The 57,255-nt window shown below is 50.1% G+C and overlaps 1 protein-coding gene and 1 pseudogene across 1 annotated transcript; both read left to right on the top strand.

Moving 5' to 3' along the window:
* Positions 1-7,482: 7,482 nt before the first annotated feature.
* LOC144284118 (uncharacterized) lies at positions 7,483-12,383 on the top strand. Its single transcript, XM_077848468.1, has 5 exons — positions 7,483-7,555; positions 9,615-9,948; positions 10,504-10,560; positions 11,460-11,653; positions 11,893-12,383. Exons 1-5 carry the CDS (start codon positions 7,483-7,485, stop codon positions 12,213-12,215), a joined length of 981 nt encoding a protein of 326 aa, XP_077704594.1. The 3' UTR covers positions 12,216-12,383.
* Positions 12,384-23,484: 11,101 nt separating this feature from the next.
* LOC144284117 (ubiquitin carboxyl-terminal hydrolase 17-like protein 6) lies at positions 23,485-26,044 on the top strand (annotated as a pseudogene).
* The last annotated feature ends 31,211 nt before the right edge of the window (positions 26,045-57,255 follow it).

Here is a 57,255-nt window from a genome sequence, read left to right as displayed (position 1 = left end):
GAATGTGGAGCTGGAGAGTCAGCGGGGCCAGCGGCACCAGGCTGGGCTGTTGAACCAGGCTGAGAGGGAGAAGGCAGGGAGACGAAGGTGAGGAATGGGGCTTGTGACCCAAACGCCAGGGCTGATACGACAGACCCCGAGTCCGTGTGCATGCACAGTGTGCAGGGCGACTGCGGGCAGAGCCAGGCAGGGCGAGGCAGCCAGAGGAGCTCCCAGGCTAAGAGGGGCCACATTTGGGTGATGGAGCTGTCCCTGCTGATTTGGTGTGGGGTTTGTGGCTGGAGCAGTGTCCCTGCACCAGTGAATGTATGGAGCTTGGCACATGCCAAGGCAGACCCTTTCAGACTCTGTATGTAAGAAACTGCCTGGACGACCTGTTCAGCTCCCTGTAGTTAGGACGAGGGGCAGAGGTGGGCGTAGATTGGCTGAGGACGGAAAGGACCAGGTTGGCCCAAGCCCCAAGCAGGTGTCCGGCTGGAAGCCAGGGAAGGGAGTTCCTACTCCTTTCCCTGCTTTGATTTCTCGTGCAGGCAAGAAGCGGAGCAGAGGAAGGCCCTGCTCCACAGGTTCCCCAGGAGACCCCAGGAGGGGCAGAAGCGCACCTGGAAGGAAGACACGGAATCTTGTGACTATGTGAGGGTGAGTGTGCGCTGCTTCCCGGACTGTGCCCTTGGGGACTCCCTGGGCTCCATGGGCCTCCTGGTGGAAGCGGGGCTCCACTTCCTCTCTGACCAGTGGCAGTTGAGTAGGGTGGATTTGCACCCAGTTTTCCCTTGGTGCCCATGATGTAGCCTCCCACCTTCTATGTGTGTAAACACTGGCTGTTTGACGTGTGAAGGTCATTGGCGGGCACTCCTGGAGCACATACCAACCTCAGAGAAGAACAGGCCGCTGTCCTTTGTGACACATCATCCCACACTGCCCATCCCCACTCAGGAGCTCCCACCATGACTCTCCAGCAGCAGGACTCCTATCTCCTCATGAGCAGAGAGGATGGAAGCGCTGGTCCAATGGAGGAAGCATCGCTGTGAGGCAGGACTTTGCGTGTCCCCCCCATGTCTCAAGGGCATCAACAGCATCCTGTCAGGCCTTGTTTGGACGAGCCCTGCAGCCAGATTCCCTACTCCTAGGTCAACAGATCCCAACTCTTTCTTTCCCTGTTCCGGGGGAGGGGGTGGTTACTAGGGTCCTGGCCATTTGTTGGTTTCTTTCTTTCTTTCCTGAATGTTCATTTTGCCTTGGTGCCGGGGCCAAACTCATGGAGTCCTGTGTGTTCTCTTTTACCACAGTGTCCACACATGCCGATGCCCGTCTACACCACCAGGAGGCCTTCTATCCCTGAGCCTGCCCTGCTGATGGAACCACGTACTCAGCCCCCTGACATAAGACTCCCGTCCCATTCCACCTCTCATCTCAGAAGCCCTAAAGTTAGCCTCAGCCCACCTGGTGGACCTCGGGGTGCCCAGCAAGTGCCGATCACTGACACCCCTCTGCCGGCTCGCCAACCCTGTGTCAGGGCTGACAGCCTGGTTGTGTAGCAGAGAGCCAAGAGGCCCTGCAGAGTCTCCCTTGAGGGTCCCCAGGCTGGCTCCAAGGGCCATGGGCTGGGACACACCCAGGCACCACCCAAGTATCCTGAGGAGAACACCCATCCCGCTGTCAGCAACGCATTGCAGACAATTCCCAAATGCCCCTCCAGACGCCAGGCAAGAAATGTGCCCAGATGCCCCTAGACAGGTCCCAGAACTCCCGAAAAAAACCGGGATGGAGGCCCTCCCAGCACACCTGCAGGATCATTGAGGAAGCCCCTCTAGGGATATTGGGGAGTCTGTGTCCTCCAGGAAGCAGACGTGCCCATGGATGCACAGCCCGGCCCCCGCAGACCAGGAAGACACCTGCCCTCCATCCAAGCAAGGGCCCCCAGCCCACACCTGCCACACCTCACCTGGGAACGCTGCAGCCGTGCACCGAGCCCCCACGGCCGCCCTCTGCGCGGACCCCCACTCAGCCCCTGAGAATGGTCTTCACCAGATTGAACAGAAGCTGCTGGAGCTCCCGGTTCCTCGCAGCTCCCTCATTCCTTCCTCCCGAGAAGCCAGGCCCTGCTCAGGGCCCTCCTGCCCCCCACCTGTCGGATGGAGCCTGTGTCTGTGGCCCCTGGAGTGTCCTCCACGGTGACCTACAGGTGTCCTCATCCTCAGAAGACAGTGAGAGCAAATGAGCCAGCTCCTGGCCTCGGACATTATCCTCCACCCCAAGCACCCTGAGGGGGTGACTGCGGACCTGAAGACGTGGCCCCTCCTGGACTGATATGGGGAATCAGCACTTGCTCAGCTCCTTTGCATGGGAATCCTGGGTCCACAGCCTGCTGCCTCTCATGCTCCTTGATAGGTTCAGGGGATACGTAGACATTGAGGGTCTCCTGCACACCCAGTGTTCTGCGTGAAGTACTAGCCAGGCAATGTGGATCCCTGAGCATCCAGTATGGGTGCCATGTGCTCCACATGGGGCCGCGGTCGCACATGGTCTGTAATGGGATGAGTTGACAGTTTCATTCTTTATATATCCTGAAACCCACTTCAATGTTGGGTAATGATGCTTCCTTTCAGAGGCCTGAGCATGGAGATTTATCTCTCTCCAGATGATTTCCTAAGAAGGCAAAGTTTGACTAGTGGGCATGTAATGGTCCAAATAGCACAGGACCCAGGACTGGGTAGTTCCCTCTGACTGTCTGTCTTTCTCTCTCTGTCCCTCATTCTCAGGCATATCTCTGAAGTGAGCCAATGGAAACAATACAACACCATGTGATACCAAACCAAATGAAACTCAGCAAAACCAAACCAACCCAAACGAAACCAAACCAAAGCACATCCATAGTTGTGTCGTGAGGATTTGTTTTTTAGGAAAAACAACTGACTGCTCTTTCCTCACTCCAGAGCTCCTGTTCAAGGGTGTTCCCTCTCTCTGTGCATATGGAGGGTAGAGGAGCTCCTCGATGTGCACACTAGGCTTTTAAAAGTCAGAGGGCAGTAGAGAAGCCACGGTGTGGGATCCTTCTCCCACCCTCAAGCCCTAAGTAACTCCCATTCATGCAATCATTATGTGACCCGGGTCAGATTCTGGTCCCTGGAGCCTCAGGCCCCTGTCTCATTCCATGAAAGCTGCCCTATTGCTGCCTCATGGCTTCAGAGGAAAATGCAGCTTCCTGGGCACTCAAGGGATGCATGCCACAACAGAAATATTCCCTACTTTCTGGAAGCCTATGAGGATCCCAGGGGTCCAAGGGTAGGAAGGCCTATCCTCACAGGGGATGTCGGGATTGGAGCTAGTGAAGTAGCCTAAGGATCCTTGGACCTGCAGGTGTATAGGGCACAGGGGTGAGGATGCAGGCAGGCTTGAGCAAAGGGCCTTCAGGCTGGGCTCTCCAGCAGAACTGGCACTTCATGTGCTTGAAGGGGATTTGGTCCATGTGCCCAGGGAGACCAGGGAGAAAGGCTAGCGGAAGAAGGTCTGAGCAGGCCTGTGCTCTCCCCTCTAGTCACCTCACGTGTCTTTTCTTCCCTGCCATCAAAACACCAAACCAAAGCAAACCAGACCAAATCTATCTTCCCAATGGAAAATCCACTCTCATCCAGATATGGAGGAAGACAGAGTTATCTGGACAAGCTGGCATAGGTTATGGATATACCATGAGCCTGAGACACTAAATCTCAAATTGTCAAGAAGCAAAACTTATATATGGAGAACAATAAAATTCATTCCAGTGACAAGAACCAAACATAAAGAATGTATCTATAAAATATGAGTGTAAAAAATTGAAGTTACCAAATGTCTTAAAATCAAAGAGTTGAGAAAACACGAAACCAGTGGAAAAGGGGAAAAAGACAAAAAAGCATCACGGAATTTTAAACTGCAGATATAGGAATCATTAGATGAACAGTCACATTCTCTATACTGTGTTGTCCCCACCTGGAATCTGGAATACGCAGCCCTTTGATGTCCATACACATGGTGTTCATGGCATCTTGTGAGCTGATCTCCTGGGGGAGGGGCCTGCTGCACTGATGCTCAGGGTCTGTTCCTGGTCCGGTTTACACGTCCCCTTGTCTCGGGGCTGGGCTCACTGTGAGCTCTTTCTGGTTTTCCTGCGTGGCTTTGTTCCCTGAAAGCCCCCTGTGCCTCTTTAGGAGACCAACACGAAATGGCTGGAATCTGATCTCCAGCCTGAGAGCAGAAAGATCAGGGTCCCGCTCTTCAGTAAGCACTCAGGGCCAAGCAGGAGTCACTGGGGTGTGCCAGATGCTGCAGACGCCTGTGGTGGGCGCCCAGACCAGTCTGCCAGAAGAGAGAGGGTTGCCCTGTTACTGTTCCTTCCAGGGTCTCTGCACTGAGAGCTGTCCCCCGGTGGTGCACCTACACTCTCTGCCTATCCCAGGGGAAGGGGTAGGGTCCCCACTTCCCTGTCCTTTGCAGGATTCCCATGTGGAGAGTGGTCAGCCGATTAGGCAAAGTGGTTCCAGTTTTAGGGCCAACTGAGCTGTGAGGCACCTTGCACTCTTGTTGGCCATGACCAGTGTCCACACCCCAAGGCTTGGGAACTCCACCCCCGTGGGCACCCCCATTCTTTCTGGGACTCTGAGAATTCTGAGACACTGTGTCCAGAGTAGTGTCTGCCCATTTCACCACCTGAGCTCATTTCAGGCAAGGTTGTGTCTCACCGGATCAGATTGCTAAGGCAGATTGAAATGTGGGCTCTGTGGCCCATCCCTTTCCCGATTCTGGGGTGCGTAAACTGCCCGCCCTGCCATTCACCTTCTGATATATCACTTTGGATTCACGTCTCGCATCTCCCACCTTGCAGAGGGTGGTCGCTTTTCTACTGAAGAGTTCCAGCAATTCTTTTATTAAACGTCAGGTGGGATTCCTACCTTTTCACAACGATCGGATAGCATCTACCTACCGTCAAGGATCCAGCTGAGCGGAGGTCCCCAGTTTTCGACAATCTTGCCCCTTCACTATCTTATTTCTTTGCAATTGTAATTTTGCCAGTGTTTTACACAGTTGAGCTCACTGAATTTTTAAATATATTTATTCTTGCGATAACAATAATCAATTATCTCAGGTTCCTCGGGGAGTTGGTACATACACAAAGCCTAATATATTCAGTAAGTAATTATGAAAATACAAGTATTGTGATGAATCAATTTTGAGTTTATGATGTGCAGAGGAACAGGGTTAGAGGATGACAATACCTTATTTCAAATCCAACAGTAGATACGGATGCATTTATCGGAAGCCGGAACGCCCACCGTCCTCCTAATTTCTGTTAAATGCACCGAATCCTATTTGGGAATTTTCAAATCGGATATAGAATACGCTTCTTGCTCAACTGTTGTTTAACTGATGTAGCAGGATCTGATGACTCTACCTTTGCTTATTTAATAGAGGATGCTCAGGCATAGCTGGTGGTTTTCCTATCCTGAGGAATCCACACACATGTAGAGAAAGTATCCTCTTCTCTTTTATAACGTAAAATAAATATGTGTCACTTGCTTCAAAAAGTTAAAATACATTGACACCAGACCTAATGAGGTATGAATACATGTGGAAAACCATTTGACTTTCTAATACAGCATTTATAATCATTCCTTTATGTATGGATGTGTGTATTCTTTGAGTATCTGTGTGTGTTGGGTGTTTGTTTCAGGAAAGAGGGTCTACCTGGAGGAAGAGCAGACCTTGCCCATCCCACACCCCTGTCCTCCAAAGCCCCAACTACCCTGAAAATTCTAGTTATGAGTGACCTGTCACTCTTCCTGAAATTTTCTCTCTCCGACAACAATCATGTCTAAGTCGAGTTGTGACTCTGAGCCTGGGCTGTGGATCTCCTCCTAAATAGTTCCCTCTGTGCCCTGAAATCCTGTGTCAGTCATTCTGGCCGGAGCCGCTTTGGAAAACCAACCATCCTCTAAAGCCCTGGATCCAGGAATTCTAGATGAATGAAGACTGACAAGTATTTTTGGAATTAAAGGGTTTAAATTCACAAAGTGGAGTTAGATTTTGAATGACTACATCCAATGAAGTGTCTTTTATTGTTGATTTGATCTGAACTGACAGGAATCTTAAGTGAAATGGCAATAGGGCAGGACACATGAATGATGAAGGAAAAAGCCACAGAAAAATCCACATATGCAAGTCAATGTGTATATATTTCTGTATCCAAACCTCTGCTGGATTAACATCTGCATTCAGACACACACACACACACACACACGCTCACACACCCACACTATGAAAACCCACAGAATCATCCATTCAGCTCCCTGCACGCTGTGGCCAGCACCTCCCGGATGACCTTCTCCCACCTGTGCTATCCACACCTGAGCAAGTCCACCCACCTATTCCCATTGCATAGGGGAGGTCACAGGAAGGAGCCTTGCACCGTGAGCTCAGACCAGCAGAGGGCGACGCTGGCCAGCCCAAGTTGTTCCTAGGCTTCCAGGAGGACCCCACTTTGTGCAGCTGCTCAGGCTGGCAGGTGTGCAGCTCCACACTTTGGGCTGCAGCGTGTGCATTTGCTAGAGCTGCAGAGGCACGATGAGTATTGACAGAAGGTCTGGGGACGTGGTTCCCACCTTGCAACTCTAATGTTGCCACAGCTGGACACTGCCTGCTGAGGAAAGGAGAAAAATCTTTCCTGTGCTGTGCTTCCAATGCTCCGCAGTCCTTGGTCATCCCCTGTGCAGCCCCTGCACCTGGGGAAACCATGGCTTTCATTGGAAGCCTGGAGGCCCTACTGGGAGGTCAATATTGGTTTGGAAAAGAGTAGATCAGGTTGTGACCCTGTAAGTGCCAGGAAGTTTCTGATAATATTGCCCTGCGAGTAATGGGTCCTCCTGCTTCACCCCTGGCCAGGACCTTCCAAGCAGGGAAGGAGGGCTGAGGAATAGCTCTCAAGAGCAATGTTACTCCCTATCTATTTCTCCATCGACTGTGTGTCCATCTATCGCTGACGAGCCTCCCTGTCATCCATCTCTCCTCCATCATCTCTCCATCATACACCTAGAAATTTCTCATTCCTCACAATGCACATATTCACTTTCACATAATAGGAGATGAGATGACTTTCCTGCCGCTCTGCACCTGATTTCACAGAAACTACTAAGGCAGGACTGTCTTGGCCCAGTACATGGTAGTTTTTAAATGTAACTGTCTCGTGTTTTCAAATGACTTAGCCTGTGAATAAATCCATTGAAAATGACATTGGCACAGGCATGTTGACTCCTCTCTTTCCTAGAAAGTCCTGCCTGCAAGGCTGCTGCTTCCTGGTGAATAGCTCCATGTCCAAGAGAAGAGAAAAAGGAAACACAGGAGCCCCCGTTTGGACAAACACCACAATGTCCTCCATTAACCTGGTCATGAACATGTCTGCACGTGGCCTGGCCCAGAGCCTGATCCTTTGTCCTCCTGAGCGCTTGCCCCATGGCCCATAGCCTTCCCCATCGCTGTGACACAGTCAGCACACGAGCTGCACTGGAGCTTCAGTTCTGTGAAAGCAAGCGTTCCAGAAGACATAGGACAACCACCCCCTTCTGGACTCTTCTAAATAGCACATGAGATAGTGAACATGCGTGTCAGCATAGATATCATTAAATTTGGAATAATTTGTGTGGAGTCAGTCTTCTTGGATGTGTAACTCATGAATAGAAAGTTGAGGAATAGATCGGTTTTCTGAAATAGCTGCAGTTTTGAACACCTGACCCAGGGTCACAGGGCACAGAGGGTCCCATTCGGGAGCAAATCCACAACCCGAGACTCAGAATCACAACAGGAGACCAGACGACACCTTCTGCAGGGTTTGCCTTGGATTCAGGAGCCTAGGATCCTGGGAAGCTGTTGCCCATCCCTGCCCAAGGGGACTGTCACCTTCTGGGCCTCCAGAATGAGGGTACCGGTGCCCACCTGTGTGCACAGAGGACCTCGTGGACCTGGACGCATGTACACACCAAGGAAGAACGTGTGGGTGGAGGTATGTCCTGCAGGTGACACCCGCCTCCAAGGTCATAGATATGAGGCCACAGTGGCCTGGGGACATCTGGGGGAAGCACCCGCTAGGATACTCCCTGTCCCACAGTCAAGACGCAGACCATCCCCATGGGCACAACGGCTTGTTGGTGTCAAACCGGGGAAGACTGGACAGTCATGTCTGAACCCAGGCGTGTGTCCAGGCTGGGGTCCTGGGTGCACACAGTCCTTCCCTGGGGCCTGTGGACAGGGCTGCGGTCGTGTCCCTGTGTGCACAGGCCATCGCCTGCAGGGAGGGGGGAAGCATTGGCAGCACGAGCACTGCCCCTGCAGCTTCCTCCAGGAGTGGGTCAGGGAGGGGGTCCCAGGGAGTGAGGTCACTTCCGTGTCACAGAGCCCAACAGAACTTGGAACCCCCGTAACCAGGCACCCGCATCCAGTGCAGCCCCAGCTCAGGCTCACTTGGCTGGAGACATCTGCTACTGGAGGATGTTCTCTTGCTGCCGGCCCACCTCTCGGGGCTCTGGCTCCCAGGAACCCCGGGGGAGCCGCTTGTTCCAATCCTGTAGGCATTGGCTCCAGGATAGATACCAAGGAGTCAGGGCGGTGATCCGGAGGCGCCGTCAGGTAACACAGCGCAGGCCAGGCCAGGCCCCCTGTGCCACCATCCTGGGAGCCTCATCCCCTCCTCCTCAGGTTCAGGGTACCAGGAATGTGTGGGCAGGTCCCATGCAGGCTGGGGGACGCTGCAGGGCGGCACATTCCCCGGGGATCCCTTCAGGGTCACCCTGATGTCACAGTGGGCAGGGGGGAAACAGGGTTCCTGAGGTCCTCTACCCCCCCCCCGGAGTCACCCCGAGGCCCTGCAGCCACATCCCTTTCCTCTCTCCAGGGGCGGTGGGTGCCGCCTGCTCTGTGGTGTGTCTGGGTGGAGGCAGCTGGGGGTGCGGCCCAGGCGAGGGGGCCAGACCAGGCGCTGAGGCCTCCTGCCTGACTGCCGGGCACTGTCTCCACAGAGCTCCACCCGGGACATGGGGCGCGAGCGGGAGGAAGGGGTCGTCTGCCCCACCGCCTCCAGGAGCAGGGAGGTGCCCTGCGCAGCTAACAGAGGCCAGCGCGGGCTCAGGGTGAGTGCAGGGGCTGGGACCCCCGACACCCGGGCCCTGATGTGGCAGGAAGGGCACCGGGTCCCAGAAGCCAGCCTGCTACCCCCTGGGCCCCCCGACACTCCTGCTCCCACATGAGTCTGGATCCCCTCCTCCCCACACCTGCCCCCATGGCCCTGCCCCTGCCAGGGCCAGATGCAGAGTCCCTGCGCACAGATGTGTGGGAACATCAGAATAGAGCCCTCAGGGGAGGCCTGGTCGCCCGGTGGTTAGCGCCTGCCTTCCGCCAGGCCTGATCTCCGAGGCCCGGGATCGAGCCCCGCCTGGGCTCCCTGCACGGGCTGCTTCTCCCTCCGTCTGTGTGGCTGCCTCTCTCGGTCTCTCTCTCTGTGTCTCTTGAGGTCCTCGTATTGATCCAAATATTTTGAACATTTATCCTCTGAGATTGTTTCTCTATTGCATAGTTGGTCCTGTTTGTGTAAGAGACAGGCAGGGAGCTTGAGCGGGAGAGGGAGCCCCAGCTCCTCAAGCCCACGGGGCCCCAGCGCAGGGCCTGCCGGGGCGGGATCCCAGGTCTCCTGGCGGCTCCCTGCAGGCTGCACGTCCCCTCTGTCCCACCTCAGGGTGCTGGGGCCGCGGCCGGGAAGGGGCATCAGATTGTCCCGAAGAAGCTCAGCCGGACGGAGCTGCTGGGGCACGAAGACCGACAACTGCTGCTCGCCTTGCAGCGCAGGGACGTCATCTCCATTTGCAGCTTCTTAGACGAGTATCGTGGATTCGCCACCACGGAGGAGGTGCTGGACCTGCTGTTCACCGAGTGAGCACCTGCCCCTCCGCAGCCCAGGGCTGTGCCACCTGCTGCTGGGGAGGCTGGGGATGATGTGAGCTTCCCGGCCTCGGGCTGCTCCCCCGCCTGGAGAAGGGTCCCCCAGGGCCTAGCGGGGTCCTGGAGGGCAGCCCCGGGTCAGCCAGAGGGTCTGTGCCAGTGCTCAGCAGCTGTCTTCCTCCCCCATCATGAGGCCTGGGCCTCCTCCACCCCGTCACCAGGGTCCTGAGCGGCCTGTTTCCCATTTGAAAGGGAGGTTTGAGAGTCTATCGGGGGTCTGTGTCCTCGGGCAACCAGACCGGGGGACCTCGGGGCACCCCGGGCCCACTCGGTTATGGGCCATGGGCCTCGCCGAGCCCTTTCATGCTCAAGCCTTCAGGAGGCCCCAGCAGGTGCGGGCACTTCTCCGTGAGCTGCCCGTGGCCCCACGCACAGAGCTGACGGCCCCCGGGGCTCCGGCCTAGTCAGGGGTCAGAGGGTGACAGCCCCCATTATGAGAGGTCACGTCCACAGGACGATTCATGGGATGCCCCCGCCCTCCTCTAGATATGGGTACATCGTAGCTGCATGTGGTGACGACGACACGGTCCAGCGTTGGAAACTGTGAGTGACTCCGGCTCCTGCAGGAGGGCCTTCCCTCTCCAGGAGGGCAGCGAAGGGGCTGTGGGGCGGGGGGGCGGCTGCACCCTCACCTCACACATCTGCAATTCCTGTGACAGAGTAAAGGTCTAAGGCCCCTTCTGGAAAAGAGGGCAGGAGAGCCAGGATGGGGTGCGGTCTTGGTGGGAGACACTGGGACCCCTAAGGAGAACTTCTCCATGCCCCCCAACCCTCTCTCTGCCCCACACCTGGGGCCCAGAGCAGAGGGGGTGGGGAGCATCGCACTCCCCAATCTGGTGGCACCTGGACCTGGGGGCACAGCAGGTGCTCAGGAGGGCTGGTGAGGCCTCCAGACCAGGCGGCCCCCACCCTGTGGGAGATGAGAGATTAGAGTCAGTGGAAGGACACCCCCGGGGGCCCCTCTGGAGGGAGGCAGGCCAGAGCCACAGGAGGGAAGGTGGCGGTCCTGGGCGGCTCCTGGCAAGGCCTGGCAGGACACAGAGCCCGAGCCCTCCTGCCTTGGAGCTTCCCAGAGCGACAGTGTGTGCAGTGAGGGCAATGACAGGCCAGACGCCCCCAGTCCCCGGACGCCTGCCGGTGGACTCAAGGGGCAGGTGGGCAGGGACCAGGCTGAGGAGGGAGTCCCGCTTCCCCAGGAGAGACGGTGATGGTCACCCCGCTGGGCGTGGGCTCCCCAGAACAGAGGCTGCATATCAGCCCCTCCTCAGGGAGCAGGCCTGTGGCAGGCAGGTCCGCCAGGTGGCAGGGGCACAAGGAGCAGGACTGGCCTCTGACACCCCGCATGGGAGGCCGGGTCCCCGGGTCCTGCACGGCTTCCCCGGGACACCTGCATGTGACAGAGCCCTGTCTTCTGACACCTGTGCCCGCCTGTCCCTCCACAGGGCCATCTCCTGCATGCTGGAAATATGGCTGGATTATTATGGGGACGACTTTTGTCAGCTCCCCGAATTTCCCTCCCTTATGAAAATTCTGCAATTCGTAAGACAGCACATGCCAGGTTCAGACGTGGAACTCCGTGCCCGGCGTAACCTCCAGCAATTCAGACGCCTCCATACAGTGGAGCCAGAGGCTGGGGGTGAGGAGGCCTGGGGGTGACTGAGCTGGGGACAGGGTGGGCCCCGCCGATCCAGCCTCCATGCAGCTGGGCTGGGAGCAGGGGGTGGGCTCACACTTCACCCCACGGGCTGCAGCCTGGGGACACCTCCCAGGGCTCATGCCCTCACGCACGTGGAGCAGTGGGAAGAGTGGTCTTGACTTGGGAGGCATGTGGAACGTCCGTCCTAATGGGGATACTTTGCCTTCCTGGAGCTACAGCTTCAGCCCAAGGAAAACACCCTGAAGCAGCTCAGGAGCAAGTCCCAGCTCTGACCGTGGGGACTGCTGCCCCGTCGGGGCCTGCGGGGATCCAGGCCGTCCCGGCTGCTGGGGCTGAGGGCTCGGCCCGCGCTGAAGCGCCCGCTGGGGAGGTGAAGCCCCTGCAGATAGTGGTCACTGCTCTAGTTCACTGCTCAGCCCTGGAGGAGCCCCCTGCACCTGCGGCCACCCCAGAGGAGGAGCAGGCCCCGGCACCTGCAATCGGGGTCCCCAGAGTGCCAGAGCCGCCACCTGCATCTGGAACAACTGGCTTCGACCCCTGAGCTCGCCCCAGCTCCCAACGCAGGGCTCGTGGTGGCTGCAGCCCAACGGAGGCTTGCCCTCCCCTGGCATTTCACTGTTTCTATATTTTCCATTTTTCTTTAACCTTTAACCTGTATAATGGCTTATGAGTTTTATTGTAATAAAGGATAAGTTAACTTCACACAAAATTGACTCTGATGGTTTTAAATGCTACATTGTACTTAGGTCAATCACAGTGTGGCAGGCTCGGAGCCCAGGGCACCGGGGGACACAGCCCAGGATCCGGTGCTCCCCTGGGAAAGGCAGAGGACGGGAGGACACAGGACATCAGGTCACTCCTGCCGCCGGGCCGCGGCAAAATTTTGAGGGTACTCAGGCCCCTGCTAATTTGTTTTCCAGTATTTTTGGATTGCAAGAGCAGTTGCAGGGCACCCAAATGACATTAGAAATTTTATGCGGGCTCTAGTGAGGCAAGGAGGGTTGTGTGACTCTCCCAGGTCTACAGGGAATGGTGCTGATCTCTGGACGGAACGTGTACATTTTTCTAGGATCTGCCAACCTGGGGACATTATCCACTTGGCTTCCCTGCCCTCATGGAGGGTATATGCCTCAGGAGAGGAATGTGGAACATGCTGAGAAGGTTTCCGCATGAAAGGAAACCAAGCAGTGGAGTGGGAGAACTGTAGCCTCGTTGTGTAAAAGTCTTCTGGGGAACAATCAGAAATGGTCTCCAAATATCAGACCCTCCTCTTGAATAGAAAATGTAGTCAGTGTTTTATAACAACCACCCATGAACAATCCATAATAAGAGACATAATAGTAAAAGTAATAATCAAGAGCAATGTAATGATTGGAGGACGATCACAGTGACTTTAACGCTATTAAAGCAATTAATACTGCCAAGTCTCCTACAACAAACCTAAGAAGTTGGGAGATTCCGGTACATATTTCTCAAATTCCTTGTCAAATCACAAGATATCAGGACCTTCTTCCTGGGGTATCTCAGGCTCTGAGCCCCATGTTCTGATCAAGAAAATTATTTCATAAGGCCAAAACAGGTAGCCTGTGGCATAGAAAGTCAAACCAACTAGGTCCAGGTAATGGGGGATCTTGGGAACTTGTGTGCACATCCCAGTGGGGGAGCTTTAAAGAATGGAGGTGAAAGGGGGGCTGTCTGGGGCTGGCCAGCCACATGATACCCATCAGATTTCAAGTATTTGGCCAGCCCAGGGTGCATGCAGAGAAGGCAGGAGCCAGACTCACAGCCAGGGTCCATGAACCATGCTATGACTCCCACTAAACCCCAGCATTTTCTTAGCCTTAGCATCCCATTGCCCTTCTTCCACCTCTTCCATCCAACCACTGGAGGTCCAGGTAACCATATTTGCATATAGAGGCTCTGGGCTGTTGGAGTGTGAGCCTCTGTCAACCAGACCAGCAGGGGTGACAAAGGCAAGCATCTGAGTTTCATATTGCCTTTGGGTGAACCCAGGAAGTGCTGAAGTTGCTGGAGTAGGTGGGCAGTCACCACCCGGTGCCTTCAAAAGGCAAGTTCCCCTTTTTTGGAACAACGAGAGGACTTTAAACATATCCAGGGACTCAGGCTGGCTGAGATTGTCCAATGGTGGTTCCCTGACGCTGAGCTGAAGTACAAAATTCTAAGGATATTTGGGCAGGTGTCAGCTGAAACCTCTCCAGGAAGACAAGAGCTGCTCCTTGGTTCCCAAGTAGACTCGAAAACATTTGACGACTCTGGCCATCCAAGAACAAAATCCCTATGTCTTCCCGCTCATCACAGGAGGTATCTGGACCTACAGGAGCTCTCATAAAGTTTTATTAGAGATTCAGTTAGGTCATGGGAAGCCTGGTTGGATTTCAAGTTTTGACACTATCAGTTCTCAGGGTCTGAGCTGAAGCAGATAATTCTGAGGATGCTTCAGTTCAGGATAACTTTCTCCATCATCTTCACAGAGGCGAGTGATCCCTGGGCCCCCAAGTGTTCTTTAAAAACTTTGTGGAGGTTCTGGTGGACCAAGGATGCCCGGAAATGGCCGCAGCTTGCTATGTGGAGAGGGTTTCTAGGAGGCGTTCAGAGGGAAAACCAGGCATAGCTCAGTTAACTCCCTGAAATGAGGATGGAGTAGAGATGGAGCAGATAAAAGGAGAAGGGAGAGCTACTTGGGGAGGGAACCTGAGCTCCATGAATAGGGACCACCAACGCCAACTGTCAGAGTAGACAAGCACATCTCCCCACCCCTCACCCCTGCCCCCAGCCTTATCCCCTGGGTGTTCAGGCACAGCCGTGGTCAGTGCTTGCTTTGGAAGTGGTGCTGTTTAGAGAGCGCTACAGAGTTCCTGTCCTGCTCGACGTGACATTCTCCCCAGGGCTCATTCTTTTCTCTTTTTTAATATATCTGATTTTGTTTCCCCCTTTTCTGTGTTTCAATCCTAAGCTCTCTGCCTTTTGTTCGACGCTCTTAAAAAGTTCAGTCTGATCAGGTATGTCCATCAATCTCATCATCTTGTAGAACTCTGTCTCAGAGATTTCTGAGGTGTCACAACCAATATTGTTGCCAGCTGTGCATGTTGCTCCCTGTCGCATGGAGATGTCTCTTGGCTCTCATCCTGGGATTCCCACCAGAGTGTTCTCTTGAGTTTTCCACTAGTTTCCTATTGTCACTGTAATGAATTACCATACACTTAGTAACTAAAAACAACAGAAAATATTTCTTTCTTTCTTTTTTTTTTTTTTACAGGTTTGGAGGCCTAAAACCTACAATGAGTCATTTTAATAGTCGTATGGTGGTATCTCACTGGAGAAACCCCTATGGATTCTCTATGTTTCTTACATACTTCATTGTCTCATTTGATGAAAATACTTTGCTGCAGTTTTCACAATTGGCCTTGGTTCTTTAAAAGCAAATAACTTTGCTTAGTAAAATTATATATGGAGAAAATATAGAAGTGAAGTATACATAATTGTTTCATTGAAGATCTAGTAGGTTCCTTGAGACTAGAGAGTGTGCCCCATTTGTCCATAAGTCTGCAATGTGTGTTAATAAAAAACTCCAGGACCACCGTCATCATTACTCTTCCCCCATTTTGAGTTACTACCATTGGTAATTAAGCACTGTTGTCACCTCTGTGTCTACTTCATACATTTCAGCAAACCCTAGGTTTCTGTTCATCAAAACAAATGAATAAATATCCTACCTCAAGTGTAATAATATCGCCTATTCCTCCTTGAATATACTTGGCCAGGACTTTTAGATACTGGCTGTTCTCTTTTATACTTCCAGTTCTTTCCTTGGTCAAAAGCAGGGAGTCTGATGCAGGCTATGGTAAGGCATGGTTGGACAGGATGGTTAAGACCTCTAGTTCCTGTTTCTACCCTAAATGTAGAAGGGCACATTCGGTTTGGGAGTCAGCTGGAATCTCAGGAGGAATCCATTTGAGAAGACCAGAGTTGAAAGGTAACAGGGGGAGCCAAGGGTGGAATAAAGCCATAAAAAATGACTTAAGCCCCAAAGATCAGTTGTATGGAGCTAATTTTCTTAGACTCAGTTTTCCTATAAGTATGTCCTTATCATTTCCCATTGCCTGGGCCCCTGAGCTGTATCATGGCTCTGTCATGCTATTATCTGAAAGTCACTAACTCTTGGAGAATATAAGCAGAGGAGGTTTGGAGACAAAAAACACTGTTAGGAAAATGCCCCATTTTCTGTTACCCATCTCCTGTTCTGTTTCACTGATGAAGTACAGATGGTTCTAAACACCTGGAAAGCCCCTGACTGCAGTTCATCCAAGTCCATCTTACCAGACCTAGGATGTGATGCACACAATCAGGAGGGAGCATTCAGGTACCAGGGAACTATGGTCTCTCAAACACTGACTATCCCATAGGACGTAGTGGGATGTAGGTAGTGTAGGTCGTGGAGTCTTTGGCCTATGTGTAGGATTCTCTCAAGTGCTCAGTTTCTCAAACTGAATAAGTCTTTTATAAACTTGTTTTGTTACCTGAGGAGACTTGGTTCAAAAAAGAATAGATTTGCACGAAGATAGTAATGGTTCTCATGGGTGGTGGTGTCCATACAGACAGGTGGAAAATGACTTCATTTCAGTCCGCACTCACCAGGACTAGTAGAATGTCCCTGCATCATGAGGACATTTTAATACCTCCCTACAGGTATCTGAGGACAGGGGTGTCCTATGGTAGCAGAACGGCCTTCAAGGGAGGACAGAGAGTCCTTGTTATTTTGGATGCTCATGGAAGTGGGCAGTTTTGAATGGAAGTAATTGTCAAATGGGAACATAAGCTACGGACACTTTGGCAATAAAATGGAACAGCAATCTTTCAGGTCAGTTAAAGTGATTTTGACTAGATTGACAAGAAGTTGGTTTGAACGAGGACAGGGTATTTTGTCTGAGAACTTGTTTCAGACTCTGCTAACTAAAGTGAAACTCAGTCATTCTGTTCTGAGCTCCCACAGGCTTCCCATCAGGCTGTGGAAACTGCCATGTTCTATGTTACTTTGCTGGACATGTATTTTCCAATGAAAGTCTGAGGTTCTAGGGCACCTGGGTGGCTCAAACGGTTAAGCATCTGCGTTTGGCTCAGGTCATGATCCTGGAGTCCAGGGATCCAGCCCCGTTTTGCTCAGCAGGGAGTCTGCTTCTCCCTCTGCCCCTGCCTTCCCACTTGTGTATACCAGCTCTCTCTCAATTGAAAAACAAACAAACAAACAAACAAACAAATAAGTAAATCTATCTATAAAGTCTGAACTTCTCTTTCCCGAGCAAGGAGGTGAGCCATTTGTTATGTTCCTCTCAATATCTCCTTTTCAAAAAGTGCAGGACAGTGAAATACCACTGGGCTGAAAGACAGAACTTCTAGATTTGAGTTCTGAAGCTCCACTCTGGCTTCTAACTGGAAGTGTGGGACACAGAACCAGGGCACTTTCAAATCTCAGATGCTCCTCTGGTCGGTGATCTATAGTTGCCAAACATCACTATGCAGGAGATTTGATCGGACATGTGGTTTTAAAAATTCAGATTCTTAACTTAAGAATTCCGAATATGAAAGTGTGAGAGTCAGGAACAGACCTCTGATTTTCAAAAATATTCTAGGTGACTAGAATCAACTTTCTAAAAAAGATTTTTTTTTATTTATTCATGATAGACACCGAGAGAGATGCAGAGACACAGGCAGAGGGGGAAGCAGGCTTCCTCTGGGGAGCCCGATGTGGAACTCGATCCCAGGACCCCGGGATCATGATCTGAGTCAAAGGCAGATGCTCAACCATTGAGCCACCCAAGCATCCCTAGATGACTAGAATCCATTTGGCTCTAGAAACACTGATTTATATTATCTCCAAGGCCACTTCTAGCTCTAACATTTTAATATTCTAAGAATTCTTGTAAATCTGAGTGTGACACTTATCCTTAGTTTTTATGATTGAACAAGAAACCCGGTCTGTGGGTGTGTATGCGTGTGTGCATATATGCATAATATGTAGCATGAAATGTAGAACCATATCCAATCCCTAATTCTTGGTAAATGAGAACAATGTTAGTGAGGAGAGAGAAGGGAGGAAAAGGTATGGCACAATTTGCACATACTGGGAAATAATCTATGTACATTTATGCTGTGAGGGAATTGTGTGATTTGTAAGGGACAAGAAGCCTGAGGAAGTCATTTTTAACTTGAGTGCCTGAGTAAGTGGTAACAATATTTACTAAGATCTAGAACAGTAAATGAAGATCAGTTTTGGAAAGGAAGGGATAAAGTGCAATAAAAACTAGTTATTTGTGGGTGCCCATCAGAGATCCAGTTAGGGAAGACCAATGCCCTGTAAAACTTTAGCATGAAGTTGAAGTCGGAAATACAGTGTAGGATTTTTATCAGACAAAGCTCATTTAGGTCAACAAAAATCATGCTGGGTATTCAGAACACGAAATTTAATGCAAAGGATTGCTTACACAGGTAGCAGATGGTCAAATGTCCACAGAGATTAATAACTACGGGCCCAGAGGAGGAAATGGGAAAGGCGCTATCAGCGGCAGGGGTCCGAAATCCTGGTGTTAGCTACCTACAGCTGGAGGCTGGATGTGTGACTATGGGACACAGCACAGCTGGTGCTCAGACCTCTAAGTCAAGAACAGCTCATGAATGATGCTTAAGACTTTAAGGAAGGAGTGCTCCATGGCTGGGGCCCAGACAAGTGGGGTGGAGACATCCTGCAGCCAATGTTCAGACTTTTGAGGAGAAGATATGGCCAAACAGGGGCCATGGAGAACCAGGGTACACAGCAAAACAGGTTGTGGCCCAGCCATGCCTTTATGGGTGCTGGGTGCTGTTAGTTCCTTCAAGGGTTATTGCAAGGCTGCTGAGAAAGCCAAAAGGAGTTGGAGCCTGGAGCCAACCATCTGTTGCTGTTGGGGTGCTGCTGGCCAGAGCTGGAAATGAAAGGGACTGTCTTCACCCTTCATCTTATTTTCCTGTCTACTGCCAATGTCTTGCATTAAAGGGGCTAATGGGAAGCAACTGGCCTCAAGGTCTGGAAGATGCAGTGTGCAGGGCATCCATGCACTGCCGTGGAGTGGAGTAGAGAATGGAGGCTTGGAGCCTGGAAAGGCTGGTGAGGAGATAATGCCACATCAACAGGAGAGGCTGAAACCACAGGAGCTCCTGGAATTGCTTAGAGACATGTGTAATATGAAGATGGATGAATCCAGGGTGTGTGCAATCGCAGGAAAGGGAGAACATAGGACAACAGGGAAGAAGAGAAAGAAAGTAGCTGGAAGACTTCTATCTTCAAGGGCAGAGGAGACAGGAATGAAGGAGGAGACAGACCACATTGTGAAATGCTTGCGATGTATCGAGGTAACAAGAGATACCAACCATAGATTGCCGAGGGTGCCCCTGGAGTCTTTACAAAGAGCATGGTGACCAACACATGTCTAAGAGGTCATGGTCTCCTCATTAAGAGAAATCCCAGCAGGCTGAAGGTGGTAGAGGATGTTTCTGTAAGTCGAGAAGCAGAGGAAGACACTATACACACCACTGTTAATTTTGCAAGGAAACAGGAGAAAAAAAAAAACAGAAAGAACAGGGTATGAGGCCTAAATACATTTAGATTCTCAAAGGCAGTTAGTTTTATCTGAGGCCTGGGTAAGCAACTTCTGGGAAGACCCCAGGACCTGTGATACTTGCAAAAAGAGAGCTTCTTCCACCCACTCGTCTCTTGTGTAGTTTTCAGAATAAAAAAATCAGCCCATTAGCCATGAAGATATGTAGCAGCACCAGAACATTTTTAGAAAAAATGTTTTGATTTCTTATTTTACAGCCTTTATAAATTGGCTCATCCTTGGAAGTAAGTTGTGTTTTATTCTGCTCTCCTTTATTTACATCTCTACAGAAAGTAGGCTTAGTCAAATAGGTAAGGACATTCTCCAGACTGAGCCAAGGGGCTGTCTTTCTTCTGTTCTGGAGCAGTGTGCTGTCAGTCTAGGATGACAGTGGCCTATGACATATATATTGCTAGCCCTGAAAGCTGGGAGTCTGAATTTTGGCAAATAAGGGCAAAAGCAAACCTGTGTGCTGTTACCATCAGCCCAGACAAGCAAGGATCACAAGGTCACAGGAGGGATCTTGGAAAGTGTCCAACTCTTCTGCAGCTGTTTCCACTTCTTCTTCCACCCAGCTGCTCACAGGAGCTGCTATAAATAATCCCTGTTCAGGCTTCTGCTCTCAGCCAGGGCCCCATTTTGTGGACATGCTAAGAACATAAGACCAAAAGCCAAAGTGTTGCTGTGACTAAGCCAGCAACAGTGGCATCTTCTGGGGTCTCTATCTCCTCCACTGTAATGAAGGTGTTGAATTAGACTATCTCTAGGAACCCTGCTCTTGAAGAGGCCATGACTGCTACATTCTCACTACAAGAGGCCAGCATGAAGACGCTACCCAATCTTTGGCCAGCTTAAACTTTGACACAGGCCCTTTTCATTATGGCACTTGATGTTCCAGATTGAAGAGGGAGGGGAAGCCATGCTAACAGCTATCTGTGAAGGAGCCGGAGAAGCATGAGCCAGCAGGACTGCTAAGGTGGCCACAATTTGTGTCCATCACGTGGGCATGTACTATGTGGTTGAGTCGTCTCATATTACAGAGACCAGAGTCTGAACGACAAAGACCCAGGGTCACAGCTCTGTCTGAAGCCAGGGTTTTAGAACATTTCAACCATGTCCCACCTTTCCATTCTACCTGTTTAATCTGTTAATCTGCTCACTCACTTTATCAATCCATAAAATAATTAAGGGGGCCTCTGCCAGCAAGTGAGGATTCCGAAGGTCACCATAACACAGTGCCTTCCCCCAGGCCCCTCACGGCCTACAGTTCATATTTCTCTGCAGTGTCAGAAGCTGGATTGACAGCTTCATTCAAAGAATGCCCATGTTGGAGGTCAAGAGAATAAATCCAGAGATGTTTGCCGCATGGAGCTCACAGCCAGAGGATCTTTGCTTCTCACTTCCTGTAGCTCCGGCTTGGCTTTTAATTATTCTTCCTTTTTTTTTTGCAGCAAAGTGGCGTCAGTTCAGCTCTACAGCCCCCAATCTTATCTTCAAAGGAAAGGCACTCAACCTCACAGCGACCATCCATCTCTGACACTGCATCCTTCTGTGTATAGCTCCATGGGCTGTGTGGAGAAAGCAAGGCCTCAGTTATCCAGTACTTGGTGACCAGAAAGCAACATAACATCACCCAGGCCAAAATCACAATTCCCTATTACCGAGTCTCCTGCAGACACCGAGTACACGCCTGGTGATCAGAAAAAGCACATGTCACGTGAGCAGCTGTATGGGAGCTCAGATTCCCTGCACAACTTACACAGTGTCCCTACTGGGTATTCAATTCCTTCTGCCATAGTCATTTCTAGGATATCTAGAAGCAGAGTATGTCTTCCTGGGATGGAGGCAGTCTACTTTCTAATTTTAATAACATTCCTTCCCAATGCGTGATTGTTTTCATGTCTCCAAATTAATAGTCTCAGATATATGACAAAAGGTAAAGATGGTGCTGTTTATACTGTAGGCAGGTCAACGATAGGCCACATGCAATGATAGACCACAGCCATGTGGCTGTGGAGTTTCAAGATTTTAGGTGCAAAGATAAAAGAAACCTGAGGCTGATCCATTCTGTAAGAAATATCAATGAATAATGGGTTTAATTCTGGAATTCAGGGTGATGTGGACAATGAGTTTTTCTTCAGAACAAAGATTAAGCTGAAGAGAGTAAAGGTATTTTGAGATAAATGATTGAAAAAAGTTTTTGGTGATAGATGTTCTCAGGAGAAATAATACAAAGAACTGGCAGTCACTCCCAAAGGGAACTTGTTCTTGGAAAATACAGCTTTGAGGAGGAGAAAGAACACATATTGCTGTCGTATACCTGAGATAATACCATGCTGAAGAAACACTGAACCTGTTTTACCCCAGTTAGGACTCAGACCAACAGAAAGGAATTGCACAGCCTTAGATTTCTGCTCAAAGTAAGAGGAAATTTTTAATAGAGTCCAAAGTTGAACTGGGGATATTGTAATAGACTACTGAAGTTCATCAGGCATCTAGCCAATCAACTGACATGGAATACTCATAAGGTGTTTAAATACTTAATTGAGGCAGATAATAAGAATGAGAATGATGATTAAAAAAACAATGATAAGCAGACAATAATAATATTGTACTTTCTCAGGCACAGAGGATGTGCCTGGCTTTGTTTAAGCAGATTATAGAAAGAGAGGGATTGTTAAACCTTCCCAAACAGTTATTTCTCATGTCAAACAATGAGTAATGGGATCTCTGGACAACACGAGGAGACTCAGCAAAAGACATCATTCCTAGGCCCCATGTCTCTGTATGGTTGCTCAATTTAGAGCTAATGGCAATAAAAATGGGGTCATAGTTTGACGATATTCATGATGTAATATTCATTTTGTCAATTAAAACTTTCAGTTAAACACGGAGATATCATAAAGAGCATCCTACACAAAAATTTTTTTAGACTCCATGGTTTCAGAATAAATATCCTAAAACATGGTGGCATAAGAGATGACACTTTTATTCTCTCAGTGTCCAGGGACGACAAGTGAACATCAAGTATTCAGCAGGGCCCCAGGGCTTGTGCAGCCCAGTCACTGACCAAGGCCTTGCAAAATTTCTCTTGGCCTCTGTTTAGTAAAGAAGACAAATGGACTTAGGTTTTCACCTTTCCTACGGCTTATTCAAATTCATAAACTGGAAATGGTCATGGTCACAGTAGGAATTAATTGTCTTGTCGAATCAAAAATCTTTCAGCAGAGACTACCAATTCTGTAAACAGAATAAGCCATAATGACACTTCCAAACCACGAGCTAACCCCGTGCCTACCTCCCTGCATCTACAACTGCCAAAACCATAATGTGTAAAAAAGGTGCAAGCCTACGACATACTCCAATTAAGTCAAAAGTATATAAAGAATATTGTTGTAGAATTACCTGAGGAAAAATTAAAATTTGGCATAATAACACTGGATTTAAGATATAGACCTGTCAGAAAGGAGCTTTAAAGGAATGTTTCCCAAACGCATAAAACCATCCAGAGGATTTCACTTGCTGTAGACCCGAGACACACCTAGGCAGACAGTGATATTCATTAAGACATTCATCATCTTTGTATATTGGATTCATAGTAGACAGAGATGAAGGTATAGAAGCAAAGCATGGACACCATATTCCCAAATAATTGGTTACAGCTACAAACATTCTGGCTGGTGGGGATAAGGTGTTCCTATGTGATACCTGAGCTCTTTTGGGGGAATGATCTTCCCTGTCCTAGATCACTAATGTGTAACTCTCCTTGGCTCGCTTGAGGTTACTCAAAAAGAAAAAGGACACCCATTAAGATTTCCACTAAACATAGAAACACTGAAGAAAGTCTGTTCAGAAATAGGTAGAGGCAGTTAGGGAGGTTGAGAAATATCTGAAAGTGTTGCCTGTTGTGGGAGGCAAGATTAGGAGCTGGTCTGACCTGAATGGTCTCTGTCTGGGAGGGACCACACCCAAATCCCGTAATCCAATCTGGCAATTAGAGTGGATTAGAGGACTTTGTGCCTTATCCCAGGGCCCAAAGCCATGAAAGGTGGAGGTGAGGGTCACTATCTGACATTTGGAAACTGGCACAGTGAGAGGAGCATCCCTTTGCGACCCGAAGCTCCTGGTTGACTATATCTTGTGGACACTGTTTCTGCAGACATGGAGGCTGCCCACCTCCACCCCTCAGAGGAGCCTCAGTTCAGCGTCTCTCCCAAACCCCAGTCATGCTGGTCAAGGAGAGGCGGTGCTGAAGTCCACGGAGGACCCTCTGTGCCCGAGACGACATCCCCTGCATCAAAGACGCTCTCCTCCCCGACTGACCCGTTGGCTCCCGCATCAGCAGGGCTGCCTCCCACCAAGACGCCTCTGAGTTGGAAGAGCCTTTCCCAGGTGGGAGCCGGGCTTCAGAACATGGGCAACACTTGCTATGTGAATGCGACCCTACAGTGTCTGACCTACACAGAGCCCCTCGCCAGCTACATGCTGTCCCAGCAGCACGGGACCACCTGTAGGAGGCAGACATCCTGCATGCTGTGTACCCTGCAGGCTCACCTGACGCGGGTTCTCTGCCATCCTGGACGTGTGCTCCGGCCCCTGCCACTCCTGCTTGCCGCCTTCCACAGACACAAGCAGGAAGATGCCCATGAGTACCTCATGTTCATTTTGGATGCAATGCAGCAAGCATGCTTGCCTGAGGACAAGCCTTCAGACCCTGAGTGTCCTCAGGACAGCACCCTCATCCAGCAACTCTTTGGGGGGTACTGGAGGTCTCAAATCCAGTGTCTCCACTGCCAAGGCATTTCGAGCACTCTGGAACCTTACCTGGACATCAGCCTGGACATCGGGGCTGCTCACAGTGTCAGCCAAGCTTTGGAGCAGTTGGTGAAGCCCGAACTGCTGGAAGGTGAAAATGCCTACCATTGTAGTAAGTGTCTGGAGAAGGTGCCTGCGTCCAAGGTGTTGACTTTGCACACTTCCCCGAAGGTCCTCATCCTGGTCTTGAGACGATTCTCAGACTTGACAGGCAACAAAATGACTAAGGAGGTGCAATATCCTGAGCGCCTTGACATGCAACACTGCCTGTCTGAGCAGAGGGCAGGACCCTTGGTTTATGTGCTCTATGCCGTGCTGGTGCACGCTGGGAGGAGTTGCCACAGCGGACATTACTTCTGTTTTGTAAAGGCAGGAAATGGCCAGTAGTATAAAATGGATGATGCTAAGGTCAGCGCCTGTGATGTGACTTGCGCGCTGCGCCAACCTGCCTATGTCCTCTTTTATATGCAGAAGACTGATCTGGAGAGAGACCTTGGGAGGGAGTCAGTCAAGGAGGGAAGACTCGCATCTCCCGAGGCAGACCCCACAGTGGTGGGTGAGGCCTCAGGAGAGCCGGCAACCGATCTTTCCGTGAACCATCCTGAGTTGGAGGAGCGTGGGGAAGAGACCTCAAAGCAACAAATGACATTAGACCAGTGGAGATGCCTCCAAGAATGCAACCGCCCTCAGCCTGAACTCAATGTCAGGAGAAGAGAAATTGCTCTTCCTGCGAACGCAGTCATCCTTCACCACTCCAAATACAGACCTGAGACGCCGAAGAATCATTCTCAGGCGACCGTCGACCAGCTCACCACTGCGGCTGGGATGCTCCCACCTCAGGTGGCCGGTGACGTGCCCAAAGTCCCGCGTGTGCCAGGGAGAGCCCGACCTACCAAGAGGATGAGCAAGAAGGGACAGAGGTCTGGGGAAGCAGTCCAGGGATGTGTCTCCTAACTTTGGTGCACATGGGCGCACACACCCACACACACAGCGTCACTCACTCCAAACCCGAACACAGTCCCATACTGGAATTATTTTGTGTTGTGTGAAGTGTGTGTTCTGTATGTATGGAAGAACCATCTATCTGGTGTGTTCATGGGATATGGCCTTCAACTGAAACTAGAGGACACTGATATTTAAACCTGGGTCTTTGTCATGATCTTATATTGGGATAGTGTGAATTTCATATGGGGTCTATCCAGGAACCTGCCTCTCCTTCAGCCTTGGGGAGAGTGGGGGCCACTTGCAGGTGAGAGGCAGTGAGCAGTCAGGGTTGACAGTGGATATGATGCTGAGGACCTGGGGTTGAAGTGAGTATGTTTGACCCTCTCGTCATGGTCCCCACTTCCCAATGCTTTTCTTCTATTTATATTGAAAGAATATTTGTCTGAACACATAAGTATGTGTTGGGTCTTGCTAGCGATGTGTCTTGGTCATTGCTTGGAATTTGTAGGAAGGAAATTAAGTGCTTTTTTTTGGGGAATAACTGCATCCAGCCTGATTGAACCACAGTGATTTTATTATGTTCCCTCACTCTCTCCCACATTAAGACTGAAGAGAAGCAAACTAACAAGGGCTCTTATTCCAAAGGGAAACGCCCAGCCTCCCACTGAACATAACTTTTTACAACTATTTTGCTACCATCTGCTCTGTGGCACCTCCTGACCCAGAAGCAGTGGACTCTGGATTTCATACCAGTTCAAATTCAAATTTGGACCTGGGTTGATACCTCTGGAAAACAGTGCCAAGTTCATGAATCTAGCAAAAGCTTTTTGAGGTCAGGTTATAGTTGTTCTGTGTTATCATTTCATTTCTTACAGAGGAGTTTGACAAGTTCTTTGTAGAATGGAAATTGTTGCATGACCAGCAAACGCCTCTGAGTGTGACCGTAGATGTGCAGTTGTAACATCACATCATAATGTTATTTTCACTCTGTATCCAAACTTGGACATGCCACCCTTACTGGAGAGTAAGGGACAATAGGATCTGTGCAGAAGAAATCAGGCTTTTTTGTAGATTTTCATGTACCTAAGACAGATTAGAGATATAAAGTGTCAGGGTTTCTTTCATGTCTGGGAATTGTGTTTCTTATGGCCAATACAGTTTATTGTGTCGTAAAGAGTGAGGGAACCTGTGTGCATGTCTTGCCAAGAGTTCCGTAAGAGGACCTGCAGGTATCCCCGTCCTCTGAAGACTGTCATAGGGAATGAGACAGCTCATGGACTCGGGGACTTGTCCTCCACAGCAGAGGACCCTGAAGAGGTGTCTGTTGGAATGAGGATATGTCCCCACCTGGACTGATGTGGTGAACCAGCAATTCCTCCGCTGAACTGGATGGAAACGGTCAAGTCCACAACGTGCTGGGTGTCCTGCTTTTGTGCGCCTACACATACACTCCCCCCACTACACAGATGCTGCAGTTTTTCTTTAGGTAAATCTATAGGAATGTCAAATCGTGCTTCCCTATCTAGAATGTCAAGTTTGTCATACTGAAATCCATTTTCTAACAAATGTAGGGAAATCATCCTGGCAATTTATAACCTGGTTGTAAACAGAAATTAACAAGTTAATCTGAAATTGTTTATAAATGTCTGAATTTCTGATTTAGAAAAAGATCCCATCCATAGTTTTGCAAATTACACCATGTTTTCTTCTAGAAGACATTTTCTGTACTTGTTGATATTATTTCTCTCAAATTGTTATGTAGAATATTGCATCTGCTTTGTTTCTTTTTGCTCTAAAATATTATTACGAAGTTGTGTGGTTTTTTATTCTTAATAAAAAATTCCCACATATAATTTGGTGTGCAGGCCTTTTCTCCCCAGTATTTCAGAACCTTGAAACAGTTATTTTATTTCCAGGCTGGCTCCTCACAGAGGCTTCTTTGCCTGCTTCCCCTGAGTGGAATTCCACAGCCACCTCTAGGTCACCTGCAGCTCAAATTCATATCCTCCCCCCCATGGGAATTTCTCACTCCTACTCACTGGCTCAATATAGGGGAAGCGCCAGCAGCCATTTAAGAGGAAATGCAATGGGACATAGGGACATTATTCTTCAGGGTCTCTTCAATTATGAGATCTCTGAACAGGAAGATGCTTGTATGAGAAATTAAGGGGGAGGGAGTAGATTGAACGAGAAGCACACCATCTCTATCCAAGGCTTGCAGAGACCCCTAAGAGGGATGATGGGAGATGGTTGGATAGCACACTGTGGGGACTGTGGAGGCTGGACAGTCAGCAGATGGATTCTCTGGTTAGGTGTCTGGACGTCAATGCTCATCCTGTCCAGGTATCCATTAGTCACTCGAGGGGTGTCTCTCTATATCAAGATCTATTAGTCATGAGGACAGACCAAAGAATCTGTAGAGCCTCCCACAGAACAGATTCACGAGTTCTTTTTCTTTTAAAGATCGATTTATTCATTTATTTATTTATGATAGACAGAGAGAGAGAGAGGGGCAGAGACACAGGAGGAGGAAGAAGCAGGCTCCATGCCCGGAGCCTGACGTGGGACTAGATCCCAGGTTTCCAAGATCACGCCCTGGGCCAAAGGCGGGCGCCAAACCACTGAGCCACTCAGGGATCCACAGATTCGTGAGTTTTTTCCTGAGAAACTGGAATTGCCAATCCTGGATGGAGTTCTAGGGGGACCTCATAACTGTTTCCAGGCTACAATGTGTTGAGACCTGGCAACATCAACCTGTGGCAAAATGTCAGGCTGGAATTGTTTTCACAATAGAAATCTGGGCTGAAATTGGGTTTTGGGGACAGCACCAAGGGTAGATTCCATGGCAGTATATGGAGGTTTAATCTGGGAGGCCACATCCAATCAATGATCTGTGAGCTTGACAAGGAGGGTAGGTTCCTGGCCATGGTGGGTGAATGTAAGCAGAAGGATTTACCTGACTCCCCTTCCTGAGCTTTTGTGTTGTCCAGCAGGAGAAAACAAAGTCAGGACTTTTCACAGGTGATATCTAGGGCATGTGTCTCGTGGCAGGTTTGAGCTCAGGCAGGAGACAGGAAACAGCTTCTAGGGAGATTGCCTCCTCCCGTGAGGTGTGCATCATCCCATTACCAGCTGCTCCAATAGAAGACACCACAGATGGACCACATCTTAGCTCTGCCTCTCCACTTCATAGAAATCAAGCACAGTAAAGGCATGGAGATGAGAACAATCCATAACACAGTGATATTATTAAAAGTGCTCATCTTAATGGGAAAAGAACCCCACCCCTGCGGTGATTAGGGGACATAAAATACATTAGCCTCCTGTTACCAGAGGGCAAGATGAGAAGGTTTCAATACAGTGTTTTAGTTTCTTTTGAAGAAGCCATTGCATTCATTTTTCTGGCAGTGGACCGAGCTAATCCTGTCTTCAGAGTGTAGGATAGAGGGGTCATTCCTCAGCATCTTAAAAGCCATCTACGGAAAGCCCACAGCAAACATCATTCTCAATGGGGAAACAGTGGGAGCCTTTCCCCTAAGATCAGGAACAAGGCAGGGATGGCCACTCTCACCCCTACTATTCAACATAAGATACCTAGGAATCAACCTCCCCAAAGAGGTAAAGGATCTATACCCTAAAATCTACAGAACACATAAGGAGATGGAGGGAGACACAAAGAGATGGAAAAATATTACAAGCTCACGGATTGGAAGAAGTAATATAATGAAAATGTCAAGGGTACCCAGGGCGATTCACACATTTAATGAGGTCCCTATCAAAACACTGAGGACTTTAGAGATTTGGAACAAATCATCTTAAGATTTGTGGGGAAATAGAAAAGACCCTGAATAGCCAGGGGAATATTAAAAAGAAAACCATAGCTGTCTTTAAAATTTTTAGTGATACTTTGTGTGATACACGATTTGGAATATATGTGGAATCAATACATTTTGTTGCATTAGGGCTTTTTCCATTTGGAGACATCTCAGTAAATCAGTTCCACATGGTGGCTCTAGCATGTTGGGGCTCACATGCCAGCGATCACACAGAAGCAAAGAATTGAAGGACACATGGAACCTGAAGACTCCATAAGCAAGGAAGGGAATTCGGGGAGAGAATGGAATCTTAAGAAATCCCTCACGGAGGAAGAGCATGGAGTGAAGACACTCTGGGTGCAGAGACGGGAGACGGTGGTGGATAAGGAAGAGCCCCGCTGTCAGGAGGGAATCCGATGCTGCCAATTCCTTCCAATGTGGCTGCTTTTGCCCTTGGAGTGTTCTAGATAATGTCTGCTTGAGGGCAACCTCCCAACTCAGTGACATTTTCAAGACTTTTCCAAAAATGTGGTTTGGTTCTGGGGTTTTCTGTGCACAGTCTGGATCCCTGCTCAGTGAGAGGCTCCATCTCACTCTCCAACTGGCACAGATCTATCCCCTTAGCTCTCTACTCAGTCTGATGAATAAATAAAATTTAAAGAAACCCTGATATTTTCTCCACAAAATTCAAACTGTCTCATTATTTTCTAATAACTGTGATTCATGAATGTTATAATTCATTCTGAAAGGAAATAATGGAAACATTAAATGCATGTATATGTGACCAAAGTTTGAAAGAACACGAGAACGCTGCCCAAATCATAAGAATCAGCATAATCACACATTAATTACCTTTCAACAATGCATTAGTCAATCGTGCCCCAAAGGAATATAATTGTTACATAGCACCCATTAGTTAACCTCAAAACCCACATTCATTCAGTTGAGAATATCTTTCTGAGGTGTCACCCAAGGACCAAAATTGGAGTGGAAGTGATCTGAAATCCTGTGCCCACCTCTTCTTTGTCAGGAGATTGTCACACAGACGGATGACAGTAAAGTGTCTGGACAAGTTAGAGTTGCTGGGATATGGAGCAATTCCCTGCGGGAGATGGGTCCTTGCCAGGCACCTGCTCTTCAGTCAAAGGTGGGGGTGGATTGTGAAGGGGCTGTGATTCAATCAACATGATCTAATCAGGCAGGATGCATTTAACTCCTGAAATATAAGCATTTCATTGCCTCTTTGCATTTCCAAATATTATCAAGCGTCCGGGTTTATGGGTTGACTTCTCAATATATATTTTGTGCCCATAGTTTCCTGAAAAGAAGTCTGTCGCCATGCAAGGCTGCAGGTCATCGACGTACACGGTAGTTTGTCATTTCTTTGTGTAGGTGCCCTGGGTTTTCAAATCGGTGCTGGTTGTATATGACCAAACACATTGCTGCCAACACTCCACCCACGCTGGTTTGGACAAATGGTCTTTCAATATAAAGAGAAGATAAGCAATGGGATGAGGGATGCATGAGGACATGGTCAGATATGCTCACACTGACCCCAGGTCCTCAGCATCATTTCCACACTCAAAGCTGCCTCTCACTGCTTCTAATCCTTTCACCTTCAAGTGGCCCCATTTTTCCCCAAGGCTGAAGGAAGGGAGGATTCACCCAATGTGCATCCAACTGTGCTAAATCCATCTATTACTAATATCCATAACCTATACCTGTTTGTTCAGATAACTCTGTCGTCTTCCATATCTGGATGAGAGTGGATTTTCCTTTGGGAAGATAGGTTTGGGTTTGGTTTGGTTGTGTTTGGTTGTTTTAGGTTTGGTTTGGTTTGGTTTTTTGATGGCAGGGAAGCAAAAGACAAGTGAGGTGACTAGAGGGGGAGAACAGGCCTGCTCAGGACTTCCGTAGCCTTTCTCCCTGGTCTCCCTGTGCACATGGATGGAATCCCCTCCACAGCGCATGAAGTCCTAATTGTGCTGGAGAGCCCAGCATTAAGGCCCTTTGCTCAAGCCTGCCTGCCTCCTCACCCCTGTGCCCTATATTCCTGCAAGTCCAAGAATTCTTAGACTACTTTGCTTGTTCCAATCCCAACATGCCCCCGTGAGGATAGACCTTCGTACCTTTGGACCTCTGGGATTTTCATAGGCTTCCAGAAAGTAGGGAATATTTCTTTTCATGTATGCATCTCTTGAGGGCCCAGGAAGCCTCATTTTCCTCAGAAGCCATGAGATAGCAATATGGTGGCATTCATGGGATGAGACAGGGGCCTGGCTCAAGGGGCCAGACTCTGATCCGGGTCACATAATGATTGCATGAATGGGAGTTACTTAGGGCTTGGGGGTGGGAGAAGGATCCCACACTGTGGCTTTTCTACTGCCTTTTGACATTTTAAACCCTAGTGTGCTCATAAAGGAGCTCCTCTACCCTCCACCTACAGGCATCTGCACAGAGAAAGGGAACACCCTTAAGCAGATGCTCTGGAGTGAGAAAAGAGCAGTCAGTTGTTTTTCCAAAAAAGAACAAAAAAAGAAAGAAAAAGAAATTCTCTGAATACAAATATGGAAGTGCTTGGTTTGGTTTGTTCTCATTTGGCATGGTGTTGTATTGCTTTGTTTCCATGGGCCCATATCAGAGATATCCCTGAGAAAGAGAGACTGAGAGAGAACAAGAGAGAGAGAGAGAGAGAGAGTGAGAGAGAGAGAGAGACACCGTGGCCTTGGTTTTGTGGTATTTAGACGACTTGTCAACCATTGCCTCCTTAGGAAATCATCAGGAGGGTAAAAAATCTCCTTGCCCAGGTCTCAGAAAGGAGGCATCATGATCCAACATTAAAGTGGGATCCAGAATATGTATAGAGGGAAACCACCCACTCATCCCATTACAGACCAATGTGCGACCCAGGGCCCATACAATACACAGGGCTCCCTCACAGGGTGCACACGGTCAATGTTCCCTATGCAGTACTTCACGAAGGAGACTGGGTGTGCAGGAGACCCTCAAAGTCTACAGATTCCCCAAAACTATCAAGCTGTTGTCCCGTCTCAGTTAATTAAGGATGGAGGAATTAAATTAACTATAGAGAGTTTCAGAATTGCTGAGATTTAAAAAAAAAAAAAAGAACACAAAATCTTAAGAAACACATGGAAGCATTTCATCGGTGCTAACATTTTATTAAGGGAAATAAAACACTACACACAAATCTAAATTAATGCTGAGAATAACTGAAATGCACAGATGAAATATTGCCCACCACAATTCCCACAAAGCAACCACCACAGTCTAGAAAAACTCATCTCAGGAGAAAACAATATGTCCATTTGCAGGGCCCACAGTGGGTTCTCGATGCCAAAACCCCAAAGGCACACATGTGTACACCACAGACACATTAACATCTTAGATTCTATTTCCAATGGAGTAACAAGTGCTGATTCAAATTTCCCTCCATTTATTGGAAAACCTATTTGCAGAAGAGAAAATTGACATTCCAGAGGGAAGACTACCCTTTGCCACAGCACACAGATTTCCCTAAAGAAAAGTGCAAGGTGTGTTTTCGGGGGTGGGTGTCTGTGCATAGCCCCAGAGGCATGAGAGGCAGCACGCTGTGGACCCGGGAATTTCCATGCAAAGCAGCTGAGCAAGTGCTGATTCCCCACATGAGTCCAGGACGGGCCACATCCTCAGGTCCTCAGTCACCCTGTCAGGGTGCAGTGGGGTGGAGGACAAGGGTCCAAGGCCAGGAGCAGGCTCATTCGCTCTCAGTGTCTTCTGAGGATGAGGACACCTGTAGGTCACCGTGGAGGACACTCCAGGGGCCACAGACACAGGCTCCGTCCGACAGGTGGGGGGCAGGAGGGCCCTGAGCAGGTCCTGGCTTCTCGGGAGGAAGAATGAGGGAGCTGCGAGGAACCGGGAGCTCCAGCAGCTTCTGTCCAATCTGGTGAAGACCATTCTCAGGGGCTGAGTGGGGGCCCGCGCAGAGGGCGGACGTGGGAGCTTGGTGCACGTCTGCAGCGTCTCCAGGTGAGGTGTGGCAGGTGTGGGCTGGGGGCCCTTGCTCGGATGGAGGGCAGGTGTCTTCCTGGGTTGGGGGGGCTCGGCTGTGCATCCACGGGCACGTCTGCTTCCTGGAGGACACAGACTCCCTGAATTCCCCACAGGGCCTCCCTGGATGCTCCTGCGGGTGTGCTGGCTGGGGCTCCACCACGCTTTCTTTCATATGTTCAGGGTCCTGTCTAGGGGCATCTGGGCACATTTCTTGCTGGTGTCTGGAGGGGCATTTGGGAATTGTCTGTAATGCTTTGCTGACAGCGGGACGGGTGTTCTCCTCAGGATACTTGGGTGGTGCCTGGGTGTGTCCCAGCCCATGGCCCTGGGAGCTATCCTGGGAACCCTCGAGGGAGACTCTGCAGAGCCTCTTGTCTATCTGCTGCACAACCAGGCTATCAGCCCTGTCACAGGGTTGGCGAGCCGGCTGAGGGGTGTCAGCGATCGGCACTTCCTGGGCACCAGGAGGTCCACCAGGTGGGCTGAGGCTAACTTGAGGGCTTCTGAGATGAGATGTGCAATGGAACCAGACACTCACGACTGGGTTGTCTTTACGCGGTTCCATCGGCAGGGCAGGCTCAGGGATAGAAGGCCTCCTGGTGGTGTAGACGGGCATCGGCATGTGTGGACGCTGTGGGAAAAGAGAACACACGGGACTCCATGAGTTTGGCCCCGGCACCAAGGCAAAATGAACACTCAGGAAAGAAAGAAAGAAACCGACAAATGGCCAAGACCTTAGTAACCACCCCCTCCCCCGGAACAGGGAAAGAAAAAGATGGGATCTGTTGACCTAGGAGTAGGGAATCTGGCTGCAGGGTTGTTCTGGAACAAAGGCCTGACAGGATGCTGTTGATGCCCTTGAGACATGGGGGGGACACGCAAAGTCCTGCCTCACAGCGATGCTTCTCCATTGGACCAGCTCTTCGATCCGTTCTGCTCATGAAGCAATAGGAGTCCTGCTGCTGTAGTCATGGTGGCAGCTCCTGAGAGGGGATGGGCAGGGGGGTAATGTGTCATGAAGGACAGAGGCATGATCTCTGAGGATGGTATGTGCTCCAGGAGTGCCCGCCAATGTCCATCACATGCCAACGAGCCATGATTCGCACAAATACAAGGCATAAGGCAACATAATAGGCACCAAGGAAAAAAAGGGTGCAATGACCATGCTACTCAACTGCCACTGGTCAGAGAGGAAGTGGAGCCCCGCCTCCCCCAGGAGTCCCGTGGAGCCCAGCGAGTCCCCAAGGGCACAGCCCGGGAAGCAGCACACACTCACCCTCACATAGTCACAAGATTCCGTGTCTTCCTTCCAGGTGCACTTCTGCCCCTTCGGGGTCTCCTGGGGAACCTGTGGAGCAGGGCCTTCCTCTGCTCGGCTTCTTGCCTGCATGAGAAATCAAAGCATGGAAAGGAGAAGGAACTCCCTTCCCTGGCTTCCAGCCTGACACCTGCTCAGGGCTTGGGCCAACCTGGTCCTTTCCCTCCTCAGCCACTCTCCGCCCACCTCTGCCGCACTCTGACTACGGTGACCTACCAGGTCATCCAGGCAGTTTGTTTCATGCAGAGCCTATGAGAGAGTCTGCCTTGGCATGTGCCAAGCTCCATACATTCACTGGTGCAGGGACACTTGTCCAGCCACAAACCCCACACCAAATCAGCAGGGACAGCTCCATCACCCAAATGTGGACCCTGTTAGTCTGGGAGCTCCTCTGCCTGCCTCGCCCAGCCTGGCTCTGCCCGCAGCCGCCCTGCACACTGTGCATGCACACGGACTCGGGGTCTGTCGTATCAGCCCTGGCATTCAGGTCACAAGCCCCATTCCTCACCTTCGTCTCTCTGCCTTCTCCCTCTCAGCCTGGTCCAATAGCCCAGCCTGGTGCCGCTGGTCCCACTGACTCCCTGGCTTCACATTCCCTTCAGCCTCCTGGAGCCCAAGGTCACAGGAACAAGGGTCGTGCCCCAGTGTTTTATGGGGCATCTGGTGCTTGATGCCTTGTGTCCAAAGGCCCCACAGTCCCTGCACTTTACCTGGGGGAGGAAGGGGCAGGGGTCAGTGCATCCACTCAAATGCCAGTGAACCTGCCAAGCACATGAATGGGAGGCCATCCTCATGGAGTGGCACATCGGATGAGGACAGGGGACATCCTATCTGGCTAGTGAGGTGTCAGTATAGTGAAGACCTCTGGATGCTTACTCCCCATCCCGTGGAAGGGAGGAAAGGGGAAGAGGGATTGGAGGTGTCAGGTTGAGGACAGGTGGAAACATCATTAAGACTGGGGACAAACACAAGGCTCGATCTGATCTTATGGTGCCCTGGGGCTGATGCTCAGAGCCTCTGAGTGTCCCAGTGTGTAGCCTGGGGGATTTCCTGCCCATGTCACGATGGACAACTGAGTTCGGGTCACGATCTTCCGGGAGCCTAGCCTGTCGCAAGACTCCTGACAGAGCTCCTGCTTCAAAATCCATGCCAGCCTCCCCACTCACCCTGGGATCCTCCTCCTCTGGACTGGGAACTCCGAGGGCCAGTCCTGCTGTTTGTGGCCTCTTGTCTTTCTGGGGTCTGAAGGGACTGTCGGGCCCAAGCTGGGCATGACCGGCCGCCATCAGTCCCACCTTCTGGAGGGACAAGTCAGTCTGCTTCGGGGATGGGTTTCGGGTAGCCTGAGGGAAAAGAAACACATGAGTCCTCTTCACCATGACATAGGCCTGCTCCCTGTACCATCTTCCCAAGGATGCCTTAGCGAGCTTCAGGACAGTGGTGCCAAACACATTTTTGCCTGTCACTTCTCTTTCCTCCATCCTGCCTACTCTCTCCTGGCCAAGCCACATCCCCGCTCTGAGGAAGGCCGCCCTTAAGGAAGGACTCTTGTTGACACTATCATTAAGACTCTCCAAATCCCCTGTGGGAGCAAAACCAGGGACAGGACCTCTCCCGATTGAGGTCCAGTGGGATGCACCATGGAGCACACAAAGGGAAAAAGGGTCAGGAAAGTGGGCTTCCCTCTCTCATATCTGAATGCCCCTTGTGACAGCAGAGGAAGCCATAGTTAAGTCCAAATTCATTGGGAAAACACATTCTCCTCTTCTCGATGGGAAGCTGCCCATCTGAACACTTCCATTCCATGTGTGGGTGCCAGTGCCCCAATTAACTGCCATTGATGGTTTGGCAGCTGAATTTCTTTTCACCTTGGGAACCAGGTGATTCTTCTTTTTGAAAAAAAGGTCAATTTTTATGGGAGAGAGAGAGAGTGTGTGTGTGTGTATGAAGGAATGTGATCACCTGAGCTGTAGGAAGGACAGAGGGAGATGGAGACACTCAGTTATCAGAAACCCAGTGAGGGCCTGGATCCATCTCCAGAGCCTGAGATCACGACCCGACCCAAGTCAGTCCCTGAAACAATGGAGCTGCCCAGGCGCCCTGATCCTGTGTCTTCTCTAGGCCTGCAGGGCCCACTGAGACATTTACAGGCCTTCTGTCCCTGCTCGTCCACCACCCCCACACCAATGTGACACCTGAAGCCCCATTCCACTGGCATGGAACCTCCGGGTGTCCAGGGCATTCACAGCCATGCCTTGGCTCAGTCTCTGTTCTCAGAACATGTTAGACCAGAAAGTCCTTAACCCGTGGAGGAAGGGCCAATCCCTCCATCATTTCCTCACTGTCCCATTGCTCGGTCAGGGAAGGTAGGACCAGTGGCCCGAAAACTCACCTGAACTGCAATTGTGGTCCTCACGCCCATCAGGAGAGGCTGAGAAAGGTCCTGGACAGACTTCACTACAGGAGACTGTGTGTCCCGTGGGAGAGAGGGATGGTCAGGAATGGCCACTTCCGTTGCTCCCGGACTTTTATACTGCCCCAAGGTCACGTGATGTTTCAGCCACTTGAAAGACATCCACCTAATCCTCTTAGCTGCTGCAGGGATTGAGCCAATCAGCAGCTTCAACAGGCTAATGATGCTGTCATGAGAGCGATTTCTATGACTGTGTGTGTGTGCCTGTGTGTGTGTGTCTCTGTGAATGGAGGTGTGAGTCCATGCGGATTTGGTGGAGATTGGAATTTCTGCAAGTGAAATTATATTGGTACATTTTAGCGTGGGAATTAGCCTCAGGACTCATGTTTCCTGAACTATTGGTATTTTATCAACACTTCTGCTGAATTTAGACCTAATGGTATTAAAAATTGGGTCAGGGTTTGAGGTTATTCAAGATGTTATATCCATTTTCTCAACTAACTTTTAGTTAAAAACTGAAATATCATAAAGAGCAAGATCTTCCAATCGGCAATAATCGCTTGATTGGATTAAGGGATTTGGGTGTGGTCCCTTTCTCAGAGAGACCTTTCAGTCCATCCCAGGTCCTAATCGTGGCTCTCTCATCAGACAGCACCTTGAGGTCTTTCTCAACCTCCCTAACTGCCCCTGCTCCTTTTTGAACAGAATTTGATCAGTTTCTATGTTCAATGGATATATCTCTATGAATGTCCTTTTTCTTCCTCAGTAACCTCAAGTGAGCCAAGGAGTGTTAGACGTCAGTGCTCTAGGACAGGGAAGATCACTCTCCCAAAGGAGCTCAGGTATCACATAGGAACACGTTCTCCTCACCAGCCAGAATGTTTGTAGCTGTAACCAATTACTTGGGAATATGGCATCCATTGCTTGGCTTCTACACTTCCATCTCTCTTGACTCTGATCCCAATCTACAAAGATTGTGAAGGTTTTGATGGATACCAGTTTCTGCCAGTTGTGGCCCAGATCCACCACAAGAGAAATTCTCTGGCTGGTTTTATGCTTTTGGGAAACATTCCTTTGAAACTCCCTTTCCTACAAGAGTCTATATCCTTAATCCAGTGTTTATATGCCTCATTTTAACTGTTCCTCGGGGAATTCCACCCCAATATCCTTTATATTCTCTTGATTCAGTTGCAATATGTTGTAGGCTTGTGCCTTTTTCCACATTGTGGGCTTGGCAGGTGTAGATGCGGGTAGGAGGGCACCTGGTTAGCTTGTGGTTTGAAAGTGTCGTTATGGCTTCTTCCGCCTACAGAATTGGTAGTGTCTGCTGAAACATTTTTGAGTCGACATGACAATTCATTCCTACTTGTGACCATGATCCTTTGCATTGGAAAAGGAGGCATCTTTGTGCAGGTTAGAATAGTGAAGAATAATGAAGTTTAGGAAATCGTATAAGTCTTAGGAAAGGTGGAAACCTAAGTCTATGTGTCTTCTTTACTGACCAGAGGCCAAGAGAAACAGGAACATTTTGCCAGGCCTTGGTCAGTGACTGGGCTTCACAAGCCCTGGGGCCCTGCTGAATTCTTGATGTTCACTTGTCATCCTTGGACACTTAGAGAATAAAAGTGTCATCTCTGAAGCCACCATGTTTTCGGGTATTTATTCTGTACCCATGGAGTCCAATTAAAAAACATGTGTAGGATGCTCTATATGATATCTCCATTTTTAACTGAAAGTTTTAATTGACAAAATGAATATTACATCATGGTTATCCTCAAACTTTGACCCCATTTTTATTACCATTAGGTCTAAATTCAGCAGAAGTGTTGGTAAAATACAAATAGTCAGGAAACATGAGTCCTGAGGTTAATTTCCATGCTGAAATGTACCAATATAATTTCACTTGCAGAAATTTCAATCTCCACCAAATCCGCATGGACTCACACCTCCATTCACAGAGACACACACACACAGGCACAAACACACAGTCATAAAAATCGTTCTCATGAGGGCATCATTAGCCTCCTTGCTGCTGATTGGCTCAATCCCTGCAGCAGCTAAGAGGATTAGGTGGATGTCTTTCAAGTGGCTGAAACATCACGTGACCTTGGGCCAGTATAAAAGTTCCGGAGCAACGGAAGTGGCCATTCCTGACCATCCCTCTCTCCCACAGGACACACAGTCTCCTGCAGTGGAGTCTGTCCAGGTCTTTTATCAGCCTCTCCTGATGGGCATGAGGACCACAATTGCACTTCAGGTGAGTTTTCGGGCCACTGGTCCTACCTTCCCTGACCGAGCAATGGGACAGTGAGGAAATGATGGAGGGATTGGCCCTTCCTCCAAGGGTTAAGGACTCCTTCTGGTCTAACATGTTCTGAGAACAGAGACTGAGCCAAGGCATGGCTGTGTATGCCCAGGACACCTGGAGGTTCCAATACCAATGGAATGGGGCCTCAGGTGTCACATTGGTGTGTGGGGGGGTGGTGGACGAGCAGGGACAGAAGGCCCGTAAATGTCTCAGTGGGCCCTGCAGGACTAGAGAAGATACAGGATCAGGGCACATGGACAGCTCCATTGTTTCAGGGACTGCCTTGGATCAGGTCACGATCTCAGGCTCTGGAGATGGATCAAGGCTCTCACTGGTTAACCTGATAACTGAGTGTCTGCTTCTCCCTCTGTCCTTCCTACAGCTCAGATGATCACTCTCCATTACACACGCACACACTCTCTCTCGTAAATAACTTACATTTTTCAAAACAAGAATTACCTGGTTCCCACAAGCTAAAAATATATATATATTTCTCAGATTTGGTGGGGCTGTATTGGGGACATTGCCAAGAACACATGAAATGGAAGTGCTCATAGGTTCAGATGGGCAGCTCCCCATGGAGTAGAGGAGAATGTGTTTCCCAAGTGACTTTGGACTTAATCATGGTTTGCCCCGGAGGGGCATTCAGATATTAGAGAGGGAAGTCCACTTTCCTGAAGCCTGTTCACTTTGAGTCCTCCATGGTGGATCCCTCTGGACCTCAATTGGGAGAGCTGCTCTCCCTGATTTTGCTTCCAAAGGGATTTTCGAGAAACTTAATGATAGTGTTGGCAACGGTCCTTCAAGGCAGACTCAACAACCTTCCTTCTTGGTGGCATCCATCAGAGCAGGGATGTGGCTTGGCCAGGAGGGCATAGACAGGAAGGAGGAAAGAGAAGTGACCGGGGGAAATGAGTGTTTGGCACCACTGTCCTGTGGACAGGCTTAGGCTCGCTAAGGCCTCCTTGGGAAGACGGTACAGGGAGGAGCCCTATATCATGGTGAATAGGACTATTTTGTTTCTTTTCCCTCAGGCTACCGGAAAACTATCCCCGACGCAGACTGACTTGTCCCTCCAGGACATGGGACAGATGGTGGCCTGTCACTCCAAGCTTGGGCCAGATTGACCCTTGAGACCCTAGAAAGGCAAGAGGCCACAGACAGCAGGACTGGCCCTCAGAGTTCCCAGTCCAGAGGAGGAGGATCCCACGGTGAGTGGGGAGGCTGGCATGGGTTTTGAAGCAGGAGCTCTGCCAGGAGTCTTGAGACAGGCTAGGCTCCCGGAAGATCATTGACCGGACCCTGTTGTCCATCCTGACATGGGCTGGAATCCCAGCAGTCCACACATTGGGACACTCAGAGGCTCTGAGCATCAGCCCCAGAACATCATAAGATCAGATCCACGCTTGTGTTTGTCCCAAATCTTAATGATGTTTCCACCTGTCTTCAACCTGACACCTGCAATCCCTCCTCCTCGCCTCGCCCTCCCACTGGCTATGAGAGGATGCATCCTGAGGTCTTCACTATGCTGGCACCTCACTAGCCAGATAGGATGTCCCTGTCCTCATCCCATGTGCCACTCCTGGGGATGGCCTCCCATTCATGTGCTTGGCAGGCTCACTGACATTTGAGTGGATGCACTGACCCCTGCCCCTTTCCTCCAAAGGTAAAGTGCAGGAACTGTGGGGTCTTTGGACACAAGCCATCAAGCATCAGATGCCCCATAAAACAGTGGGGTGTGATACTCCTCCCTGTGGCCTTCCGTTCCAAGAGGCTGAAGGAGAATGTGGAGCCGGGGAGTCAGTGGGACCAGCGGCACCAGGCTGGGCTATTGGACCAGGCTGAGAGGGAGAAGGCAGAGAGACGAAGGTGAGGAATGGGGCTGGTGACCCGAACACCAGGGCTGATATGACAGACCCCGAGTCCGTGTGCATGCACAGTGTGCAGGGCGGCTGCGGGTAGAGCCAGGCTGGGCGAGGCAGGCAGAGGAGCTCCCAGGCTAAGAGGGTCCACATTTGGGTGATGGAGCTGTCCCTGCTGATTTAGTGTGGGGTTTGTGGCTGGACAAATCCCTGCATCAGTGAATGTATGGAGCTTGGCACATGCCAAGGCAGACCCTTTCAGACTCTGCATGTAAGAAACTGCCTGGATGACCTGTTCAGCTCCCTGTAGTTAGGATGAGGAGCAGAGGTGGGTGTAGAGTGGCTGCGGAGGGAAAGGACCAGGTTGGCCCAAGCCCCGTGCAGGTGTCAGGCTGGAAGCCAGGGAAGGGAGTTCCTTCTCCTTTCCATGCTTTGATTTCTCGTGCAGGCAAGAAGCCGAGCAGAGGAAGGCCCTGCTCCACAGGTTCCCCAGGAGACCCCAGGAGGGGCAGAAGCGCACCTGGAAGGAAGACACGGAATCTTGTGACTATGTGAGGGTGAGTGTGCGCTGCTTCCCGGGCTGTGCCCTTGGGGACTCGCTGGGCTCCAAGGGCCTCCTGGGGGAGGCGGGGCTCCACTTCCTCTCTGACCAGTGGCAGTTGAGTAGTGTGGTCTTTGCACCCTTTTTTTCCTTGGTGCCTAGGATGCTTTGTATGTGTGTGAACACTGGCTGGTTGACGTGTGAAGGTCATTGGCGGGCACTCCTGGAACACATACCATCCTCAGAGAAGAACAGGCCTCTGTCCTTCATGACACGTTACCCCCAGCCCATCTCCACTCAGGAGCTCCCACTATGACTCTCCAGAAGCAGGACTCCCATCGCCTCCAGAGCAGAGTGGATGGAAGAGCCAGTCCAACGGAGCAAGCATAGATGTGTCGCCGGAACTTCTGATGTCAAAAGTGCATGAACATCCTGTCATGCATTTGTTCTGGACCACCCTGGAGCCGGATTCCCCACTCCTAGGTGAACAGTTGCCATTTCTGTCTTTCCCTGGTCTGGGGAGGTTGCGGAGGTCTTGGGAATTTGTTGGTCTCTTTCTTGCACAAATGTTCATTTTGCCTTGGTGCCGGGGCCAAACTCACGGAGTCCCGTGTGTTCTCTTTTCCCACAGTGTCCACACATGCCGATGCCCGTCTACACCACCAGGGGCCTTCTATCCCAGAGCCTGCCCTGCTGATGCAGCCACGTACTGAGACCCCTGACATGAGACTCCGGTCCCATTCCACATCTCGTCTCAGAAGCCCTAAAGTTAGCCTCAGCCCAGCTGGTGGACCTCCTAGTGCCCAGCAAGTGCCGATCGCTGACACCCCTCTGCCGGCTCGCCAACACTGTGTCAGGGCTGATAGCCTGGTTGTGCAGCAGAGAGCCAAGAGGCCCTGCAGAGTCTCCCTCGAGGGGCCCCAGGCTGGCTCCCAGGGCCATGGGCTGGGACACACCCAGGCACCACCCAAGTATCCTGAGGAGAACACCCGTCCCACTGTCAGCAACACATTGGCAGAGAATTCCCAAATGCCCCTCCAGACTCCAGGCAAGAAATGTGCCCAGATACCCCTAGACAGGTCCCAGAACCCCCGAAAGAAAGCGCGGTGGAGCCCCAGCCAGCACACCTCGGGGATCATTGCGGAAGCCCCTGTGGGGATTTTGGGGAGTCTGTGTCCTCCAGGAAGCAGACGTGCCCATGGATGCACAGCCGAGCCCCCCCAGCCCAGGAAGACACCTGCCCTCTGGCCCAGCAAGGGCCCCCAGCCAACAACTGCCACTCCTCACCTGAAGACGCTGCAGCTGTGCACCGAGCCCCCACGGCCGCCCTCTGCGCGGGCCCCCACTCAGCCCCTGAGAATGGCCTTCACCAGATTGGACAGAAGCTGCTGGAGCTCCCGGTTCCTCGCAGCTCCCTCATTCCTTCCTCCCGAGAAGCCAGGCCCTGCTCAGGGCCCTCCTGCCCCCACATGTCGGACAGAGCTTGTGTCTGTGGCCCCTGGAGTGTCCTCCACGGTGACCTACAGGTGTCTTCATCCTCAGAAGACACTGAGAGCGAATGAGTCAGCTCCTGGCCTCGGACATTGTCCTCCACCCCACTGCACCCTCACGGGGTGACTAGGGACCTCAGGACGTGGCCCGTCCTGGACTCATGTGGGGAATCAGCACTTGCTCAGCTGCTCTGTATGGGAATTCCCGGGTCCCAGCCTGCTGCCTCTCATGCTGCTGGGGCTGTGCACAGACACCGAACCCCAAAGACACACCTTGCAGTTACCTTAAGGAAATCCATGTGCTGTGGCAAAGGCTACTCTTCCCTCTGGAATGTCAATTTTCTCTTCTACAAATAGATTCTCCTAGAAATGGATGGAATTCCGAATGAGCACTTGTCACTCCAATGGAAATAGAAACTCAGACTTTAAGCTCTCATTGGCGTACACATGTCTGCATTTGGGTTTTCAGCTTCGAACAGCCCCTGTGGGCCCTGCAAATGGACATTGTGTTTTCTCCTGAGATGAGTTTTTCTTGTGTCAATGGTAGTAGCTTAGCGGGAACTGTGATTGTCGACATTTAACCCTTGCAGTTCGTTTATTCTTTAGTGTTAATTCAGAATTGTGTGTAGAGTTTTATTTCCCTTAATAAAATATTAGCACTGATGAATAGCATGCAAGGCTCTCTTTTGATCTTGTTTTGTGGGGTTTTTATTGCTCAGCATTTCTGAACCTCTCCATAGTTATATTAATTCCTCCAGCCTTAGTTACCTGATGGGAGACAGCAGCTTGATAGGTTCAGGGGATACATAGACATTGAGGGTCTCCCGCACACCCAGTGTTCTGCGTGAAGTACTACCCAGGCAACATCGATCCCCGAGCATCCAGTGTGGGTGCCATGTGCTCCACATGGGGCCGTGGCCGCACATGTTCTGTAATGGGATGAGTTGACGGTTGCCCTCTATACATATCCCGAACCCAGTTCAATGCTGGATCATGATACGTCCTTTCTGAGGCCTGGGCATGGAGGTTTTTCACCCTCCAGATGATTTCCCAAGGAGGCAGTGTTTGACATGTGGGCACATAGTGGTCCAATAGCACGAGACCCTGGACCGGTTGCTTCCCTCTGACTCTCTCTATTTCTCTGTCCCTCATACTCAGGCATATCTCTGACGTGGGCTCATGGAAACAAAATCATACAACAGCATGTGAAACCAAATGAATTGACCCCAAACCAAACCAAACCAAAGCACATCCATAGTCATGATAAGAGATTTCTTTTTTTAGGGGAAACAACTGACTGCTCTTTCCTCACTCCAGGGCACCTATTTAAGGGTGTTCCCTCTCACTGTGCAGATGCCTGTAGGTGGAGGGTAGAGGAGCTTCTCCATGAGCACACTGGGCTTTTAAAAGTCAGAGGGCAGTACAGAAACCACGATGTGGGATCCTTCTGCTCCCAAGGCCTAAAAACTCCCATTCATGCAATCATTATGTGACCCGGATAAGAGTCTGGTCCCTTGAGCCTCAGGCCTCGGTCTCATCCCATGAACGCTGCCCTATTGCTATCTCATGGTCTCTGAGGAAAACGCAGCTTCCTGGGCTCTCATGGGATGTGTGCAGTAAAAGAAATGTTCCCTACTTCTTGGAAGGCTGTGAAGATCCCAGAGGTCCAAGGGTGGAAAGGCCTATCCTCACAGGGCATGTATCCTGGATGACCTTCTCCCACCTGTGCTACCCACACCTGAGCAAGTCCACCACCTGTTCCCATTCCATAGGGGAGGTCACAGGAAGGAGCCTTGCACCGTAAGCTCAGACCAGCAGGGGGCGATGCTGGCCAGCCCAAGTTGTTCCTAGGCTTCCAGGAGGGCCCCACTTTGTGCAGTTGCTCAGGCTGGTAGGTGTGCAGCTCCACACTTTGGGCTGCAGCGTGTGCATTTGCTAGAGCTGCAGAGGCACAATGAGTATTGACAGGAGGTCTGGGGACGTGGTCCCCACCTTGCAACTCTAATGTTGCCACAGCTGGACACTGCCTGCTGAGGAAAGGTGAAAAATCCTTCCTGTGCTGTGCTTCCAATGCTCTGCAGTCCTGCTCATCCCCTGTGCAGCCCCTGCACCTGGGGAAACCATGGCTTTCATTGGAAGCCTGGAGGCCCTACTGGGAGGTCAATATTGGTTTGGAAAAGAGTAGATCAGGTTGTGACCCTGTAAGTGCCAGGAAGTTTCTGATAATATTGCCCTGCGAGTAATGGGTCCTCCTGCTTCACCCCTGGCCAGGACCTTCCAAGCAGGGAAGGAGGGCTGAGGAATAGCTCTCAAGAGCAATGTTACTCCATATCTATTTCTCCATCGACTGTGTGTCCATCTATCGCTGAAGAGCCTCCCTGTCATCCATCTCTCTTCCATCATCTCTCCATCCTACACCTAGAAATTTCTCATTCCTCACAATGAACATATTCACTTTCACATAATAGGAGATGAGATGACTTTCCTGCCACTGTGCACCGGATTTCACAGAAACTACTAAGGCAGGACTGTCTTGGCCCAGTACATGGTAGTTTTTAAACGTAACTGTCTTTTGTTTTCAAATGACTTAGCCTGTGAATAAATCCAGCAAAAATGACATTGGCACAGGCATGTTGACTCCTCTCTCTCCTAGAAAGTCCTGCCTGCAAGGCTGCTGCTTCTTGGTGAATAGCTCCATGTCCAAGAGAAGAGAAAAAGGAAACACAGGAGCCCCCATTTGGACAAACACCACAATGTCCTCCATTAACCTGGTCATGAACATGTCTGCACGTGGCCTGGCCCAGAGCCTGATCCTTTGTCCTCCTGAGCGCTTGCCCCATAGCCCATAGCCTTCCCCATTGCTGTGACAGTCAGCACACACGAGCTGCACTGGAGCTTCAGTTCTGTGAAAGCAAGCGTTCCAGAAGACATAGGACAACCACCCCCTTCTTGTTTCTTCTAAATAGCACATGAGATAGTGAACATGCGTGTCAACATAGATATCATTTAATTTGGAAAAATTTGTGTGGAGTCAATCTTCTTGGATGTGTAACTCATGAATCGAAGGGTGAGGAAAAGAATGGTTTTCTGAAATAGCTGCAGTTTTGAACACCTGACCCAGGGTCACAGGGCACAGAGGGTCCCATTCAGGAGCAAATCCACAACCCCAGACTCAGAATCACAACAGGAGACCAGACAACACCTTCTGCAGGGTTTGCCTTGGATTCAGGAGCCTAGGATCCTGGGAAGCTGTTGCCCATCCCTGGCCGGGGCGATTGTCACCTTCTGGGCCTCCAGAATGAGGGTACCGGTGCCCACATGTGTGCACACAGGACCTCGTGGGCCTGGATGCATGAACACACCAAGGAAGAACGTGTGGGTGGAGGTATGTCCTGCAGGTGACACCCGCCTCCAAGGTCATAGATATGAGGCCACAGTGGCCTGGGGACGTCTGGGGGAAGCACCCGCTAGGATACTCCCTGTCCCACAGGCAAGACGCTGACCATCCCTGACGGGTACAACGGCTTCTCTGGGGTCAAATTGGGGAAGACTGGACAGTCGTGTCTGAACCCAGGCGTGTGTCCAGGCTGGGGCCCTGGGTGCACACAGTCCTTCCCTGGGGCCTGTGGACAGGGCTGTGGTCATGTCCCTGTGTGCACAGGCCATTGCCTGCAGGGAGGGGGGAAGCGTTGGCAGCACGAGCACTGCCCCTGCAGCTTCCTCCAGGAGTGGGTCAGGGCGGGGGTCCCAGGAAGTGAGTTCACTTCCGTGTCACAGAGCCCAACAGAACTTGGAACCCCCCAAACCAGGCTCCTGCATCCAGTGCAGCCCCAGCTCATGCTCACTTGGCTGGAGACATCTGCTACTGGAGGATGCTCTCTTGCTGCCGGCCCACCTCTGGGGGCTCTGGTTCCCAGGAACCCCAGGGGTGCGGCTTGTTCCAATGCTGTAGGCAGTGGCTCCAGCATAGGTACCAAGGCGTCAGGGCGGTGATCAGGAGGTGCCGTCAGGTAACACAGTGCAGGCCAGGCCAGGCCCCCTGTGCCACCATCCTGGGAGCCCCATCCCCTCCTCTTCAGGTTCAGGGAACCAGGGATGTGTGGGCAGGTCCCATCCAGGCTGGGGGACGCTGCAGGGCGGCACATTCCCCGGGAATCCCTTCAGGGTCACCCTGATGTCACGGGGGGCAGGGGGGAAACAGGGTTCCTGAGGTCCTCTACCCGCCCCGGAGTCACCCCGAGGCCCTGCAGCCGCATCCCTTTGCTCTCCCCGGGGGCGGTGGGTGCCACCTGCGCTGTGGTGTGTCTGGGTGGAGGCAGCTGGGGGTGCAGCCCAGCCGAGGGGGCCAGACCAGGCACTGAGGCCTCCTGCCTGGCTGCCGGGCACTGTCTCCACAGAGCTCCACCCAGGACGTGGGGCGCGAGCGGGAGGAAGGGGTCGTCTGCCCCACCGCCTCCAGGAGCAGGGAGGTGCCCTGCACAGCTATCAGAGGCCAGCACGGGCTCAGGGTGAGTGCAGGGTCTGGGTACCCGACACCCGGGCCCCGATGCGGCAGGAAGGACCCCGGGTCCCAGAAGCCAGCCTGCTACCCCCTGGGCCCCCCGACACTCCTGCTCCCACATGAGTCTGAATCCCCTCCTCCCCACACCTGCCCCCATGGCCCTGCCCCTGCTTGGACCAGATGCAGAGTCCCTGTGCACAGATGTGTGGGAACATCAGAATAGAGCCCTCAGGGGAGGCCTGGTCGCCCGGCGGTTAGCGCCTGCCTTCCCCCAGGCCTGATCTCCGAGGCCCGGGTTCGAGCCCCGCCTGGGCTCCCTGCACGGGCTGCTTCTCCCTCTGTCTGTGTGGCTGCCTCTCTCGGTCTCTCTCTCTGTGTCTCTGGAGGTCCTTGTACTGATCCAAATATTTTGAACATTTATCCTGTGAGATTGTTTCTCTATTGCATAGTTGGTCCTGTTTGTGTAAGAGACAGGCAGGGAGCTTGAGCGGGAGAGGGAGCCCCAGCTCCTCAAGCCCACGGGGCCCCAGCGCAGGGCCTGCCGGGGCGGGATCCCAGGTCTCCTGGCGGCTCCCTGCAGGCTGCACGTCCCCTCTGTCCCACCTCAGGGTGCAGGGGCCGCGGCCGGGAAGGGGCATCAGATCGTCCTGACCAAGCTCACCCGGACGGAGCTGCTGGAGTACAAAGTCCGGCAACTGCTGCTCGCCTTGCAGCGCAGGGACGTCATCTACATCTTCAGCTTTTTGGAGGATTATCATCAATTCGCAACCACGGACGAGGTGCTGGACCTGCTGTTCACCGAGTGAGCACCTGCCCCTCCGCAGCCCAGGGCTGGGCCACCTGCTGCTGGGGAGGCTGGGGATGGTGTGAGCTTCCCGGCCTCGGGCTGCTCCCCCGCCTGGAGCAGGGTCCCCCAGGGCCTAGCGGGGTCCTGCAGGGCAGCCCCGGGGCTTGGCCTGTGGCGGGTCAGCCAGAGGGGCTGTGCCTGTGCTCAGCAGCCGTCCTCCTCCCCGTGACCAGGCCTGTGCCTCCTCCCCCCGGGGCACCAGGGTCCTGAGTGGACTGTTTCCCCATTGAAAGGGAGGTTTGAGAGTCCCTTGGGGGTCTGTGTCCTGGGGCAGCCAGACTGGGGGACCCCGGGACCCCCCAAGCCCACTAGGATATGGGCCAAGGGCCTGGCCAGAGCCCTTTCATGCTCAAGCCTTCAGGAGGTCCCAGCAGGTGCGGGCACTTCTCTGGGAGCTGCGCGTGGCCCCACGCACAGAGCTGATGGCCCCCAGGGCTCCAGCCTAGACGGGGTCAGAGGGTTACAGCCCCCATGATGAGAGGTCGTGTCCACAGGACAATTCATGGGATGCCCCCGCTCTCCTCTAGGTATGGGTGCATCGTAGATGCTGGGGTAACAATGACGTGGTCCTGCAGTGCTGGAAACTGTGAGTGACTCCGGCTCCTGCAGGAGGGCCTTCCCTCTCCAGGAGGGCAGCGAGGGGGCTGTGGGGTGGGCTGCACCCTCACCCCACACATCGGCAATTCCCGTGACAGGGTAAAGGTCTAAGGCCCCTTCGGGAAAAGAGCGAAGGAGAGCGGTGGATGGGGTGCAGGCTTGGTGGGAGGCACTGGGACCCCTCAGGGAGACCTTCTCCATGCCCCCCCAACCCTCTCTCTGCCCCACACCTGGGACCCAGAGCAGAGGGGGTGGGGAGCATCGTACTCCCCAATCTGGTGGCACCTGCACCCGGGGGCACAGCAGGTGATCAGGACGGCCGGTGAGGGCTCCCGGACCAGGCGGCCCTCGCCCTGTGGGAGATGGGATATTAGAGTCAGTGGAAGGACACCCCCAGGGGCCCCTCTGGAGGGAGGCAGCCCAGAGCCACAGGAGGGAAGGTGGCGGTCCTGGGCGGCTCCTGGCAAGGCCTGGCAGGACACAGAGCCCGAGCCCTCCTGCCTTGGAGCTTCCCAGAGCGACAGTGTGCAGTGAGGGCAATGACAAGCCAGACGCCCCCCGTCCCCGGACGCCTGCCGGTGGACTCAAGGGGCAGGTGGGCAGGGACCAGGCTGAGGAGGGAGCCCCGCTTCCCCAGGAGAGACGCTGATGGTCACCCCGCTGGGCCTGGGCTCCCCACAGAGAGGCTGCGTGCCAGCCCCTCCTCAGGGAGCAGGCCTGTGGAGGCAGGACCACCAGGTGGCAGGGGCACGAGGAGCAGGATTGGCCTTTGACACCCCGCGGGGGAGGCCAGGGCCCCGTGTCCTGCAGGGCTTCCCCGGGACACCTGCATGTGACAGAGCCCTGTCTTCTGATGCCTGTGCCCGCCTGTCCCTCCCCAGGGCCATCTCCTGCATGCTGGAAATATGGCTGGATTATTATGGGGAAGACTTTTGTCAGTTCCCAGAATTTCCTCCCTTATGAAACTTCTGCAATTGCTAAGACAGCACATGCCAGGCACAGATGTGCATCTCCGGGCCCTGCGTTACCTGAGGCAATTCAGACACCTCCAGGCTCATCCTTCTCTGTTGATAACCAATGTATGTCCTTCTGGTCAATCTCTGCGTGCAGAGGTGAAGAGACCCTCTTTGTGTGCTTCTTTTAAGTATAATGAGTTCTGAAGAATGTGATGAGTTGAAATTGTATTTTCAAATCATGAAAATGAGCCTGTGCCAGACCTTTTGCCAGCTCTCATAGATTTGCTCTAATTCTAAATGTAAAATTAGGAGAAGTGGAAAAGGATAAGATAAGCCATTGCCTTTTTACCTCTGAGAATTGGCTGCCATTTCTATGTAATTTTCTTCTGAGACAGCCATAGAGTTGGTTAGAAAAAGGCTCTTACTGATGAGATATTGTTAAGCATTCTTGTATCAATATTCTCAATTTAGCAACCAGAACATTTTTCCTCAGGAAAGGAGTACTATGTGATGAAAACCCAGTATTCAGCATATTTTCCCCCATTTTTTGGAAGTGACATTTCACACACAGGTGCCAAAAGTGAATTGGGGTGGGGAGAGTGAGAAACTTTCAAATTTATAGTTATTACAGAAATCGTGGAAATTATGATCTGACTGGAAAGCAATCTTGTATCACCTCCCAAAGAATCATGGTCTTTTTTTCAATAAAAAGCAGACAAAAAAATTGTTGTTTCCTGCCTTGTTAATGTTCTCCATTCTCACTGGTGTGAGGTGGGATCTCATGGTGGTTTTGATTTGTATTTCCCTGATGGCCAGTGATGTGGAGCATTTTCTCATGTGCTTGGTGGGCAGGTCTATCCTTCCTCTGTGAGATTTCTGTTCATGTCTTTTGCTCATTTCTTGATGGGATGTGTTGTTTCTTTTCTTTTGAGTTTAATAAGTTCTTTATAGATCTTGGAAACTAGCCCTTTATCTGATAGGTCATTTGCAAATATCTTCTCCCGTTCTGCAGGTTGTCTTTCAGTTTTGCTGTGCAGAAGCTTCTTATCTTGATGAAGTCCCAACAGTTCATTTTTGCTTCTCTTTCCCTTGCCTTCATGGATGCATCTTGCAAGAAGTTACTGTGGCCAAGTTCAAAAAGGGTGTTGCCTGTGTTCTCCTCTAGGATTTTGATGGAATCTTGTCTCACTTTTAGATCTTTCATCATTTTGAATTTATCTTTGTGTATGATGTAAGAGAATGATCCAGTTTCATTCTTCTGCATGTGGATGTCCACTGTTCCCAGCACCATTTATTGAAGAGACTGTCTTTCTTCCAGTGGGTAGTCTTTCCTGCTTTGTTGAATGTTATTTGACCATAAAGTTGAGGGTCCACTTCTGGATTCTCTCTTCCATTCCATTGATCTATGTGTCTGTTTTTGTGCCAGGACCACAGTGTCTTGATGACCACAGCTTTGTAGTACAACCTGAAATCTGGCATTGTGATGCCCCCAGCTATGATTTTCTTTTTCAATATTCCCCAGGCTATTCGGGGTCTTTTCTGATTCCACACAAATCTTAAGATGATTTGTAGCAACTCTCTGAAGAAAGTCCATGGTATTTTGATAGGGATTGCATTGAATGTGTAAATTGCCCTGGGTAGCATTGGCATTTTCACAATATTAATTCTTCCAATCCATGAGCATGGAATATTTTTCCATCTCTTTGTGTCTTCCTCCATTTCTTTCAGAAGTGTTCTGTAGTTTTTAGGGTATAGATCCTTTACCTCTTTGTTTAGGTTGATTCCTAGGTATCTTATGCTTTTGGGTGCAATTGTAAATGGGATTGACTCCTCAATTTCTCTTTCTTCAGTCTCGTTGTTAGTGTACAGAAATGCCACTGACTTCTGGGCATTGATTTTGTATCCTGCCACACTGCCAAATTGCTGTATGAGTTCTAGCAATCTTGGGGTGGACTCTTTTGGGTTTTCTATGTAAAGTATCATGTCATCTGCGAAGAGGGAGAGTTTGAATTTTTCTTTGCCAATTTGAATGCCTTTTATTCCTTTTTGTTGCCTGATGGCTGAGGCTAGGACTTCTAGTGCTATGTTGAATAGCAGTGGTGAGAGTGGACATCCCTGTCCTGTTCCTGATCTTAGGGGAAAGGCTCCCAGTGCTTCCCCATTGGGAAAGCTGCTGTGGGCTTCTCGTAGATGGCTTTTAAGATGCTGAAGAATATTCCCTCTCTCCCTACACTCTGAAGAGTTTTGATCAGGAACGGATGCTGTATTTTGTCAAATGCTTTCTCTGCCTCTATTGAGAGGGTCAGATGGTTCTTCTTTTTTTCTCTTGCTGATATGGTTAGTCACATTGATTGTTTACGTGTGTTGAACCAGCATTGCATCCCGGGTATAAATCCCACTTGGTCATTTTGAATAATCTTCTTAATATATTGTTGGCTTCTATTGGCTAGTATCCTGTTGAGAATTTTTGCATCCATGTTCATCAGGGATATTGGTCTCTAATTCTCCTTCTGGGTGGGGTCTTTGTTGGGTTTTGGAATTAAGGTGATGCTGGCCTCATAGAAGAAGTTTGGAAGTACTCCATCTCTTTCTATCTTTTAAACAGCTGTAGTAGAATAGGTACGGTTTCTTCATTAAGCGTTTCATAGAATTCTCCAGGGAAGCCATCTGGCCCTGGACTTTTGTGTCTTTGGAGGGTTTTGATGACTGCTTCAATTTCCTCCCTGGTTATCAGCCTGTTCAGGTTTTCTATTTCTTCCTGTTCCAGTTTTGGTAGTTCATGGTTTTCCAGAAATCTGTCCATTTCTTCTAGATTGCCTAATTTAATGGCGTATGGCTGCCCATAATAAGTTTTTAAAATCGTTTGTATTTCCTTGGTGTTGGTAGTGATCTCCCCTTTGTCATTCATGATTTTATTAATTTGAGTCTTTTCTCTCTTCTTTTTAATAAGGCTGGCTAATGTTTCATCTTATTAATTCTTTCAAAGAACCAACTCCTGGTTTTGTTGATCAGTCGCATAGTTCTGGTCTCTATTTCATTGAGTTCTGCTCACATCGTTTTTAACCCTCTTCTTCTGCTGGGTGTAGGATCTATTTGCTGTCTTTTCTCCAGCTCTCTGACAATTGGCTTTCTGACATTGAATTGTAATCCAAATTTTGTAACTCTGTGGGAGAGAGGACTGTTTCTGATTCTTTCTTTTGAGGTGAGGTTTTACTTGTAGTCATTTTGCTCAGTGCAGAGTGGCCAAAAACAAGTTGTATTGGGAAAAGGAGAAAAAGAGAGGAGAGAAAGAAAGAAAGAAAAGAGAAAAAGAAAAGAGAAAAAAGGAAGAAAAAAGAAAAAAAAGAAAGAAAAAGGAATAAAGGGAAAAAAAGGTGGGGGAAGCAAACAGAAATCAAAAAGCAAAACAAAACAAAACAAAAAGAAAAGCAAAAAAAAAAAAAAAAACCACGGGGGAGTATCTTCTGATTCTGTGTACTTTAAGTCCCTTGACTTTCCCTGGAACTTGTCTGTCTAGCTGGTGTTCTGGGGAGGGGACTGTTGTGCTGATTCTCAGGTGTTAGCACTTGGGGGAGCTGCTCTGCCCCTGCCTGGTGCTCAGTGGGGGTTGTTTACCCCGTGAGGCTCCAGGAGCAACAGCCCCAGTGGCAGCGGCAGGTCTGGAGCCCTGGAGTCAGCTCCTGCAATAACTACAAAGCTCTCGGTCTGCAGGGCCTGGAGGCTCCGGGGCAGGGCCGCTGATCTGCTCAGCTCGGGGCAGGAGCGTCCTCGCTGTCCTGGGCCTTCCCTGCCTCTGCCTGTCCCGGGGGAGGCCGGATCCTGGGCTGTGTCCCGGCGCCCTGTGCTGCGGGGCCTATGCTGTTGGATTTGGGCTCCCGCCCCGCAGCCCCCTCCGCGGAGCCGCCCCTGAGCCCCCCGAGCTGCTCCCGCCCCGCAGCCTCCTCCCCGGAGCCGCCCCCGAGCACCCCGAGCTGCTCCGGGTCCCCAGTGCGCGCTGCAGCCCTTAGGGAGCTCGGCGCACTCTCCCGGGCGCAGGTGTCTGTTAGTGTCCCCGGGAGCCCGAGGGCATCCCCGCCCTCCTGGGTCCTGCTCCACCTCCCTGCGAGGCCTTTCCGCCCGGGAAGGTCGGTGCAGCTTCTGCTTCTCGGGGACGGGCTCTCCTGCTCCGGGGACACTCGCCCGGCCTCAGCCCGGCTCCTCGCGGGGCCCCTCCCCCTTGGAGGCCTTTTGTTTCTTTATTTCTTTTTCCCCGTCTTCCTACCTTGATAGAAGCACGAACTCTTCTCACTGTATCATTCCAGCTGGTCTCTCTTTAAATCTCAGGCCGAATTCGTAGATTTTCAGGATGATTTGAAGGTTATCTAGGTAATTTGGTGGGGACAGGTGATTTGGGGGTCCTACTCCTCCGACATCTTGCCCCTCTACTCGCACTTTACAATTTTAAAAATATACTTAGATTCTTGAATGTAGAAAATCATAATATTCATTAATATATGAGAGCCCACTATCTAAATATGCCTCAATTACATGCTGATGAACATTTACTTATTTCCTGGTTATCACAATTACAATGTTCATACACACTTCTACAGGTTAAATACCAAGAAATATAATCTATGAGCCATACGTCATATGTATATTCACTTTTATTGAAAATTTATATTTTTATTATTGAAATTTATATTCTATAAATGCTTTTGAAACACATTGCCACCAGCAGGATATTAGAGTTCTCTTTTCTTGGTATTCTCACCATCATTGATAGTACCTGACATACTAGTTTTTGTCTATTTTTTTGTCAAAAAAGTTTGCCTATTTTGGGGATATGTAGTCTTCACAGCTTCTTGCATTCCCATGATTAGTAAGGTGAGAACTAATATTTACATATTTTTTACCACTTTGATTCCTTCTGTTTAAATTATTTTTTTAATTTTATTGACCTGATGGAGAGTTTTGTTTTCTAGATACATACAAGACATTTTCCTCTCTTTAATAATATTTTTTTAACAATTGGAAAACCAGAATTTTCAAGACAGGTATAGTGTAAAAGGAAAGTGATAACCTCAAGCTAATATATTCAAGGCATATTATAATGGACATGGCACCAGGACCTATGAATTTCTGATCTGAATGTCAAAGTAGGCAATATCATCTGGTGACATGGGCTTGAAATCTGGGGGTTTTAGTTGGAGAGAGAGACTATGGTACATAAGTTGTAATGAAGAGTAAAGAATACACCTATTCATCACCATTCCCAGTGATTTGCAGAGAATTTGAAAGGAAGGGTCAGATCCTAACAGTCATAGAAAAGATTCAGGTTTCATGTGGGACAAGAATATGGAAGGAGTCATCATAATAAATTGACGAGATGTGGGTTCCAGAAAGTGTAGAGAAAAATTTTCCATATTTGGAGAGAGAGAGAGAATATAGGTTTGTGCTAGTGCTATGTCAGGATGGTATCCATAAGAGCATGAGAAGCTGAGATTTTCAAGAAAGCCTAGGATTTGGGGATTTTTGTTGTTGTTGTTATTGATACAAATAGGCAAAAAAGGCATGGGAAGATGAGTTCTGGTCTCTTGAGATAATTTTTCTGAAAGTTTGAGTAGTGGGATAATTTGATACTGATGTAGGAAGGAGTTAGGGGCAGACAGGACTAGGCAGGGAAAGATAAGAAAGGTCCCAGAGTTAGACTCCTACCCATCCCAAGAAAACAGAGATAAGACAGTAAAAACAGAAAAAATAAACCTGGCTCCCTAGCTCCAAAATGTGAGGGAGTACCTCCCTTGAGTGGCTATTAAGTAATCACAGAAACCAGGCCACGAAGAAATATGTCATTAAGGGGTTATCAATAGTCCCTGCTCAAACCAAGATGCACAAGAATCTCAAGGCCATGGGCTACCTGACTAGGCTCACAGAAATCCCTGGTGTAGAGGAATATTATGTAACAGATAGTCACCAGAAAGCAGGGAACACCTTGTTTGGGCTCATGATATTTATAAGAACATCTTGTCAGTTATTATGATGGTTACCAGTCCACCATGTTTGTTCTAAATATCCACCTTGATATTGACAAGAAATTCACCAAGTTCCCTGATCAGTTTCCTATAAAAGACAGACCCTAAAAGCCCTCAGGGGCAACCCTGTCAGGACCCCTCTCACTCCTGAGAGCTCTCTGTTCTCTGCTTAATAAACTACCGCTTTGCCCACTCTCTGTCATCTCTGAGATTCATGCTTCGATTCCATGAGACAAGAACCAGGCTCTCTCATATCAATAGGGAGGAGGAAAATTTTCAGGAGTAAGGAGAATGCTGTGGATCCCTCCTTTCTAGATAATAGCAATACAAGACCCAATGGACGGTTTTGTGAAGACAACACAAGAGCTTAGCCCCCCTTCTTCATTCCTATTGTGAAAAAGGAAGTTACGAAACTAGATCCTAAGTGAAACACATTTATATACAAGAATTGTTGATAAAAAAGTATTACAAAGAGATTTTCTATAAATGATTACAGTGGAGAAGATATTGAGAACACCCTAGATATAATTTTGTTTACTAGATAGTTATGATCTGGGAACCAACCCAGGAAATAGTGCCTCAGGTTTGGTGCATTTTGGAGGTGCAACCAGTCCAAATATCTTTCAACCAATCACCCCACATCATTGTAAATCAAGCCAGTCTGGAGGATTGTTCTCTTCTGTTGACTTTTTGCCAAATGAAATAATGCACTGCAGGAATAAATCAGGTAATGCATATTTTCTCAGGATTAATAAAGCATGTAGTAGTATGTCCTGCTTTGTGTCACTGTTTATTTGGGGTGCAATATGAGGAAAAAATCTTACAAATACTATCAGTAATCAATTTTAAAGGTTTTCTTGTATCTAAACAGAAACACTGATGGAAATCTTTCAACCAGCATACACACACGCACACAAACTGTAATAGACTAACAACATGATTTGGGTGGAATCTTACAAATCTGATGAAGACACCACCAGGGATATCTTTTCAGCACTTCTTGACTTTCAGGTAAGAAATAAAATTCCACTATTTTATGGATCTTCCATGTCATTAAAGCAAAGGCAAAAAGGCGGTGAATCAGGTGATTCTCTACCCAGTTAGAAAATGCAGGCAGCAGAAGCACAGTGGTTTGTGGTCTCGAAGAACAAGATGGAGCAAATATAAATCCCAGACTTCAGCTGCTTCAGTTAATTTAGAATTGCACTTTTCTGATGTTTTCTTTCTTCCTTCTCTCTTTTCTGTTTGTCTCATCTCCCTGTCTTAATCTCGTTCACAATTTACACACACACAAAGACGTATAAAGACACATGGAACTCATCACAGTTTTTGTAACTGTTCACAACACAGATGCTTTATAGATTTGGGTGCTAAACTAGGTAAAGTCACAGAAATCTATATGATCAAGGATACTTAATGAATTAAGCCTGGAAAGATAACAAGCAAAAGTATTTGGG

Source organism: Canis aureus, chromosome 15 (assembly GCF_053574225.1).
Source record: "Canis aureus isolate CA01 chromosome 15, VMU_Caureus_v.1.0, whole genome shotgun sequence".
Taxonomy (NCBI): Eukaryota; Metazoa; Chordata; class Mammalia; order Carnivora; family Canidae; genus Canis; species Canis aureus.
Note: the sequence above shows the minus strand (reverse complement) of the source record. Positions and strands in the feature narration are given on the sequence as shown.

Coding starts and splice junctions, on each gene's coding strand:
- LOC144284118 (XM_077848468.1), top strand. CDS start 7,483: ATGGCCCATAGCCTTCCCCATCGCTGTGACACAGTCAGCACACGAGCT. Junction 9,949..10,503: donor CTGGACCTGCTGTTCACCGA/GTGAGCACCTGC, acceptor GCCCTCCTCTAG/ATATGGGTACATCGTAGCTG. Junction 10,561..11,459: donor ACGGTCCAGCGTTGGAAACT/GTGAGTGACTCC, acceptor GTCCCTCCACAG/GGCCATCTCCTGCATGCTGG.